We start from the raw sequence: 72,089 nt of genomic DNA, 5'->3' as shown, positions 1-72,089 counted from the left end.
ATTTGAGTTTTTATCAAAACAGTGTCACCAACATTTAAAATATACCTAACATCTACACATTTGCACTTTCAAAATAGTTATCATAACCATGTATCACACGTTATAGCATCTCATCTCAATTCACATATTCACAAACGCATAAGCACATAGTTCACAAGATAACATAGATATGAGAAATCTTACAGTAAAAATTTAGAGTAGGGGTTTAGGCTACTATTATATTCCCAAATAATGCATTGAATCATGTCCACGAGCAATTATTCCAAACACTCACCAATTACGCTTTTGTTGAAACATCGAAATCTTAAACTAACTTTTCCTTACCTTTATCTCTACACTAAGAACATCCTAACGAATCTGAAGCTTCAGCACAATAATTCACGCAATAATAAATTCAAAACTTAGTGAATCACTCACCACAACCAATCAAAAACATAAGGCTATGCTATGTTCTCATGTAGCCGAAACCTTTAACATAACCAACTTAAAATCCAAATATGTTGATCTAAAGTTAATATTTTCACCTAAAATGAGTTTCATTCATCTAATTATTTTTCAACGACTAAATCCCAACCTTTAAACTACACAAAACTACTCAATTCATGGTATCGACTTTTTCAACATATTTTTGGCTATTTTTGAAAAATTCATTAAAACTTCAAAAATATTTAATGAAAATTAAATGTAAGTTTAGAAACCTCTTAATCATTTCAAAACTAATTGAAAAATACTTTGAAACCATGTTTTTACTCAAAAAATCCACCATTAACAACTAAATTTTTGACTTTTATTCAATACATACGATTTAATAGTTAAAAAATCAGTTTTAAAGACTAGATAACATTAGAAACTCATAAGGAATCGAATCATTACCTTAGTTGACAAAAATCTAAGAGTTTGAGCGAAAACCCGAAAAACCCAAAAGCTTGACAATAGAGAAAGCGATGGTGTTTTTGGGTGTTTTTCTAAACTTATATGGAGATTTATAACTTTAGAGATTATAGAAATCAAAAGGAATTAGTATTTGGAATTCAAAATTGATTGGAAGAGTTGGAAGAACTAGGGGCGGCACAAGTATTAGAGGAAAAGAAGACTAACATGAAAGTAAAACTATAAATGGGGGTCTTTAGGTTGGATTTTAAAATCTGGTCTAATTGCCTCTTAAAAACTCTAAGTTTTGACTCTTTAACGAGTCAATCCTTTTTTATTGAATTAAAGGTATCTAAAAATCATTTTTATAAATTGATTTAATTTTCTAAATACCATAGAAAAACATTATCGATAAATCATGTCACAAAATTACGAACACTCTAAGGCTAAAATTTCTAAACTACCCCTAAAACTCCTAGGGCCTATTTTGGGGGTGTTACACCCACACTTAAGTATTTTCTTATCATTAAGAAAACTAAACAAAAAACAAAAAAAATGAAAACAAACTAAACATAAAACAAGAAATAAACATGCAAAGAAAAGAAAATGTACTCGAGCTGACTTGATGTAACAGCCCATTTTTAGTTGCGAAAATAGTGGTTTCGAGACCATGATTTTGACCAGTGAGACAATATTTTATTATTTATTTATTCTTTACAAGGTTATTACAGTGTCATATCAAAATTTGGATTAAAGAAAAAAGACTAGATCATAAAAACTAAATAAAAAAGGTTAATTGCTATTAATTAACATGGATTAATTGAGCATAGAAACTTAATTGGATGGTTTAAAATTGTAATTAGACCTTGTATATTCGAGTGGACATGCATGCACTTGTAATTTATATAGTTTATATGTTAATTGTAAGGTTAAAAAATGTAATTAAATAACAAGTTAACAAAAAAAGGATAAAAATTAGCCATCATCTTCTTCTTTCTTTTGGGGCAAAACCGATTCACCATGGATGTTTAAGTTAAACATTCATCCAAGCTTTAGTTTATGCATGGTAAGCCATTTTTCATCCATTTATTGTAAATTTTATGTTTTTGAGTAAACTGGGAATTCTTCAAAACTAAGTCCCGAAAGAAATATGTTAGTAAAAGATATCTCGATAAGAAGAAAAAGAATTCCTTGAGCTAAAATAGGGTAACAGCTCAGTTACGGAACACGAGTGTGAGTTTGTTCAACTCGGTAAATATGCTCGTGAAATTTATCTTTAGAGGAAGAAATGTGTATATGGTTTAAGGATGGTTTAAATGACGAAATCAATTTGTTAGTTGGAGCGGTGGAAATTAGAGAGTTTGTGGTTTTGTCTGATACAACTCTGAAGATGGAAAAAGTGTATAATCATAAGAGACAGAATAAGACAAAAGCTCATGATTTCCATAAATTTAATTCAACCAGAATTTTCTGCTCATCCACAGAAGAATATGGAAAAATGAAATTGTTATTTCTTAGTGCCATCTGGGTTTTCAAGAGAGAACGATTAAGAAAAAACAATAGGAGATCACCGACACTTCGGTTGCCATTGCAAGTAGTGTCCGGAATCACTTTGGTGAATGTAGATTGAAAGATGGATCTTGCTTTATCTGTGCATCTCTTGATCATTACAAAAAAAGATTGACCAAAATGAACTAAGTCAAATAGAGATCAGAATGCAAAACCTACCGTTACTTTTTCCAATGGTAGGTGGCCAGGAAATAGTGGTGCTGTGGGAGTCAGCAGAAGTGGGGCCAAGGATTCAGCGAATCGATCTGAAGCTTGAGCTCCTGCTAAAGCTTATGCAATCCATGCACACGAGGAGGCCTCAACTCTTGATGTTATTGCTGGTACCTTTTCTATATTTGATGTTATTGTGTTTGCATTAGTTGACCCTGGATCGATATATTCATATATATGCACTATTTTAGTAAACAAAAAGAATTTACCAGTTGAGTCAACCAAATATGTTGTTAAAGTAATGAATTCATTAGGTTAGAGTGTTGTAGTTGATTTGATATGCTAGCAGTGTCCAAAGAAAATTCAAGGCTACGACTTTCCTACTGATTTGATATGTTTTCCATTTAATGAATTTGCCGTTATTTTGGGAATGGATTGGTTGATTGTTCAAGATTTTGTTGTGAATTGTTGTAAAAAATGGTTTGATTTGAGATGCCAGAACGGGAAATTGATTTCTGTTGAATTTGCAAAGTCTGGTTGTCTTTCAAATATAGTTTTAGTGATTCGAAAATGTTGCGATGCATTTTTAGCTTATATTTTGGATTCTAGACTATCAAAAAAGAAATTTGATCAAGTGCCAATACTATGCGAGTTTACAAATGTCTTTCCAGAAGAATTACCAGATTTACCACCAGATCGAGAAGTTAAATTTTTTATCGAGTTAATGCCAAGGACTCCTTCGATTTCGATCACTCCATATCGAATGGCTCCAAATGAACTAAAAGAACTAAAAGCTCAATTGCAATAATTAATTGACAGAGGTTTTATTCGACTGAGCACATCACCGTGGGATGCACCTGTTTTATTTGTAAAGAAGAAAGATGGCTCAATGAGGTTGTATATAGATTATTGGCAGTTGAACAAAGTCACGATAAAGAGCAAATATTTGTTTCCCCATATTGATGATTTAATTTATCAGTTTAAAGGTGTCATAGTGTTTTCAAAGATTGATCTTAGATATGGTTATCATTAATTGCGAGTGACCGATGTCAACGTACTGAAAATAGCGTTGAGAACTTGTTACGGACATTACGAGTTTCTAGTTATGCCTTTCAGACTGACGAATGCCTTGGCAACGTTTATGGATTTGATGAATTGGGTTTTTTAGCCACACCTTAACAGATTTGTTGTTGTTTTTATTGATGAGATTCTAAATTATTCCAGAAATGAATTTGAGCATGCTCAACATTTGAACATCATGCTACAGACCTTACGTGAAAACAGTTGTACGCAAAGTTTAGTAAATGTGAATTTTGGCTCAAAAAAGTTAGATTTCTCGGTCGTGTGATTTTGGCTGAAGGGATATGAGTTGATTCAAGCAATATTTCTGCTATTTTGAACTGGAAACCTTTGTGAAACGATTCTGAGTTATGTAGTTTTCTGAGATTAACCGAATATTATTGACGGTTTGTTAAAAAAAATTATAATAGAATTACCTATTACTAAACTGTTACAGGAAGATGCAACCTTTGTTTGGTTTGAGAAATGTCAGCAAAGTTTTGATCAGTTGAAAAATATGTTGACAGAGGCACTGGTGTTGAAACAGCTTGAATCAGGGAAGGAATTTGTTGTTTATAGTGATTCTTCTTTGAACGATTTGGGATGTGGTTTGATGTAGGAAGGCAAAGTTATTGCATATGATTCTCGACAGCTTAAAACTCATGAAACGAATTACCTAATACATGATTTAGGCTTAGCTGCAGTTGTTTTTGTGTTGAAAATTTGGCGCCATTACTTATACAGCGAGAAATGTCACGTTTATATTGATCACAAAAGTCTAAAGTGCTTAATGACACAAAAAGAGTTGAATCTACGACAACGAAGGTGGCTAGAATGATTAAAAGATTACGATTTGGCAATAGACTATCATTCGAGTAAGGCAAATGTTGTTGTCAATGCTTTGAGTCATAAATCTATTTTTTTCTCTTCGATAGATGAATGTTCAGCTTCAGTTAGGGTGTGACGGTTCTATTTCAGCTGAGTTGAGGGCTAAATATTTATTTTTACAGAACATTGGGGAGTTGCAATTTGATTATCCTAATTCGTTAGCTAAACGGAAGATGGTTAAGTGTGTTCAGGTAGCTGGTTATAGTATTGGTACAGATAACAGGTTGTGTGTACTTGATGATTCACATTTGAAATAGAACATTTTAAAAAAAAGCTCACAATAGTGTTTATTCGTTACACCCAGTAAGCACAAAAATGTATTATGATATGAAACAAATGTACTGGTGGCTGGGAATGAAACATGAAATTTCTGTGTTTGTATCTAATTTCCTTGTGTGTTAACAGGTAAAAGCTGAGCATCAGGTTCCATTCAGTTTGTTACAATCTATTATGATTCTCGAGTGGAAATGAGAGCTGTTACTATGGACTTTGTATCGGGGTTACCATTAACGCTGAGAAAGAAAGACACAATCTAGGTTATAGTTGATCGGTTGTTACAGATTACTCACTTGATAAATTGGAAAAATTATCTATTTCAGAAATATTTAGATTCATAGTGTTCCATTATCAATAATTTCTTATCGTGATCCAAGGTTTACCTCTAGGTTTTGGAGTAAATTACATGAGGCTCAGGGTACTAAATTGAAATTTAGTATTGTTTTTTCACCCAAAAAAGGATGGTCAATTAGAACAAGTAATTCAAGTACTTGAAGATATGCTTTGGTGTTGTATACTCAAGTTTGAAGGTAGCTGAGAAAAGTTTCTTCCATTGGTTGAATTTTTTTATAATAACAATTACCAATCGAGCATTAAAATGGCTCCATATGACGCTTTGTATGGAAGGAAATGTATAACTTCATTGTACTTGACTAAGTTAAGTGATAGAAAGATTTCTGGTACAAATTTGATTCGTGAATGATGTAGTCGTAAACCAACTAAAAATCTAACTAAGGCAAGTGCACCTATCAATTAATAGTATAGCTATGGTGAGCATAGATATCATTCCCATGAAGACTAAAAGTACTAGTACTTACCGTCTTTGTATTATTTAACCAACAAATTTGAGTGATTGATTAAAACTAAAATTAACTAAATTAATTAACTAAAGAACAGTTAAAAGAACAAATTAGGCAAATAAATTATTAACAAACAAGAAGTAAGACAATGCCTAGGAAAGAATCCACCTAGACTTCATCTGTCATTATCAAACTAAATTACACAACTTCTTCACTTAGAATCTTGATCCATAGAAATCCCTAAATTATGCTAATATATCTCTTCAAGACTAAGAGCAATTAACTCTAGGTTGATTAATTGAAATTTCTTTCTAATTAAAACCCCTATTGTGGCATTAACTCGATTTATAGATCCCCTTATTAGATTTGACTCTAATCTGGTAGAATTATGTCATCCTATTTCTAGGATTGCGTGTAACTCCACCCAATTATGCTAGATATACTGTTAAACAATGTCTATTTCTTCTTTAATTTAAGCACATCAAACATGGATTAATAATCTAGAAATATCAAACCAAGAATTAAGCACACATAATCGAGAACAAGATCCAAGTATTTATTGCATAAAAATAGAAATCAAATAATAGAATCCATCCTAGGGTTCATCTCCCTAGGTATTTAGAAAATTTGGTCATGATATGAAATAAAAACATATCAAAAATAGTATAACCACAAGAAACAAAGAAACTCATAATAAACTTTAAAGAAATCAAAATGAGATCTTCAATCTTGATAGAAATCTATTTCAGAGTCGTCTTCAATGGTGCTTTTTCGAGTTGCTTTCTTGAGTATTTTATGACGGCTCACTTCCATCTTCTTATCTTTGTCATATATAGGTCGTAGAACGCCCGAAAAACCTAAAAATTACATTTTTCCACGTGTTTAGAGTGCAATTTGCGATTTCCACATGGTCTGGCACATTGTCATGTGGCCACCTGTGTGGTTCACACGACTGTGTGTCCAACCAGTGTGGAATGGCCCAACCCGTGTGGCTCTTGAAACTTGCTCTGATTTTCTAATTTTCACTTGTTTTTCACTCCTTTCACTCCCAAATGCTCTCCTAAGTATAGAAACATGAATTTAATGGATTAGGAGCATAAAATTCACCATTTTAAATTGAATAATCATTTAAAAATACTTTAAGAATGATGCTAAAACATGTTACTTTTAGCACCTATCAACGAAACTGAAGATAAAGTCAAGATTATTCGGAATTGTTTAAAAGTTGCCTCAGATTGATAGAAATCATATGCCAATTTAAAAAGAAAAGACATCGAGTTTTAGGTTAGGAGAAAGTATTCCTCAAAGTTTCACCTTGGAAGCAGGTACTTCGTTTCGGCCAAAAGAGAAAACTTAGCTCGAGAATTATTGGCTCGTATGAAATTATTGAAAGAATAGGTCCAGTAGCTTACCGATTGGCATTACCAATAAAACTTGAAAGATTTATAAAGTCTTTCACGTATCAATGCTGAGACGGTATAGATCAAATCCTTCGCACGTGATTTCTCCAATTGAGAGAGATAGAGTTATAGCCTGATATGACTTACAGTGAGGAACCGATTAAGATTCTGGCTTAGGAAGTTAAAGAACTTAGGAACAAACAGATATCGTTGGTGAAAGTTCTTTGGTAGTGTCATGGTGTTGAGGAACCCGCCTGGGAACTCGATGGGACTATGGAAATGCAATACCCAAACCTCGTTTATAGTAAGATTTTCAAGGACAAAAAAATTCTTTATGGGGAGAGAGTTGTAAAAGCCCGTTTTCAATGGTGACGAAAATAGCGGTTTCAGGACCACGATTTCAACCAGCGAGTCAATATTTTATTATTTATTATTTACAGAGTTATTACAGTGTCATATTAAATTTTGGTTAGAAAATTTTAATGTTTAGTTAATTAATTAATGAAAAATGATTAGATCATAAAAACTAAAAAAGAGGTTAATTGCTATTAATTAATATGGATTGATTAAGCATAGAAACTTAATTGGATGGTTTAAAATGATATTAGACATTGTATATTTGAGTGGATGTGTATGCAATTTTAATTTATATAGGTTATATGTTAATTGTAAAGTTAAAAATGTAATTAAATAATAAGTTAACAAAAATAAAAATATAAAAATTAGCCATCATCTTCTTCTTTCTTTTGGGGCAAAACTGATTCACCATGGATGTTTAAGTTAAGCATTCGGCCAAGCTTTAGTTTATGCATGGTATGCCATTTTTCATCCATTTATTGTAAATTTTATTTTTTTGAGATAGTCGTAGCTTAATCTAGCTAACCCGAGGACCAATTTGTAAAATTGTTAAATGTTTAGAATTTCACCATGGATGAAATTGTGATGTTTTTGAATTTTTATGATAGAGTATTAAGCTTGATAGTTAAATAGGATTATTTTGTAAAGTAGTTTTAGTTTATTTTAAAGTTTAGGGACTAAGTTGTTAAAATTGTAAAATGATAAAAGGATTTTTGGGACCATATAGAATTCAACATAAGGGTTTTTGGGCTAATTTGTAATAATTTTGAGAATTTTGGTTTTAAGGACTAAATTGAATAAGAGGGTTAATTTTTGGCACAATGATAAAATGTCATTATAGGGTTAATTTTATAAATTTAAGCATTTTAAGATGTTTAATTTGGTTAATTGAATTACACTATTATATTTAGATCTAGAAACAGACTAGTCTGTTTATAAATACGGGAAATGAAAAGTCGTCGAGTAATCTTCGTCACTTGTCACTAGCTATCGTGTGTTAGTAAGTTCATATTACATTTGTTGTATTGTTTATAGTGAATTGATTACATGTTTAATAATATGAAATTTATTAGATGTTTAATGATACAGAAAGATAAAGTTCGAGTACGAAATGTCTCGAAAAAATAGAATAATCCCATGTGAACTTAATGAATAGCTAGGATACAAATTATATGTCATTTAGGCATACTAGGCTTCGTGCCAGTGTATTTAGTAGGCTTCGAGTCGGTGTAATTTGTAACATCCTAATTTCAGGCCTAGTCGGAACAGTGGTTTTGGGACCACAAATCCGATGAGAAAAAAATATTTTATTATATTTTTATGGTCTACAATTTCACGGAATGATTTTGTGAAAATTTCGTTCGAAAATTTTGACGTTTGGACACTCAATTTAGTCAAAAGGACTAAATTGTAAATAGTGCAAAAGTTGAGTTCTACATGTTAGAGGTGTCCAATTGTTATGAAATTTTAAATTGGAGGTCCTTAAATGTCAATTAGATCATTGGTTAAATTGTGGACAAAAATGGACATGAGATAAGTGAAATAGGATATTTTTAAGTGAAGGGTATTTTAGTCATTTAGTAATAAAAAATAATTAAAAAGGGGAAAAGATGGCAAAAGATGCTCATCTTTTTCATTTGGTCGAATTTAGCAAGGGGGAAGCTATAGTTAGGGTTTTCAAGCTTCCAAGCTCCATAGTAAGTGATCTCAAGCCTCGTTTTTAATGTTATTTACCTTTTTGGAGTCCCGGTAACTTGATTTAGCTTATTCTAGCAATAATTTAACCTAGGGTTCATATTTGGAAAAATATCCATAGGTTAAATGTGTTTATTTTGAAGTTTTATGGTGGAATATGAAGCTTGGAATTATGTTAAACAACTTTTGCTAAGCGATTTTAAGTGAAAACGAGTGACTAAAGATTGAATATGAATTATTTAATTGAATTTTATTGAAATTGTGTAAAATGTCTAAAGATTGTTGTTGTAATGCCTAATAACACAAGTCGAGTGACTGGACCAGGTATAAGGTGTTACACTTGATACAAGAGATTGAATAGAAATATAATAACAAGGTAAAGTAAATAAACATATAATTGTAGCATGATATACAATTCACTGACAATTTCTAAAATTAGATGGATTAATTTAGTAAATTACAAAGCAAACAAATAAAAGAATGTTAAATATAGATTTCCATCAAAACAAATATACAAATAGACAATTATGTTTAAATGAATATAAGTGGTAAAACTGTCAAAACTTGGAACAAATAGACAGGTTCGATTTGGGCACTAAATCATTTGGGGGCTCTTGGTGACATTTTGAAAATTATTCTTTCTTTTAACAAACAATTGGAATGGTGATAATTGAAACTAACCAACTAACCCACAATCAAAACACAACTATAATCAATAAGTAAAATGAAAACGAAAATCATGAAAAATTCAAAAGTAATAAGAGAAAAGAAAATTCAAAAGGGATTGAGGTAGTGTTTCTCCACTAAACCAAAGCAAGGAGGACCTTACACCTGCAAGATAAAAAAAAACTAGTGAAAGAAAACTTTAAAGGACTTGAAGAGAGATTGGAGAGAGTTTGGAAGAAAAGGTGAAGAGAGTGGAAGTATTTTGGAATTTAGGTTGCATTATTTGGGAAAAATGAAGTATAATGGGATTTTTTGGGGGTTAGGAGGCTTAAAAAGCCTCCCAAAATGAACAGATTGTGATACATGACTCGGGTATCAACCAACCTGCTTAGATATTGCGATACCTAGGGTTGGATATCACGATATCCCTTATTTTTGGACTCTTCACATTCCATTATGTCTGAGATATCTCAATAAAGAGGATTGGTATTGCAATACCACTGTGTAAAACCAAAATTTTGAATTTTGAAACTCCAGGGGTATCGCAATATCAGGGGTTCGAAATTGCAATATCAAAAAGATTTTTTGCCCTCTATTGAAAGTGTTTTAGAATTCGTGATATCTCCCCTTGGGTATCGTGATTTCACTAAATAATCCCCAAAAAATTTTACAAAATCATCAAGCTTTCTTCTCAGTCATCAAAATTATATCCTAAAAAGTCTAAAAATCAAACAAATACTAATTAAAATCCTACACTACATGCAAAAACACTCGGTATGCATGCTCAAAACATTTAATTATTTACAAAATTTTGGGTTCCCTTACCACATGTGGCAAATTAAAAATTTAAGTTGGGGTGGTCAGCCACACCCCGAAATGTTGTTTCATCGGTGTTATCGACACTTGGATATACCTTTTATTTAATGTGTGATTGAGGCCTCCTGATAATCATAATGTCTTCCTTATCCTCGTTCCCTTCCGAATTCTCTTACGTGACGTATGAACACCTAAAAAACTAAACCATTCTATAAAAGTTGCAAATTTTTTAGCAGGATAAGGTCTTGTCTCAACTACCTGACACTCATACCCTTGTGATGGCAACACCTCTTTAAACTTAGGTTCGATCCCAACACATTCGAAAACTTTTGTCTCTCCCTCGGTGTCTATAGTCAACTCACCCCTTTTCTACATCTATAGTAGCTCTAGGCGTGGCCAAGAAAGGTCTCCTTAAGAGAATAGGGATTTTGAGATCCTCCTCAAAGTCCAACATGAGAAATTCAACGAGAAATATAAATTGCCAAACCCGTACCAACACATCCTTAAGGACTCCTATGGGACGTACCAAAGATCGTTCGACTAATTTCAAGGTGACTGTCGTTTCCATAAGCTCCCCCAAACCTAACCTCCTATAGATGGAAAATGGAATGAGGTTGATTCTTGCCACCATATAACATAGGGCTTCCCTGAAACTAACTCCGCCTATATCTATTTCAATGGTGAAGCTACTAAAATCCTTGAGCTTGGGAGGAACTCTTCTAGATACTACTGCATTGCACTCCTTATTAAGAGTGATTTACTCTCCTCTCCCTATTTTCTTCCTAAAGGCATAACATCCATAAGGAATTTGTTGTATTTGGGCATTTTCTCAAGGATCTCTAATAAAAGGATGTGAACATTCAAGGCCTTAAAGATATTGAGGAATTGCAAGAACTCTTCACTCTCTTTCTTCTTCTTTTTCTCTTCTAAATAAGAAGGAAATGGAATGGGACGTGGGCTTAGTGGTGGTGGTAGAATGGTTCTATCCTCTGGTTCAACTTGTGGTGGTTCACTCTCAAGTCTTTCCTTCTCTCTCACCCCATCTCCAACACTAGCAGTGCAGGTGTTGTCATCCTTCTTACTAACTTCTTTCTCCCTACAATTTGATCGGATAGGTTTTTTAACCACAAGCCCTGATCTAAGGGTGATCGTCTTGGCATGTTCCTTCTCTTCCCTCTTCGAATTAGGTTCATTATTACTGGGTATGCTAGAGGCTAAATTGTTTTGAAACAATTGCAAGACTTGGTCTAATTGACCACGGATTTAACACACATCAACTTGCATTACATGCAAGCCTTCCTCTACCTTACTTACCCTAATCAAAAATTAAGGGTGACTACTATAATTTGGTTTTATCTCTTGATCTTGAGATGCTTTAAAAGGTATAGAGGTTGATACAGTGTATTAGGTTTTAGAGGATTAAATTTTTGGTTCCCTCCCTACCTAATGTTAGGATGGTCACGCCATCTCAGATTATAGTTGTTGGAGTAATGGCTATATCCTCTATTCCCTACATAGTTAACCTCTATACGGTTGCCCTCATCATCGTACCCTGCATTACAATGGGTTAGATTTGGCTAGTTTTAGACTTGCATCTTGGCCGAACTCATCTCCAATTGATTAAGCCTTACGAGAACTTGTTGATACTTTTCCTCACTATCAATAACATTCACTACCAATTTTTGGCCCGATATGTGAACCACTATAACACCTTATACCCAGTCCAGACACCAAACCCAAGATATAAGATGTTACAACAGTAAATCAAAACATTCACAAGTAATTTATTCAATAATATTCAATAATCAATAAATACAAACTAATTCCATGTGAAACATGCATTACAATCAAAACCAAGTCTTAATCGGGCTTACAAAAGCCTTCGAGCAAATTCGGGACCAATCTGAAACATTTACAAATTAGCAGGCATAAATACAAAATAGGGGTCACACGGCTGTGTGGCCAGGCCATGTGGTGCAAGGCCACACATCTATGTCCTTAAACCATGTAATAACATGATTTTGGGTAATATAGGGTCACATAGTCGTGTCACCAAGCCGTGTAACAACCTGTGGCCAAGTGAACTAAAAATCACCCTAAACGTGTAGCACACATGGGCGTGTCAACCACCCATGAGTGACACACGGCCCTGTGGTAGTTCGTGTGCTGCTTAAATGACCTAGTTTAAGCAATTTGCATACCATTCAAACCAAATGACCTATAATACCATTTCATATATTCAAACCAACACCAAAACATGCATATTCCAAGTTAAAAACACCAATTGACCTAATCATTTTATCAAACAACCAATGTGCCCTCATTGGCACCAACAAATGAATAATTCAAATTAAATACAATTCAAACCAAGTCTTACACCATTTCATAACATAATTCAATTCACATGCATATTACCAATTAAGCTTTGCCATTTCTTTCACATTCAAGCATACTAAACTTAGCAAATACCAAATATCCAATATCAAGCCACAACCATATATTTACATATACAATGTTATTATACTAAAATAGACTTTAACCAGCTTAAGTTTATTCAACCTATGTGCATGCAACAAGTATCCAACTTTTAACATAGAAAAAATATACCAAATCGAAAGTTGATGGCTGTAAGCTTCTTGTTAATCTGATCGACATGTCCTAGATGTCCAAATTTTACATAAAATAGTAACACGAGTTAGTATATATTAAGTCATACAATATAAATAAATAGCTTACCTCAACCATTTAACAAATACATGAATTAATATGAAAAAATTTCACTTATCATGGCATCCAAAAACAACATCAATTAAGTGAGGTTTAAACCAAATCCACATATATAAACTCAAATGGTGAAACACCACATTCAACTTGAAATATAACATGATTTTGTATTCTAATTTATCACCTTGCTCACAGTCACCCTTCAATTCGCATCATGTACGCTTATCAAGATTCAAACAACATCATTAAACATATAAGGTTTGAACTCAATCACATATACAACCATAATTTTTCACATTTTCATTTCAAATCAAATGATACATTATATTCCACTAATAAGTATATCTTAGCCAACAGTCAATGGCATAAAATCACCTTTTTATTCACAATATTACCTGATGAAATTTCATAAAAGTACTCTGTATACAGGTGAAAGTAATAGTGTCTGGTCACCTGTTAGGGTTGAAGCTACACGAATCATTTTCCTGTCCAAGGTTTAATATTACTGTATTCTCCAATCCGCAACATATACAAGAGCTGGGAAACTAAACATGTATTCTTCAGTCCACAACATATGGAAGAGCTGGGAATTTGAATTTGTATTCTCTAGTTTGCTACATATATAGGAATTGGGAACCTAAATCTGTATTCTCCAGTCCGCAACATATGCAGGAATTGGGAACCTGGGCAAGAACTCATAACCTTGTATATGATACTTTTACTAGTTTCATCAGGATTTAGTCTCAAATCAGACCATTTCGAAACAATTCATTTCAATTAGATTCAATTTTCAATTGGTGTACTAGCTCATATCCAATTCAAACTTTCAATAAAACATAAATACATATTTAAACATATTTCAATAGCAATTTAAACTTAGTTATATTGTATGATCTTACCTTGATCAATTAACAAATATACAAATCATTATGCAAAATAGTTCCCTATCATGGCATAATATACAAATCATTATGAAAAATAGTTCCCTATCATGGCATAACACAACAAGATCAAATAGGTGAGATTTTGGTTTATAACCATACTTGTAATCTCAAATAACAACATATCAAACTCAAGTTAATATACATCACATACACATCATTCAATCATATCTAAACTTCGATCTATCAATACTACTTATTTATTCACTATTGTCATTTAAATTTATTATTTTACAATTTAGCCCGATAGATGTCGTATTAATAAAAATTACACTTGTATATATATAATTAATAGGTATAGACACAAAATTCAAATATAATAATAGAATACAGTAAGTTCTGTACAAACTTACCTGAAAAAAGGGTAACGCTTTAGATACCAAGGACTATTGTAACGAGGAATATGCACAAGTGTACATAGTCGTTCAAGTAATAAGTAAGTAAGAATGAGTTATTGTCCCCATCCCATAGGGATTGTATAAGCTTAACTAATTAATTGCAAAATTAAAAATAACGATTTGATGTAAAAACTCAATAATTTTGAATAGTGATGATTAAATTAACTAGATGCAAAGAGTGATCCCTAATGCAATTTTAATCTAGATGCAATTTACCTAAATGTATGAGTGAATGGCTTTAGCAACAAAAAAATTCAACATTAAATGGGATAGGATAATTATATTAATCACTTTAACTCACTTCATCATGCTTAATAATGTTTAGAAATACTTACATGGCAACTCTATCTTTCATGAGTTTGGAAACCAAATTAAGTCCTCTCTATAAAAGCTCATTTTTCTGTGGTATCAGAAACAATACTTTCGGGACCACAAATCCGATGAGTAATTTTGTATAACTAGTATTTAAATTATGTAAGCCTATAATAATTTTATATTGAATTTTGATTTGCTAAATTTTAATTATTGAATTAAAAGTTAGTACAAGTGATTTGGCTCAAAAGTCGAGTGGGTTATGAAAATGAGGTATTGGGACCTCGTTTCTGTTATTTAAGGCTGAAAATATTTTTATTAAATATTTATAGAGTCATAATATATGTGAATTGAAGTTTGGTCCAGTAATTTTGATGATTTATTGCTTAATTTCGGTAAAAGAACTAAATTGTAAAAGAGACAAAAGTGAATTGTTATAGATTTAATTATTAAAGGGACCAATATGATGATTAAACCATGGCCAAAAATTCCAAGCAGTGGTGGATGTCAATCATTCCACTAAATTTTTGTTTATATATTCATTAAGTCCCAATTAGTTTAAGATTAAATTGAAATAAAGTTTGTTTAATTGAAATTTAATATTGAAGGACCAATGGTGTAATTGGACCATCCTTAAATGGCCTAATGATAGGACTGATGTGGAATTCTCTAGATTTTGATAAATTACAATTATATCCTAATTAATTAATAATTAAAGAAAATGGACTAAATTGTAAAAACTATAAAAGTCAATCGCTATTAGTTTAAAAGGTTTAATAAGGGGGTTCTAAAGGGCAATTAGACCCTTGTGCTTGTAGTGGACGGTAATGGCTAAGAAAATATGAAATTTAAATGTTATAATGAAGGGTATAATAGTGAATTGAATGAAATTATTATTTTAGATCAAGAATGGATGAAAAATCGGGGAAGAGAAAATTGTTGAATAGTTCTTGTACTTTTTCGTTGTTGCAACTTAGTCTAGTAAGTTTGTTTAGTTTAATTTTAGTACATTTTTAAATGTATTATATGAACCTCATTGCATAATTTTCTTTTATATTGATGTCTGTACTTGAAAATGGAAATAATGAATTGATACAACGTCGATCACTGATTAAGATACTTTGAACCGTTACTGCAAATTAGTCCTGTAAGTTCGTAACTTGGTAATTCAATTAATTATTGTTTCAATGAATTATTATCTATTTGTGTATATATGTGAATCAAATTTATTGGTTTGAATGAAACAAATAAGACCATAGTTGAAAGACATTATGGCACTATACCAGAACTAAATAAGACCGTAGTTGAAAGAACCTATGGCACCATACCGAAAACGAGTAAGACCATAGTTGAAAGACGTTATGGCATCACAATTTTAGCAAGTAAGACCATAGCTGAAAGACGTTATGGCATCATGATTCTAACGAGTAAGACCAGAGTTGAAAGACGCCATGGTATCATGAATCAGACAAATAAGATTATGATTGAAAGACACTATGACATCCTTTAACCATTTTCTATTCAAGTAATATGTTTTAGGTGAGATATGTATCATAAGATTGAATGTGAGATGAATGTTTTGACTAGTATAATTTGTAATGAATATTTATGCATTAGTGTGATTATATGCTATATATATAAATATGTTAACTAATGATGTTTGTGATGTTTAAGGAATTAAATGGATATACAAGAATTTCTCGAGTAGTCAATGTTATTCTATTTGGTTCACTGGGCTATGTTTTATTGATTTCTAAAAATTTATTGAAAAGTGGAAACTGATTTGTATTATTGTATTGAGCATTTCTCACCTGTTGTGAGTTGTGATTGACAGAAATTCTAATAATAACCTCGTTGACAGGAACTTTATTCATTAATCTTGTATTTAAATTATTATTATGTTTGATTCGATAAGCTTTACCGTTCAACCGACGAACTTACTAAGCTTTATGAAAGATTACTCGTGTTATTTGTCTTATTTCTTGTAGATACGTTTTATGGATCGAGAGATCAGATCAGCTTGAAGAATCACACTATCTGCGGATCATTTGGTAGCTTTTGAATACATCTTGGCTTATATGGCATGTAATAGGAGAATTTGATTATGTTTGTAAGGGTTCATAAGTACTTATTGTTGTTGTTGTTAATGTGCATATGATGATGTGGTATAAGTAGCTAAGTGAGGTGCATACTTGATTTTATGGTATTACATTTTGAGATAGAAAATAGGTTATTTGAATGTGCTTGTAGCTTGTAAACTTAGTTAAGGAAATGAATTGTGAAACTACTTGAAATGTGGTGTCATGGATGGCACATCAGTTAGACCTTTGGATGTTTGTTTTGGCATGTTTTGCGTGTAATTGGGATGCATTTTGAAGTCTTATAATATTTTATTGAGAAATGGTTTAGGTATCTATGCAATTGGATGAAAAATAAACATGATTTAAGTAACTTTTGGACACACGCGGCCTAGGACACGAGCTATCACAAGGTCGTGTGTGCCCTGAACTGTTAGGTGCAAAGTTCACATGGGCTAGCACATGGCCTACGACACGACCATGTGACCCAAGTTAGTGAGTTACACGGGTGAGCACACGGGCATGTATAGTAGCACAAGGGCATATGGGATAGCCACACGGCTGTGTGACCCTTGTAGTGAAAATTTTTAGTTTTTCCCTGAACGTTCAGAATTGTTCCAAAAATTAGTCCCTAATTGTTTCAAAAAAAAATTTAAGGCCTTGTACGCTTGATTTAAGGTTCCTAAATTTATTTATTACTCCGATATGATTTATTATGAAATTTTGTTAATTAATTCGGTAACTTGATGCTATATGTTATTGATTGTTCGGGATTGTGCAGTAATACACCATAATCCTAATCCAGTAACGGGTACGGATTATGCGTGTTACACTCTCGGATCTTTTACTTAATGAAATATGAAATTTACCGATCATATTAGACCAAGGGTTTCTTAGCATTTATGTAAGGTCACAAGGACATTTACGTTTGCAACAGTTTAACTACATAAACCTAAAAACTATGCAAGATAATAGAGCTAACTAAAGATATTGTGAACCTCAACTTAGTTAGGTTTAAGGATCTAAATTGAGCATTGCACTTTTCAATTATGTGTCTACTAGCCTTCATTTGGTTAGGATCGTTCAGCCAATCTGAGTGCACCCAATCACATATAAATGAAATGCATCATGATATTAATTGAAAACATGATCGACTGAGGTCTAAACATATTAAACATGAATAAAATCAATCTTATTGAATTAACATAATCATCCTAGAAAATTGGATTTAAAATATCTTCATTGATGTAAAAAGTAATAAACTCAAAGAAAACATAATTAAAATAAATAACAAGAGGAAATAGTAAACTCTATTCAGTTCAACAGCCTTTCGGATCTATTCTGACCAATGCACTCCTCCGTTCTGCTCGATGCTTATTTTGTTAAGGAGTTCCTAAGGTGGCCGACCAAAGAATGCTTTTGACAAAGCTTATGTTGGCTAAAGGATGGGAAGGGAAATGGGTAGCTATGCAAAGGGAAGGAAAAGGGAAATAGAATGTAAAGAAAATGCTAATGAGAGAAGAGAAATAAGATATGAGGGATAATGGATTAAGGGATTGATGCATGGTATTTATAGGTGAAGGTAAGGGGTAGAGTTTGCTAAAAATAGAATTCAAATTCTTTCCTTTTCTCTCACATATGGCCGACTACAATTCATGGAAAAGGGGATGACTTAGTCTCCTCATTTTGAATTCAAACCAAGGTTATTAATAGCCATAGAGTGGACGGTTTCAATAGTAAAGTTGTTAGGCTGATTTCTGATTATTTTCCAACTATAAGGACCTTCAATTAAATACCCCAAAGCTCCCTTTTGGGCAGCCATCTACTTGTGTCAAAATTGAGCTTTAATTCCCCATTGTTGGACGATTTCTCAGTCCTATAATTTAGCAAACATGTCAATCTTTTAGCACATCTTTTACTGGTTCAAATTATCAACCCCATGACCCAGTTTGCATGGTCTTGCCATCCACATGAATTGATTTCTGCATGTCCATATTTCATTCATATTAATCACATCTTCAATGGTCTTCCTACATAGTAAAAAAACACATTAATAAATTAACATGAAATAATATAAAATATGTACAAAAATCATGTAATTAAGCACAATTTCACGTACTTTATAAATTCATGCCCAATATTACTAATTAAGTAAAATTCACTTATTTTAATAACAATTACTCAAGATTAACATATTTATTAAGTAAAAATATGGTAAAAATATATAGAAAACCCCTATATAATTTCAAGTTTACGCACCCCCAAACTTAAACCATTGCTCGTCCCGAGTAATGTTCATGCACAGCACAACTTTTGCTAAGGCAATTTTGCAAAATGATAAAGTAGCATCAATCTTCACAAATAATCATGCATCAACAAAATCATGCTCAAAAATATTTTTTATTGACAAGTAGCCCGAATGCAAATATTATTTCCAACTTTATACTAAGTACATCATAATGTCAACATAAGGCATAGTATGCTTGCATTTTCAAAGTCATACATAACATTCACCAATCAATTTTTGTTTCTTATATACTAAACATAGAAATCCCAAGGTTTAATTAGTGGTCTTCATAAGTTGAGCTTAGTAATTCCTCTCCACTAATTTAGTTGGTATAATCATCCAATTATTAGGTCCTTTATTAGGTTGTAATATGGCTAGGCTAAACGTAGGGATAAAGAGAAGTGAATTTTTATGTTCAATCATCTTAACCCTAACTTGTCTTGGATCTTTCTGTGTCACAAACTTCATAACATTGGGTCTTTAAACACCCCCAAACTTATTTCAAACTCATGCTCAACTTTTATTTTTTCAGACTTTGAGCAAACTTTGCTCTTTATTTTTGAGAATTTGAGCAATCTTTTCTTTGCTCTTATTTTTTTTCCAATATTTGAGCAAACTTCTCTTTGATATTTATTCATTTTCTTTTTTCTCTCCTTTTTTTTTAAATATGAGAAGAGCATGTACATCTTTTCATATTTTTCCTCAAACTTTGATCACCAAGATAAAGTTAGTAAAGATAGGTGCAAAAGAATAAGATAAAATAAAAAGATGATAATATGGCTTATAATGTAGGTACTTTGCAATAAACAGACCATTAAGCTCAAAAATTAAGTTTCAAGGGTTAAATTAATAAGGTCGGCTTGAAAGGCTCAAACGATCCAAAGAAATGTGCCTATATCATATTAAACTCTTATACCTCTTAAGATTTCTCCTCAAGAAAGTTACTAAGTCAATTCTAAAGACTTAAACCTTCATACATGTCTTTCTAAAGAAATCAAATTTTCATGGCAAATACTACATAAGACTAAAGACATACAATCATTCCATCACTCAAGATAACATACGAATAACTTAGATAAAATCAGAAATCATGCTTGCATTTGAACAAACTTATGAACAAAAATTCTTTCTAAACATTCATTTATTTCAGCGTACTTAAGTAATGAAGCAATTTCCTCATTGCGAAATGCCTTACCCCCTTTAAAAACAAGAAATTTCCTAATTGCGAAAACAAAGTAATGAATGAAAACTGAACACCAGGTAGCGTTCCAAGAAAAGAGAGGTGAGTCATAAAGACTGCTTAAGTACTAAGTCTTTCTCAAAAATCTAATCCTAGACATGTTCATTTCCATTAGCACATCACTTTATTTTTTTTCAAATGAAGAGGCATTGAGCTTATTTGTTCATGCTTGTTATTTTATTACGCGGAAGAAAAATTCTAACAAAGAAATAAAAATAAACACCTAAAAAAAATAAAAACTGAAGACAAGAAATTCCTCCCCCTTTTATTTATTTAACTTATCCTCCTCGTCTCTTCTTCCTTTGCTATCTCATCCTCGCTTTCATTCTCATTTTCCTTCCATGACTCAAAGATATAACCCGAAAACTCAGGAACAAAATTGTTAGAGATATTTTTAAAAGTATTTCTTACAGAATCATCTCTAACTTTTGCATATTTCCAATAAGCTTGTTGTTAGTTATGCATAAATTTCATCATATCCATCATAATTGACAATTCCAATTTCTTCATAGTATTTGAAGAAGTAGACAGAGGAATAGTCAACTGAGGATCAAAACTTGGCTCCACTGGCTAATCAGCATTCGACTTCTCTTGGTTAAGAGACTTTCGGTTCCTTTATCAGATCAGGATCATTCGGTTCTTCTTCAGATTCTACTTCTTCTGTCTCAATAACTGAGTTAGCCTCAATTTTGGATTTGATTCATGACTCATCAATTTATGGTTCTGTTGGTTCACTCAGTTCAGTTGGGTTTAGCTCATGGACATTCTCCACTAACCTCTCAAGATCATGGGATGTGAAGCAACCTTGAACATACGGGTTCTTCAGGTTTGCTTTTGTTTTAACTTGGGCCCTTAAGCCAAGTGAAGTATCAGCTTATTCAAATTGGACTCTCGAACTAACTCTTCTTCAGGCAATGATCATGCATCACAAAAATAATTCCAATTAAGGGCAACAATTGTCTTTCGAATTGGCAAAGGCACAACCATCTTATCATTGTTTTCCAAGTTGAAGCCTTTTTTCAGCATTATAGGTTAATTCTTGAAGATGGAATCAAACCTTTCTTTCACCTTCTCATCTTGAATCACATTGGGATTGTCAGCAGAGGTCTTGGAAGATCTAGTTCTTTTGCTAGACATGGTGATTTTTCCCAAACAATTGGCAAAATTTCGACAATGGATGAAGTAAGGGATTTGCGGTGGTGATTGACTTGCAACAATGACGGGCCTACAGTGGCGTGAAGCTTGTAATGGTGGCAGTAATAAGAGTACGGCAGCGATAGGGTTGCTTCAGAAAAAAGCTTGTGACGGCAAGACTAGGTTTTTACAACAAGGAAAAGATTTTGGGGAAAATTTTCGGGATTTCAGCCAACAGCTAAGAGGAAAAAATATGGTGGTAGAGAGGGGTTTATATAGAGGTGAATTAGGGAAAATTTGCAGCAAAATTTTAGCTACTTTAAGTGACTTTGGCGGCAAGTAAAAATGGAGGGAAAAAATGGTGGATAAATTAAGGTTTTAGGGAACCCTTATGGATGGCAACAATGGGTAAATTTCTCCTCTTTGTTGTTCAAGCTTTAAACCCAAACTATATTTACAAACTAAACTGCTTAAAAGTAAATAAATTGATTAGTACTTGGGCCAATTTGACCCCCTTTATTAAACATAAACAAATTAAATTAAAATTAAAATTAAAGACAAAGATAAAGATAAAAATGAAAAATAAAAATTTTTAAATTAATTAGAAATTTTATTCTCAAAAAATTCCAATTGATATTGTTCATCATAGGGTAGTACTCATATTCCTAAACATCGGGTAAATTAAACAAATCATTGATGGACTTAGAAGTAAGAGATACATTTTTCTTTCGAACGATGACTTCTGTAACATCTTGTGTAGTCAAACTAGCATAGAATTCTCGAACTAGTTCATCATTGGGAAGTGAACGAGCATTAGTAAATCGTTCCCACTTGAGAGCATTGATTATCTTTCTAATCGGCACAGGGACAACCATCACATCATTAGTCTTCAGGTTAAAACCCTTTTTCGGCATCATAGGTTGATGCTTGAAAATTGAATCAAATCGCACTTTCACTTCTTCATCGATCAAAATCGGGTTTTCAAATGTAGTTTTTGACGATCTAGTTTTTTTTGCGAGACATGGTATTTTCCCGAAAATTCGGCAAAGTTTCTCCTTGCAGAGGCAAAAGAGAAATCGGCAAAAGAGGGTGCATCTTACTTCGACAAACCTTGTGACGACGAAAGAGTTGCGGCAACGATGACAACGTACGGCAATAATGGTGGTATGTGGCGGCAATAACGGGTGCGTGTGGCGGCGACGTCGATGCTTTGGCAATTCTCTTGCGGCGGCACTAGGTAGTTTCGGCTAAAGAAAAGAAAAGGGCTAGAGATTCCTTCCAGGATTTGAGGCTAGCAGCACAAAAAGAGAGATTTTAATGAATTTTAGGGTGTAAGCAAATTACTTTGATGGATATGAAAATTTAGTAGAATGGAAAAGGGTTTATATAAGGAAAAATTAGGGCAGAATGTAGCAAAATTTTAGCTAAATTAAAGTTACTTGGGCGGCAAGAAATGGGTGTGATGACAAGGGTTAAATTTTTCCCTCCTTTTTGCTATCTTGGGCCTCAAAATCTGACTGGTATCTCACTAAAAAAAAACTTATTAGTACTTGGGTCAAATTTGACCCTCTTTATTAATATAAAAATTTAAAATTTAACAAAATATTTTAAACTAGAAATACATTTTAAAACCTAATTAGAAGATTTCTTCTTAACAAATTACATTAAATCAATTCCCAGGAAAGGTTGGACTGGTCACAGCGGTCCCGCTTAAGTTTCAATCTCCTTAGACAGAATTAACTAAATGTACTTAATTAAGAAAAATAAATTCTAATTATTTATTTATTTACATGACGAGTTTATGAAAATTCAAGGGTCTGTTAATTTGAACGAAGATTCAACTTGCTCAACTTCACCATCCTAGTAATGTTTGAGACGTTGACCATTAACTTTAAACGTACCTCCGTAATTATCGTACAATTCAATAGCTCCACAAGGATAAACTCGGTGGATGTTATAAGGTCATTTCCATCGGGATTTCAGCTTCCTAGGAAATAACTTTAGCCTTGAATTAAACAACAACACTTTCTGACCTTCTTTAAACTCGTGAGGTTGTATATGACTATCATGCCATCTCTTTGATCTTTCTTTACACATTTTGGAATTCTTATAGGAGAACAACCTCAGCTCTTCCAACTCATCAAGTTGTAACATTCTTCTCTCACCGGCTTGCTTAAGTTCAAAATTTAACTGCTTCAATGCCTAGTGAACTTTATTCTCCAATTCTAATGGCAAATGACATGCCTTTTGAAAGACTAACCGATAAGAAGTCATTCCTAACCGAGTCTTGAATGCTATTCGATAGGCCCATAATGCATCATCAAGCCTTCGAGACCAATCTTTTCTGTTAGGGCATACTACCTTTTCAAAGATACCTTTGATTTCACGGTTCACTCTTTCAACTTGTCCATTAGACTGGGGGTGATAGGCAGTAGCAATCTTGTGCTTTACATCATATTTGTCAAGCAACGACTTAAGCCATTTGTTCACAAAGTGAGAACCTTCATCACTAATAATAGCTCTTGGTGTCCCAAATCGTGTAAACACATGCTTATGTAGGAATCGCATGACTACCTTAGCATCATTTGTAGGGTATGCTTCAACTTCAACCCACTTGGATACATAGTCCACAGCAACTAAGATGTATTTGTTCCCATATGAAGAAGGAAATGGGCCTAAGAAGTTAATGCCCTAAACGTCGAACAGTTCAATCTCCAAAATTTTTATCAAGGGCATCTCATTCCTCCTTGATATATTTCCGGTTCTTTGGCACTTATCACAGTTCTTCACATAAGCGTAAGCATATTTAAATAGTGTAGGCCAAAAGAAACCTGCTTGAAAAATCTTTGCCGCAGTATGTGAACCACCAAAGTGTCCCCCACTTGGAGATGAATGGCAATGATATAATATCTCAGCAATCTCACTTTCAACTACACACTTTCAAATTATATTATCTGCACACTGTTTAAACAAAAACGGATGCTCCCAAAAATAATACCAACACCATGAAGGAATTTCTTCCTTTGTTGGTATGTCATTTCTCGAGGAATTATTCCACATGCAAGATAATTGGCAAAATCAAAAAACCAGGGTATTTCATGAATTCGACTTACCTCAAATAAGTGCTCATCCGAGAAATTCTCGTTGATAGGCACACCAGACTGGGTTACCTTATCTTGCTCCAACCTCGACAGATGACCAGCTACTTGATTTTCGACACCTTTTCTGTCTTGGATCTCAAGGTCAAATTCTTGGAGTAAAAGTATCCAACGAATTAGCCTTGGTTTTTCATCTTTCTTCGTGAGCAAGTATTTAATGGCCGCATGGTCAGTAAATACTGTAACTTTGGTACCTATAAGATATGAATGAAATTTGTCAAAAGTAAAAACTATAGCAAATAGTTCCTTTTCAGTTACCATATAATTGAGTTCGGCTCCCGTCAAGGTTCTACTTGCATAGTAAATGGGGTGGAATACTTTATTTCTTCTTTGACCCATCACACCTCCAACAGCATAATCACTTACATCGCACATCAACTCAAAAGGTGAGTTCTAATCAGGTAAAGCTTCAAAACATGTTTTGTTGAAATTGAACACTGTATCTTTCTCTAACAACAAGCACAGCGGCTTAAAAGTTTTCGAAATCCTTGATAAACTTTCGGTAGAAACCAGCATTGCCTAAGAAACTTCTGACTCCTTTCACATTAATTGGGGCCAGTAATCTTTCAATTGCATCCACATTTTCTTTGTCAACTTCAATTCCTTTCTTTAAGATCTTATGACCTAAGACAATTCCTTCATTGACCATAAAATGGCATTTTTCCCAATTAAGGACAAGATTCGTCTCTTCGCATCTCTTCAATACCTTAGCCAAATTACTCAAACAGATATCATAAGTGTTACCAAAAATAGAAAAATCATCCATGAAAACCTTGACGAAATTTTTGACCATATCAATAAATATTGCCATCATGCATCATTGAAAAGTTGCAGGTGCATTGCATAAACCAAAAGGTATTCGCCTAAAAGCAAACGTGTCATACGAACAAGTAAAGGTTGTTTTATATTGGTCCTCCGGGGCTACAACTAATTGGTTATATCCCGAATAGCTATCTAAAAAATAATAGATTTCATTACCTGCTAGTCGATCTAACACCTGATCCATAAAAGGCAATGGAAAATGGTCTTTTCGAGTGGCTTTGTTCAGCTTTCTGTAATCAATACAGATTCTCCAACAGGTAACAATTCTCATTGGAATTAACTCATTATGCTCATTTTCAACAATCGTGATTCCACCTTTCTTTGGCACACACTACATCGAACTTACCCATGAACTATTTGAAATAGGATAGATGATTCCTGCATCTAACCATTTAATCACTTCCTTTATCACAACTTCTTTCATAATAGGATTGAGCCTTGCCCATCAATCCGAGCTCTTTCACCTTCTTCTAAAATGATTTTATGCATGCAAAAAGAAGGGCTTATACCTCGAATGTCAGCTATGGTCCAACCAATTGCTTTCTTAAATTTCTTTAGAATAGTAATTAATTGCTCCTCTTGATCTTTTGTCAGTTCCGCTGAATTAATCACAGGCAAAGCAGAACAATCACCTAAATACACATATTTCAAATGGGAAGGAAGTACCTTTCTGCTTTAAGAATGTTAAAGGTTACCTGATCGTCTTGAACTCGCATGGTGAGTTCACCTTTCTGCACATCAATTAACGTTCTTCCCGTGGCTAGGAAAGGTCTCACAAGGATGATCGCCACTTCCTTGTCTGCTTCAAAATCTAAAATAACAAAATCAACAGGAAAGATAAATTTATCAACTCTTACCAAAACATCCTCAATCTTTCCTTTGGGATATGCTAAAGATCGACCCGCTAGCTGAAGCATCACAGTTGTAGGTCTTACTTCTCCTATTCCTAACATCTTGAAAATAGACTTAGGCATCAAGTTGATGCTCGCTCCTAAGTTACATAAAGCTTTACCACAGTACGATTCACCAATGTTACAAGGTATAGTAAAGCTTCCTGGGTCTTTCAATTTTGGTGGCAGTTTGTTTTACAGGAACGCACTGCACTCCTTTGTCAAAGCAACAGTCTCATACTCACTCAGTCATTTTTTCTTGGATAGTATATCCTTCATAAACTTCACATAATTTGGCATTTGTTCTAACGCCTCCACCAATGGAATATTGATGTGTAACTACTTCAAAACATCGAAAAACTTCTTGAATTGCACCTCCTATTTCTAATTGTGTTGCTGCAATCTTTGTGGATATGGAGGTGATGGAACTTTCGGTTGAACCGAACAACTTTTCTAAGTAGGTAAATCTACATCCAAAGAAGATGTTAGAATATCTGAATTCACTAGGTCAGGGTTTACCTTGTCAAAATTTGCAGATTATGATTCCTTTGGTGTAGGAACTTCAACAGCTGGTTGACTTTCCTCCTTTTCAACATGCTCATCATCGACATCAATCAATTGGGGTTCCAGAGTCTTTCCACCTCGCAATGCCACTGCCTTGATATGTTCTTTACCCAAATTTCTTGGATTCTCAGTATCGCTCAGCAAGGTTCCTTGTGGTTTATTACAAAGCTCCGTAGCCAACTGACCCATTTGGTTTTCCAAATTTTTCAGTGTTGCTGGTTGGCTTTGGATCAAAGCATCATTCTTTGCCATGTACGCTTTCAACAAGTTCTCCAAACTATTTGATGCCTCAGCTTGTGGTGGTTTTGGAGCTTGCTGATTAAACCCTTGAGATTAGTTGGGTCTTTTCTGTAATAAGTTATTTTTTGGTCCATTTTCTTGGTTGCTCCAAGAAAATTTAGGATGATTACGCCATGAAGGATTGTAGAAGTTGGACTGGGGTCCTTGTCCACTCTTATTTTGATATCAGTTCCCCACATAGTACACTGACTCGGGATTTGATGGACAATTCTCAAAAGAATGACCTTCCCCAAAATACACATAGGAAACTACTTCAAACAGACTTGGTGGCTGAGCTGCAAAATTATTAGTATTATTAGTTGTTAACTATTTTAACATAAAGGAAATAGACAATACTGAGCCGATAACAAAGTGAGGGAGTCAACTTGAACTCCGGCTACACGTCTTCCTGAAGCTATTTGATTTGTTAGCCATTGATAGATATTACTCGTGATCCTCTCGATGATCTTATAAGCCTCATTATAAGACTTAGACAAAATTGCACCATTCGCGGAAGCATCTACCATCAATCTTGTATGTGCATTGAGACCATTATAAAATGTCTCCAACTGGATACAATGAGGAATCCTATGATGAGGACACTTACGAAGTAACTCCTTGAATCTCTCCCAAGCCTCATACAAAGACTCGTCATCTAGTTGCTGGAAAGTTGTGATCTCGTTCCTCAACTTAACATTTTTGTTAGGTGGGAAATAGTTAACCAAAATATCTCTGCTAATTCTTGCCATGTAGATATGGAACTTGGTGGCAATGAATTGAGCCATGCTCGTGCTCGATCTCACAACGAGTACGAAAACAACTTCAACCTCAATGCATCTTCAGTCACACCGGCTATCTTAAATGAATCGCTCATCTCCATAAACAATCGAAGGTGGAGATGTGGATCTTCTGTGGGCATACCACTAAATTGGTCCACCGTTTGTAGCATCTGAAACATCACTGGTTTCAATTCAAACTAGGTTGCCTCAATATCTGGCCTTCTAATTCCTGTGTTTAACTCGCTAAAAAGTGGCACAGTATATTATCTGATTCATCGATCCCTATCATCGGCAATAAGGATGGGATTTCGTACATAATCGGCTTCATTACCTTGGTCTTGATTCTGATTTCCAAGGTCCATCTCGACTTCTCTTTGAGCTGTCCATTCACGCCTTCTTTGTCTGAAAGTTCACTCTATTTCAGGGTCTACAGGGAGTAAATCGATAATTCGATCTATGCTCATAAACACCTAAGAAGAAATTCACAAAAATTAAAAAGAATAAGTTAGTAATGTTAGAAATAAATCAAACTGAAAATAAATGATTTCACGAAAAAAATGGTTATGCCAACAGTTGACAATCCCCGGCAACGGTGCAAAAAACTTGTAACGCTCGGGTTTGTGCAAGTGTACATAGTCGTTATCAAGTAATAAGTAAGTATCGAGTTATCGTCTCCACAAGGATTGTATTTGTGCTAAGTCACTTAATTTGTAAAATTATATTAACAATTTGAAAAATAAAAACAAAATATAGTTTAGAAGTGGTATAAACTAGATCCAATGATCCCTAATGTAAATTATCCTAATATGTAGACTATATGAATGAAATAGATTTTAGAAAAATTTAACGCAATTTGCAACAACTATAACATAAATAAAGTAGGACAATTACTTTAATTAAACTTAATTTATTATCATCATGCTTAATAATATTCAGAAAAATATTCCATGCTTAAACATTTTTCAAAGTTTTCAAAATTTCATATTCCATTTTAATGCCATTCATTATTCACATTTTAATTCTTACTCCCATTTCCTCTCATTATCTTCCTTCATAATGTACTTGAACTCGTACCTCTATGCGATTCTGACTAACATACCAAATTTGGCACCCAATGCCTGATGGATAAATCTGTAGTAATGAATTGTGCCCCACATGTAACAACCCGGTTTGACTCTAATCGGAATAGTGGTTTCGGGACCACAAATCTGAGTCCTAAAAATATTTCAATATTATTTTGTGTGTTTACTTTGTGTGCATTTGATTGTGTGAAATTTTCGTATTTTAATTTTGTTGTTTGAGTGTCCGATTAAATAAAAGGATTAAATCCCGAAAAATAAAAATTTAGGGGTTAATTATAAAAGCACCTAATTGTTGTTGTCTTTTTAAATGGAAGGATTCATGATGCAATAAGACCATAAAGTAGTGAGTGGGTGATAATGGTAAAAAATGACCTTATATTATAAGGTTTATATATTTTGTATTAAAGGTTAATATAGTAAACTAATAATTAAATAAACATATGATATAATAAATCAATTGAAGCTATTATTTTCATTCTTCCTTTGCCGAAACTTAGAAAAACAAATAGGGTTTAAAAGCTTTGAGGTATTCGGTCATTAACAAGCTTAATTCAAGGTATGTTTTACTTCGGTTTTTGATAATTTTTACGTTTTTGAGATCGTTGCTTCGTGTTCTTCAAAACCCATATCTTAATTTTGTGAATTGTGGATGATTTTGAAATGTGCCATTGATGAATGCTTGAGTTTTATGATGTTAGTAGGTGAAATATGAAATATATTTGTTAGATTAATATATTTTGTATTGGAATTTTTAGTGAAATTGAGTAAATAGGGCTAAATTGTGAAATTAAATTTTTGGGGGACTAAAGTGTGAAATAAATGCAATGTGTGGACTTTTATGAGAACCATGAATATTCGGCCCTTGTGTGGTATGGGCAAATTTTGTATAAATTGTGTTTTATGCAATAGGGACTAAATTGCAAAAGTGTAAATATTAGGGGCAAAATAGTAATTTGCCAAATTATGTGTTTTTGGATAAAATTGAATGTGTTAATAAATAAATTATCTTATTTTGAATATATTTAGATCGAGAACCAAAGAAATCAGAGTTAGATCGGGGAAAAGCCAAATTAGTCGAATAATCGTCCGACTTCGATTTTCCATCGTCCGAGGTAAGTCTATTAGCTATTTAATGTTATTAAATCAATATATATATATGTATGAATATCTATTATGTTGTTGTTGAGCTATAATTAAAAGTAATTTAATTGAATAAATTCAAATTATAAATGGTATAAATATGTATATACAATGTTCAAATATATAGGTATATGCTTATATAAATTTTTGAACTAAGTTAAAGTATGAATGGTATAAAGTTATATATATATAAATTCAAATAATTATATATGTATCTATATGTATACATATACTTGAATTTGGTTGGTTGTATGAGAGTTATATATATGTGCACTTAAGATTCAAATATATGTAAGTAAATACATGTATAAATTCTTGCTTAAATTAAAGATATGTATAATACATATGTATACATAAGTTTCGAACATATAGATGTATGTAAAAACATTTGGGTTTGATTAGAAGTATGTATGTTGTAATTGTACAGATAATTTCGAATAAGTAAGTATATGGAGTTGGAACATCTATATATATATATATGAATAAGTCTTGATCATATTTTAAGGTATAAATGTTAAAAACATACTTGGGAGTTCGAATATATCTAAATGTATATTTGTGTACAGATTCTTGAATTGAATCGAATGTATGATTCGCAAACTCTTTTGTGATTGAATATGGACTACAATGAATGTGTGTTTGCTATTAATAAGTATTTGAGGAAATTATTCTGTATATGGGAAAATTGAGATTTTCAAGCATAGCGCTTAGCAGGCTTATTGCCGGTGAAACACTTCAGACTATATGTCTAGCAGGCTTAATGCCGGTGAAATATTTCAGACTATATGTCTAGCAGGCTAAGTGCCAGTGTACTGAATCAGGCTTAAAGCCTAGCAGGCTAAATGCCGGTGAATCTGTTTTAAGTATGTGATTAGGTGTACAATTATATGATTTTGGATATATTTAATTGATAAGTATATTTATATATATACATTTGGCTAAGTGCGTTTGATGATTATATATATATATCCGGCTTATACAATTGAGAAATATATATATGCTCTGGGATTATGCATTTGATAAATATATACTTTTAAATATTCGGTACACATATTTGATTAGTAACTATATATATGCATTCGAGATATATATATACCTTGGTTTATAAGTATTTGATGAAAATGAATGCATTCGTTCATATGTATTAGATTTGTATTGGTTTAAAGTTTAAAATGAGTATTCATACACATTCGGTTATGATATGTGTATAATATATATATGCTCAGTTGTATACATTCGTTGTAATGTTGTTTGGTATAAAAATATATATTCAATTGATCGCTTTCGACAGGTATGCATATCTGTCTATAAATGAAATGGTCTGAGTACAATAATATATAAATATTAGTTATTCGTGTTAATTGAAATCTCAGTGAAATAGATTAAAAAGTAACTTTATTTATATATTTATATACGTTTAGTTATGCTGTAGACTTACTAAGCTATAAAAGCTTACTTTGTTTGTTTTCGTCCATTTGCTTTTATAGATTTTGGAGATGCGTTACGAGCTCGGGGATCATCAGCATAGTCCATCACACTATCGACTTCTTTTGGTATTTTGTTAAATATTTGAACTCAATCTTATGGCATGTATAGGTTTGAGTACGATGTTAATTACATTTTGATTGTAAATTATAATAGCTATGCGAAAGTAATTAAATTTTTACGTTGTGATCAGTTTGGTTTTAAAAATGTTGAATTTGTTCGGTAATGCCTCGTAACCCTAATTTGGCGACGGATACGGGTTAGGGGTGTTACACTACACTAGCTAGTAAAATCGAAAAATGAGTGTGCCCGGCATTGGTCGATATAACAGACAAATAAATGTACCCTGTGCTAGTCAGTAAAATCGACTGAGTGTTCATTCATTCAAAACCAATGTCTTAATTTCATTTTAACATTTCACCAAATTGTCCCAAAGACTAACTCTCTTTATATACTTGCCAAACAAAGTAATATATATATAGGAACAATAATTGAGATAATCGGGCTATAGAAGCACCAATGTCTCAATTCCATTTCAAAACTAATTTTACATACAGTTCATATTATTTTTAAAACTATTTAATTTGATTATCTATCTCAATAATCAATTAAATTTACACCAATATGATTGATCTGCCATAATCAACTATTAATTCATTTTATAACTCTTCTATTGTTTTTCCTCCTCCTCCTCTCCATTCCACTTCCTTCATTTACAAGTATCTATACAAGAATCTTTAGTCTTAGTATGACATGCTTTTATGTAACATCAATTATCCTTTCACTATTTATATATATACTTTTAACAAAGTTGTCTTCTTGAGTAGTAGCCACTAAATTGTTTATAACCAAAACTACAGAATTCAAAATTAAGATCTAATTATTTTTATTAAAAAAAACTACACCTAATGACATTTTTACTATAAAAATTTCAAAATTTATTTCAAATTAGATTAATACCAGCTTTTTTTAAAACCTATCCTATTTTGCTGCTAGGTAGCTTCGACTCTTCTTCACTAAAAATTAAATATCTTTCAGTACAAGTCTCATATTATGTTTTTGTTTGTTCCACTTGAAAATAGGCACATTAATATTTTAGGCATATAAATTTCATCTTCTACAAATTTTTGTACAATTTTTAATTATTTTTCAAAGCTAGAACAAGGGAACCCAAAATCATTCTGATATTGCCTTATAAAAATTATTATATCTCCTAATATACAATTTCATTGCTTTCACCGTTGATTTTATAGATAACTAGACTCACTAAGATTTAATTTCATGCTTGATTCAACCTCTAACTCTATTCCTACAATTTTTGGTGAATTTTCAAAGTTGTACTTCCACTGCTGTCCATAAAGTGTTTAATGAAACATTTTGCTCTTCCATGATTTGATTAAGTTTTTCTCATTTCATTATATGACATACTACATTCCAACCAAATCCAATACCAAAACATATAATCACTAAGTTAGACAAATTTTCATTTCTGTTTAAATTAGTCATCTAGTTCGATAATCAATCTCAAACATAGAATTTCGAATTCAAATAATCGTTTTCAGTTTACCTCGGTACCATACTTTGCAAAACAAAATAAATAGGTAACAAATATAATGATTCAATTTATAGAAATACAAACATAACATGAATTAACTTAGTAAGTTCCATATGAACTTACTTGACAAAAATAGCGAAACACAAAACACCGGTGACTAATCTGCAAATTAGCTCAAATCTCGATCTATATAAAAATTTATTTCAATTATTAGTCCCAAGTCTTTTATAACATTCAATATAATGCATATTTCTTCCTATTAATATTTTCACAATTTCTCTAAAGTTTTTCATTTTATTCAATTTAGTCCTTAAAACCGAAACAAGCTTAACTTTCATATTTGAGCTCTGATTTTTAAACTCATTTCTATTTCATCCTTCAACAGCCCTCTATTATCAATAACTACAAAAATTTCATATCAATTTTGATATACTCATGATTTAGTCCCTATGTTCAAAATTAATAATTTTCACTTTACAAATTATCATTTTTTTTCATATATAAGCTTAAAGGTTAATCATTTAACACCAGAATTTCAAACATCCAAATAAAGTAGAACCCTCAAATTTTAACAATAACAAACACTACTACATGGGTCAATTAACTTAAAATACCGAAATTTCAAAAATATAAAAATTATGAGAAAATGACTAAATTGAACTAATCAAATTGAGCTCAAACCTATTGAGCCCTAGGCCGTGCGCTTCTCCCTTTCCTCCCCTGCTACGAAAGGTAGAAGGTGAAAGAAAAAAATGTTTCTTTCCATTACCAACGACCACTAATTTAACATACTTACTTATATATATTTCTTTACTTTTTCTTCTTTTCTTTTTACTTATATATATTTCTTTACTTTTTCTTCTTTTCTTTTTATTAACTATGTTTATATTTCTTTTCTTTTTATTTACACAAAATGAATTTTAGTGGTTAATTGCCACTTTGGCCCCTTTATTTAATTTCAAACTAAAATCTTTTTATAAAATAAATTTTACATCTTATATAATTTAGTCCTTGTACTTAATTTAAGCACTATGTATATGAAATTACCTATTCAAGATTCAATTAGCCTAAAAATTAACTCCATAAATATTTATAAATATTATTTACGAGACTGATTTGCGAAAATAGGGTCCCGAAACCTCAATTTTCAAAATTGCTAACTCAAGAATCGATGCACTTGTACTTTTACTACTTGTCAAATTAGTAAATTTATTCTATCACAATTTAATATAAATTTATAATTAACTTGTAAATATTAATAATATTTACTGACTCAGTTTATGGAAACGAGATCTTGGATCGTAATTTTCAACTCCACTGACTTTAGTATCATAACCCTTGTACCTTCATTTACTACCAATTAAACAAAATTACTAGACCAATTTAATATGTTTCTATACAAGTCTCATAAATATTAAATATTAAAATCTACGAACTCATTTTACGAAAATGACATTTCAAAATCGTAGTTTTTGACCCACTAGAAACCAGGTCATTACATAGTTGCTGACGAAATTCGTTCTTCAATCAATGTGGATGTAATCTGAAATAAAAGAAGAATACTAGAATACTATGAAAAGAATAGAAGTGGAGAACTTACTTGTAGAAATCAAAGGTAGGGAATGCGAAAAATCAAACCTAGATCTTAAGGGAGAGTGTGGCGGCTAGTAGAGAGTAGACCTGTCCATGGGACGGGCCGGGCCGGGTTCGAGCCAGGCCCACAAAAAATTTCAGCCCACTTCCCAGGCCCGGGCCCGGCCCGGCCCGAAATATGGGCCTGAGATTTTGCCCAGGCCTGGCCCGAGAAAAAATATGAAGCCCAAGCCCGGCCCGGCCCTGCCCGTTTTTAATTAAAATTAAAATTATATTTTTAATAAAATTAAAACTAATTATTATTAAAATTAATTGTTAGTAAAATCATCAAATTATTAAATATTAATTGTATTAATTGTTGTAACAAAATCTAACATTTGATTAGTAAAATTATCAAATTATTAATTGAGAAGACGGGGAGATTGGCATTGGAAATGCAAAAACAAAATTTTCCCTGATCTTCAGAAGAATAAATCAAGCATTCCAAATTTTATTTTTGGAAATCCTACCTAAGTTGACCAAAATAATAAAATGCAGTTGGGCTGGTTTTTGGATGTTAATGATTAACAAGCATTTACTAAAATTAGATGCTTTATCACCTGTGTTTTGTTCCATATTGTATTTAAAATATATATATAACTTTTTGCCTTTGTAAAAAAATATTATATATATGAATACTAAATATGGTTTATAAATTAATTTGATTAGTAAAATTATCAAATTATTAATTGTTAATTGTATTAATTGTTGTAACAAAATCTAACATTTAATTAGTAAAATTATCAAATTATTAATTGTATAAAACTAAAACTATTATATTTTAAAAATAAAAATATATGTATTTAATATATTTTCGGGCCGGGCCGGGCCCGGGCCAAAAAAGTTTTGCCCGAGGCCCGGCCCATTTTCTAAACGGACCTCATTTTTTGCCCAAGCCCATATTTCGGGCCTATATTTTTACCCAAACCCTCTCATATTTCGGGCAGGCCGTCGGGCCGGGCCGAGCCGCCCGGCCCATGGACAGGTCTAGTAGAGAGTGTTTGCTCTTCTTTGGGTGTTTGAGATGTATGTTTTCATGCCTAGAACCAATGGGTATAAATAGACTTTTAATGGGCTTTATTCTTGAGAGGGCTCATTTTCGATTGAAAAACACAAGCATGTTGCGACATAGCTTATGCATGGCAAGACACAACGCCCTAAAAACATCCATTTTAGCTTCAAAGTGCTCGTCTCATGCCATAGCTTGTGCATGGTACGACACGAAATCTTAACATCTGGTAATTTGGATTTGAAGTGCATGTGTCGTGCCATGGCCTATGCATGGTGTGACACGACATTGCTCCTAGCCCTTCGAGATGTGTCAAAGTCCTCCAGTCGTCCATTTTTGTCCTCGATTAGCTTCTCCTTGTTCCATTGTGTCTAAAAACTTGTTTGCTCCTAATTTTAACATGCAAATATGCACTTCTTATCTAAAATTTTGCTACAAATGAAAAAATAAAAATAAATTATAATATGTACAAATCAATTAAAGTTCAATGGTTTAACAACTATGCCGTGCTACTAGACTTGTCTGGCAATTCTCTAAATTTCATCATTGAAATCAATTTTTGTTCATGACCATTGTAGGCCTTCCAATCATTCCCATTCCTATCAAGATCTCACCATTTTTCTTATTCTCTTGCATTACGAGTACCTACACTTGCAGAACTCAAAAAGTACCTTTAATCAAGGCCATTAGAGATTAAATTGAATAAAACGTAACACTATTCCCTAATTGATCCCTCACTTTGGGAATCATGGCTACATTTTAACACTTCTATCTCAACATTGATTTTTATAATTAGTTTATTTTGCTCGAGATCAATTATCGATTTAGAATGGGCTAGAAATGGCCTACCCAACAGAATGGGGATTCCCTGCTCTTTTCCAAAATTGAGGACTACAATATCGATGAGGATTATAAATCCCCATACCTTGATCAATACATCCTCGAGTACACCTTTTGGGCATACCAAGGATCTATCGGCTAATTGTAGTGTTATTGAGGTATTTTTAAGATTCTTGAGTCTAAGTTTTTGATAGATCGATAGGGGTATTAAGTTTGTGCTAGCCTTAAATCGTAAAAGGGCCTTGCTAAACTGTCGATCCCCTATCTATATTGGAATTATAAAACTAACCAAATTTTTTAACTTTGTGGGTATTCTTTTACCAATTAGCGTGTTACACGAGGCATCAATGTCAATTTACTCGCCCTTTTTCATTTTTTTATGTCGTGCCATAATTTCCTTTAGTTACTTGCCATATTTTGAGATTTTATCAATTAGTTTTAAGAGCAACAAATTGACATTGAAGGATTTAAATAAATTAAGAAAATTTATTAAGCCTACCTTGTCCTTCTTTTTCTTGTCCTCTAGTCGTGTCGAGAATGGTACCTTCGTTGTGCTCAGATTTAATATTACTAGATTAGGCACCGTTTCGGCCACCTCCTCGATTAGCTCGTGTTGCTTGGTTTCCTCCTCCTCTGTGGGTTAGTCGATGGCTTCGGGAACCTCCTCCTTTTTATGGATGGGCTCCCTAGGTGTTTTAATTCTTTGCCCTATTGCAAAGCAATCGCCTTTTAGTGTTCATTCCTATCTCTCTAAGGGTTGTTCTCCGTATTAATAGGGAGATGTTGACCATTTTTCTTTTGGAACATCGTCATTAATTGGCTCATTTGGTTATAGAGACTACCCATTCGGGATTCGAGTCATCTAAATGTATCTTGGACTTGTCAAATGTGTGTCTTCATTGTTTGCATCTCCCCCTCTAGTCGATCGAAGCATTGACCACATGAAGTATAGTCACTCCCCTCAGTTTTTTGTTACATGGGTAGGGGTTGGTAATGAGGGTTTTGCCGAGTTTGCACTTGATTTGTACCTCCTTGATTGCCGCCCCATTTGAGGTTCGAATGATCCATTCAACTGGGGTTATAAGTATTTGCATAGGGATGTCGACCCCTATTGACTATGTAGCTTGCCTTATCTATCTAGTTTCCAAAGTTTGACTCTACTCTCATCGTCTTGACGGTCGTCTCCAAATGGTTAAGCTTCTCTAAAATTTGTCGATATCAGTCATCTTCACTGTCTTCGTTTATAGCTTTTACCGTTGGTGTACCACCCCTAACCCGTCTTTATCACTGAATTAAGGTTACGGAGTATTACCGTACAATCGAAAATATTTAAACAGCATAACATTCAATAATTTAAATATATCATAAACCATTCAATCACATGCATCCTATCACTAAAATGAGCCTTCGAGGCCCTAAAGATAGCTTTGAGTTAATTCGGGACTAATTTGAAACAAAACAAAAAGTTTAAGAAAAAGTTGTTGAAATTGAAAAATAGGGGTCACGCGGCCATGTGGCCAGGCCGTATGACATAGGCCCAAGTCGTGTAACTTTCGAACAAGGGACACACGGCTGTGTCCCAGCCCGTGTCCTCACTCATGTAACTCACTGAGTAGGGTTACACGGTTGTGTCACATGCCCGTGTGCCAGGTCATGTAACTTTCTGAGTTGCCCCACATGCCCGTGTGACAGGCCATGTGCTAGGCCGTGTAATCCACTAACTTGGAATCTTAAAAAACTTCAAATGACACATGACCATGTGACAGCCCGTGTCCTAGGCCATGTGAACCTAAAATTTTACCTAAAATCAAGCCATTTCATACCCAATTCATGCATAACTAACCAACCCACTTATGCACACTTTCAAGGGACTAAAGCATCATTCAAAAACACATAATAATGCCACTCCAAACAACTTAATTCGCCTAACCAATATGTCATTCAAAGGCACCACAATTGTATTCAAACATCATTGACCTAAACATGCCAACATTACCTTATATCATGCAAAAAATCGTATTCAAATACTTACCAAAGCACATCACAGTTGACCATTATCAAACCATTACAAACATACCAAAAGAACCTTAGATACAACCATTTGAAAGTGACCAAAATGACATAACTTGGTAAGACATTAAAGTGCACCAAACCAAACATAACATTCAAAGCATAAACACACCAAAACACCATTACAAAACATCCTATACATGCTATCATAAACCTTGGCCAAAATACTCAAAATCTACCAAATTGATTGCTGGATAGTGTGATAGGTCTCCTACAAGCTTCCAACCAAATCAAGCTTCCGATAATCTATAGAATAAAAGAAAGAAACTACGTAAGCAACGAGTGCTTAGTAAGCTCATATAACCCAAAACATAACTTACCATTTCATTTATACAATTCATAGAATAAGCATAAGTCAATACCAATGCCATAAGCTTAGTATAAGCCTATACAACATCACCAACTCACAAGTTAGTATAAATTCCATGATACAAATGAATTCAACCTTAAGATAAGTAGTTTCCATATGTAAACATATCATTTAACTCATAAATATTGTAACGGCCTAAATTCAAGGTTATCGGAACAGTGGTTTCGTAGCCACAAATCTGATTTAAAGATAAATTTATTTTAATATTTTTGCATGAATATTGATATGATAGGAAGATCGTATGAAAATATCGATAGAAAAATTTTACAGATTTAGTGGTTAGTTAGAAAAAAATTATTGAAGAAATTGGGTAAAAATAAGGTATCGAGACCTCGATCTCATAAAATCGAGTCAAAAATATTTTTATAAATATTTATGAAATGTTAGTAATATGGTATTAAAATTTCGTTAGAAAATTTTAATGTTTGGATAGTCAATTAAGTGAAAAGGACTAAATTGAAAAAATGTGTAAAAGTTACTAGAAGAATTAAATAGCTCCATTGTTAAATGAGGAGGGACATAAATTGAAAATAAGCCCAAAAGGAGATATTTTGTGTAACACCCCGAACCCGAGGCCGTCGCCGGAGTCGAACACGAGGTGTTAACAGACTTCAAACCACTTAAAAAAAATTTCCAAGACAAGCTGCCAGTCTGCGTACTAGTCCCTTTAAAAATCATATCTTGAGTTCTGAAACTCGAAATCCAGTTCCGTAAATTTTCCCTGAAACTAGACTCATATTACCATCTACATATTTTTTTCTAGAATTTTTGGTCGGGCCAATTAGTACAGTTTATTAGTCAAAGTCTCCCATGTTACAGGGATCGACTACACTGACCTTTGCGCATTACGACTTGGATATCTCCCTGCACAGAGCTTCAATACTGATTCCGTTTGTTTCTATAGAAACTAGACTCAGAGAGGAATCTATACATATATGGCATGACTCCTAATTATCTCTGGTTAATTTATAATGAATTTCCAAAGTCGGAACAGGGAATCCAGAAACCGTTCTGGCCCTGTCTCACGAGAACCTGAATATCTCTTAACATACTGTCCATATGATCGTTTCGTTACTTTCCTATGAAAATAGATTCATCAAGGTTCGTTTACATAATTTATTCATTATTTAATTCCAATCCTACTATTTCTAGTGATTTTCCCAAATCTACATCACTGCTGCTGCCAGCATCTGCCTTTAAGGTAGACTTTACCTATTTCATAGTTTCCATGATTCAACTAGCCCTTTTAGCATAAATAGCACAAATTATGATAGTGATTAACCATTCCATACCAAATGATTATAACATTATGCTCAAACATATATAAGCCATTTTCGCATGGCTATATACATTAACCAAAATATTCTTCCGCCACTAGTCTATTTTATACATGCCATAAGATAATCCAAAACATAGCAGTACCAAACAGTGGATAGTGATAGTGTGACTAGTTGCTGACGATCCCCGAGCCTGTAGCTTCGCAATGAGATCTATAAAACAGAGGAAACAGAGTAAACGGAGTAAGCATTACAATGCTTAGTAAGTTTTAAGCAGTGTCAACAGATAACAATCAAATTATAACATAGTTGTTCGTATTTTTATTTCACTCTTCCTTCGGGCATACCATCCCTTTACCGAATATGCACATCTCATCATATACAATAGGCAGATAAACTTTCACATAAAAGTGAGCTCATGTGACATAGATATATCGTATGATTTCACATCACCTCTCACACTGATCCGATGTCACATAATCATAGGAATAGTCTCATAGATTGCTCTCGTATGCATCACATAACTACCTTATGATTTAGTGCAAATCAAGCTCACATATAAACTGGGATTACATACCTGTTTAACCTTTCGCATTGAATATATTTATAAGCAATTCTTATTACGAAGTCTTACCCGGACATAATCTCCACATGAAGTTATCGGGTCTTACCCGGACAAAATTCCCACACGTAGTCATCGGGTCTTTAGAGCTCGGATATAGTACGAGCACGAAGCTTACGGACATTAATCAGTGATAATATTCTCGCATAAAGCCTGCGGGGTTTTAACCCGGATATAGTACTGACACAAATGCCCTTCGGGACTTATCACATTTATGCACTTTCACATCCATCACGTTGGCCACTCGGCCCCGTCACATATATACACTTTCACATTCATCACATCGGCCATTAGTCCTTATCACATATATACACTTTCACATTCATCACATCGGCGATTAGGCCTTATCACACATATACACTTTCACATTCATCACATCGGCCATTAGGCCTTATCTTCATCACATCGGCTATTAGGCCTTATCACATATATACACTTTCACATTCATCACATCGGCTATTAGGCCTTATCACACATATACACTTTCACATTCATCACATCGGCTATTAGGCCTTATCACACATATACACTTTCACATTCATCACATCGGCCATTAGGCCTTATCACATATATATACACTTTCACATTCATCACATCGGCCATTAGGCCTTATCACATATATACACTTTCACATTCATCACATCGGCTATTAGGCCTTACTATCATTTCATATTCGAATACTCATAAACTTACAATATCACGATTTAGAATTCAAGTATGGGTTTAATCAATAGCTTATGAGCAACTAAAACAAGTTTATCAAGGTTCACAACATAATCTCAAATTCAGCACAAGCTGTTTTTCCTGAGCAATAGTCACTAAATCATTTATAACTGGAGCTACAAAACTCCAAATCACTTTCCGTTAATTTTTCCTGAATATAGACTCGTATATCTTCCATCCATAAAATTTCCAGAATTTTAGGTTTGGCCAATCAATACCAGATTTTTCTTAAAGTTTCCCCTGTTTCACTGTTTGACTAATCTGACCACTCTTCACTACGAATCAAATTTCTCATTTTACTGAATTCAAAATGTGTTTTATTTGATTTAATTTGAAACTAGACTCATTAAGGAGTCTAAGCATATAAATTTTATCTTATAACCATTTTTGTACAATTTATAATGATTTTCTAAAAACAGAACAGAGGATTACAGTGTCATTCTGCGCTGTCTCACACAACTTTAAGTATCTCATTATCGGAAATTCCTTTGCTTACACGGTTTCTTTTATAAGAAACTAGACTCATTAAGATTTAATTTCATGTCTCATTCAGCCTCTAATTCAAATCCATAAATTTATGGTGATTTTCTAAAGTCACGTTACTGCTGCTGTCCTAAGCAGACTATTTCAAATTACCCTTGAATTCCCAAGCTCAAACACTTAAGAACTTACCATTTGAGCTTAGAACATATCATGGCCACATCATATCTTATTAAATCAACTCATCATGTCCTATTATAATTGAATTTACTCAACGTTTAATCACTTAAAACTTACCTCGGATGTGGTCGAACAATTTCGGCGGCTATTCGATCACTTTTTCCTTTCCCTTATCCAACTGTGGTCCTCTAAGCTCTTGAGCTAATTCAAACAAATTTAACCTATTAAAGTCTCATTATGCTAGCTTATGGCCGAATATGACAAGGAGTTTGATTGGTCATATGGCCACCTTCTAGCTCAACTACACAATGGTCATATGCATTTTCAATCACATCAAGCAATTTAATACAATTCATTCGAACATCAAAAGAAAACCTCAAGGTACTTAGCCCATATATACTTTAGGCATTAGAGTCACATATATATATGGAATCATGAATCAAACTCAACATTTTAGCTAATATTCCCCCTTGGCCGAATTTTCTAAGCCAAGACAAAAGCATCAATATGCTTGCCTCTAACCGAATACATGCAACACCAATCTTCTTCCTATGGCCGAATATGCATGTCTATGTTTAGGCCGATTATATACTTAATACCACACATAAATGGCATACATTTTACTAACTAATGCATTACATATTATTTAACCATGTATATCACCAATCAATTTCATCACAATTTCACTTAAGCCTATTCTCAATACAATACATCGTGCTCAAATCATTATTCAAGTTCAAATTCGGCCAGCACACATATACATACTAGCAACTATGTATTAACATTGCATTTCATACTATAACCGAATGTATAGCTCATCGAAATATATTTATTCATGTTCCCTTAACACATATTGGTCAACTAGATCATGCATTATTCTTTGGCACATTTGGTCATTAAAGCAATCACCTATTTAACTTTCAAGCATTTTTATACTAACATTTCTCCCAAGGCCGAATTTATATACAACCTTTAGTACTCATTTAAAGTTTATATTTTAAGTAATTAATATACACAATATTAACCAAATATCCATTTACTAAGCATTTTAACAAATTTTCCTTCAACTATCCACACATTCGGCAATCACATAATCAAACACTAAACCTTAACTTCCAAGCCAAAACAACTAGCAAATTCAACACATCCAACATAAATTTCCATGCTAATGACATCAAAACAACTACTAAGAATTTCAAGCTCCTTGGCCGAATTTCAATCTTCCAAAATAACAAAATTTGAGCCATGAAATAGGTAGAATTCAAACTAACCATTCAATTTATGCATGAATTTCCAAGAGTAGCATTGTACATACCTTGATCTAGCAATCTCCTTAGCTGAAAATTTTAACAACAAAAGGAAATTTCTTCTCCACCCTTTCCTAGCTACGGCAATGGAGGAATAAACCAACTTTGGTTTCTCCTCCCACTAACACATTATTTTTATTACCCATACTCTTTTATTCATCTTTAATTCATCTAATACATTTTTTTATTACATATTTCTCACCACTAATAAATATAATAATATTAACCCATGCATATAATGCCCATACTTATAAGCTTGGCCGGCCACTAGCATTAAAAGTGGCAAATTGGCATGCAAACCCACTTATTTGCATCATTCAATAATTAATCACTTAAAATAAGCCACACATATATTCAAAGCTTCTCACATAAGTCCTTTTTATTTAGAAACACATTCAAATTGACAAAAATCAAAGCATTCAAATTTCACACATGCATGATCACATATTTTAGACATAAAATATTATATTCAATTATTTCTGCAACTCGGTTTAGCGGTCCCGAAACCACTTCCCGACTAGGGTCAAATTAGGGGTGTCACATTTTGGGTGGCATAAGTTGAGAAAAATAGGAGAATTGGTGAAATAAGGGCAAAATGGGAAAATAACAAATTTTACTAACATAAAAATAGGATCAAATTGGAATATCTAGAATTCTCTTCATATTTTCTTCATTATCATCAGCCAAAAAAATGTCCTATGGGTTTATTCAAGTTGGTACTTCATAATTTTTGCACCAAGTGAGTTAATCCTTGCCTTTTTCTTGTAATTTTTGTGTTTCTAAGACTTTTACAACTTGGTCATATTACTAAATTCATTAGTTTTTTATTTTATGAATGAAATTGAAAGTTTCTATGAATATGTACTGGAATTTTATGATGAAATATCATGAAATTGAAGCTTTAATTTGTTTATGAGATGATTTTATTGGGTAATTTCAATAGAAATTGATTTGTAGGACCTAATTGTGAAAAAGTTTGGAATTAAAGTCTAATGCTAAAATTCTGATTTCCAAAGGTTATAAAGTAGTTTAAAGTGATAGAATAAAGTGTTAATTGAGAAAACTCAGCTCAATTTAGAGGTTAATTGAGTAGGGATGAAATTATCATTTATTGAAAGCTTAGGGGAAAAATGGTAATTAACATCATGCACTAAAACAGTTTTGGACAGCAGCAGTAGTCTAAATTTGAAAAATCACCAAAAATTGTAGAGATCAAATTATAGAATTAATAAAATTTTAAATTAAATCTTATTGAGTCTAGTTTCTTATAAAAAACGGTGTAAGCAATGAAATTGTAAATCATGAGATATAATAGATTTTATGGGATAAGGTCAGAATGAATTCGGGTTCCCCTGTTCTGACTTCAGAAAATCATAAAAAATTGGATAAAAATAATTAGGGGCTTAAATTTATATGTTTAAAATCCTTGATGAGTCTATTTTCAAAATAAACAAATGAGAACACCATCCAAATTCTGTACAATGAGATAATTAATTTTTAGAAAAGAGGGGTTGGAACTATCGAACAGCGAAACAGATGAAACTTTAAAGAATAAACTGTTCTTATTGGATAAACCAAAAATTCTAAAAATTTTATGGTAAGAAGATATGTGAGTTTAGTTTTGGGAAAAATTAGCAGATCTTAATTTAGAGTTCCGTATCTCAATATATAAATAATTTAGTGACTATGACTCAATGAGACAGCTTTGAATGCACTATAAATAATAATGGAATTATAGAGAATGTTACATATGAACATGAAATGTATTAGATTAATGATTAAATTTATTTATTTAGATCTAGAAAATTCAAATACGAAGCTAGATTGAGGAAAAGAAAAAGTTCGGGATTAGTAGATTTTTGTTTACGAACAAGTATCGAGGTAAGTTCGTGTAACTTGAATTATATTCTTAAAGCTTGAAATATATTTTTCTTGATGTGAATATGATTTGGATGTTTATTGTGTGATAATTGATGAAGTATTGATATTCTTGATGAAAAGAGAAAATAAATCTCGGTTGAATGAAAGGAAAATTTGATGGATCTCTGAAAAGGAATTGACGGTAAAAAGGATCTAGCCCGGACGGGTGATCTTATCCTGATATAGCCCTCCCGAAGAATATGTGAAAAATAGATTTAGCCCAGACGGGTAATCCAAATTAGGGACTGAATTTAGCCTAGACTTGTAATTCAGATCCAAGCTCATTAGAGTAATTGCTATTGCAGGGGATTTATCTTGGACTAGTAATCCCGACAATACTCTATGAGTTTATATTACAGAGGATTTAGCCTGGACTGGTAATCCCGCTGTAAGGATGAGGTTCGCGGGAGTGTGCTTTCTGAAATGGAAATGTGCGCACGTGAATATGAATTGACGAACCCGGATTTGTAAACTAAAGTGTACCCCTGAAAATCCATCGAAATTCCAAGAAATTCTACGGGATAAATATGGAAAAATAACAAGGAAATGGAAATCATGGTATTGATGAGCTCATCAATCATGGTATATATTATTGATACATGGAAATTATTGGACTAATTTGAATGTTGAGTTTGTGCATGATAGGGGAATAATGTATTGAATGGGTGTATGAATGTTTATTGCATTGTATTGAAAATATTAGGTAAGTATAATTCTTGTTACATGAACTTACTAAGCACAAAGTGCTTATCTTGTTACTTTTTCCCTATTTTGTGGTGTTAAGAGCTCGGAGGTCGGATTCGATAAGAGACGTATCACACTATCAACCTCAAGATCTCGGTATATAAAGAAACTTTATTTTGGAAATCACTGGCATGTATAAGCTAGTAAATTAAATGTTAATGTGAAATGAATGTATGGTTAACCATTGGTATGGCTAACAAATTTTGGTTTTGGTATGTGATTGGGTTATCTTATGAATACGTTAAATCTATCTTGAAAATATGTTGAAATGGATTGGTTGTGTTGGATTGGTCTCGGTTTAAAATTGCAAGAAAGATTAGATATTTATAAAGGGGTTATATTGAGTTCAAAAAAAAAACTTCGGGATTTTGCGAAAAATTTCTTATGGTTTCGATTTAATCCCGGTTTGGTCCCGATGTATGTTTTGGGCTTCGGAGTCCCATCCAAGGGACTTCATGACATGTTTCGATAAATGAATAGTATTTAACTCGTAATAACAAAAAAATTATTTAGTAAAATTCGGTAATGCCTCGTACCCTATTCCAGCGACGAATGCGGGTAGGGGGTATTACAAATATCTTCATGAGATCATGATTCATTCCATTTGCATAGTTACCTTTTTATTTCCTTTTCTTACCTATTGAACCATCTAGAATTACATCGAACACTCGAGAAAACTCACATATACTGTGCCTTTACATATAATTGTAACCTTTCCTTTACATCATTGCTCACACAAGTTGTGAAATGGGCATGCTCACACGAGTTGTAAGTCGAAATGTAAGCTACATGGTGCTGCTCACACGAGCTGTGGAGAATCTGCAACAAATGTAAGACCTCAACCATCGGTAGGACATCCAAGACCAGCACCCGAAACTTGAATTCCCTAATGACATGTCATTTGTATCCTAATAATTCTTAAGGTTCAACCGAGATTCGATATCCATCAATTCATTATAGCACTGATACATTCATATGGCAATTCATTTATATTAAAACAACATAGTAAACATTCAATTTAGCTAACCTTAAAATGATTAGAGTTCATACGAACTTACCTCAATAGCTAGGGCTTAGAAATATCGTTAAACTAATCTGAAGCTTTAGCTTTTCCTTGATTTAAGTCCGATTGTGATTTCATTCAGTTAAGTACTTATATGATTCAATTTAACCCATAATACATATTTATGACAAATTACCAATTTGTCCCTAACATTTTAACTTTTCACAGTTTAGTCTTTAAGCTCATAACTTAAAATCTAACCATTTTAACCTAAATTCAACTTAACCCATGTTGCAAAGGACCTTAAAGAAACTCATAATCATTAAAAATTCATAAAAAAAACCTAGGATTTATACCTTTAACAATTTAATCCCTATTTCTAAAATTAATCAAAAATCACTTAATAAAACTTGTTTATTTTTCAACAAGGATTCATAATCTCTCAATTAACATCAAAATTCATTCTAAAGCATCCATGGAAAATCCCTCAACCTTTAATAGTTTTACAAATTAACCCTCGGGCTAGCTATATTAAGTTAAAACGAACTCAAAAATATAAAAATCATTAAAAACGGGGCTTGAACACATACCATGCAAGTGAGAACAATGCTTAGCCAAAACCTAGCTAATCTTTTATTGATGAATCGATTTTGAAGAAACAAATGTGAGGAAGATGATGATTTTAGCCTATTTGATTTTAACTTTATTTATCATTTTACCCTTTAAAAACTATCAAAATTTTATTAAAACCTTGTCCATGCACATCCACGAACACTTTAAATGGTATATTTACCATCCAAGTTCTTTAGTTTAAGATTTCATAGCCATTGAACCCCTTTAACTAAAAGAACTCAACTAGTCATTTTTACCTAATTAACCATTTAAACATCAAAATTTCTTAACGAAATTTTAATACGACCTTAATATACTCCCACAGACATTAAAATAATAATAAAATAATAACTCACTCATTGGAATTGTGGTCCCGAAGCCATAATTTTTGACACCACTGAAAACGGGTTGTTACAGTTGGAGGCTTGTATTTGTACATCAATCTCTTATTGGGCCACATGTACAAATTCATGGCCATGTCATCTATGATTTTGTAGGCTCATTCATACGTGTGAAACATGATAGATCCTTTGGTTGCTCCATCTAGGCTGGATATAATATTACAGTCTACATCGTTATAGAAAATCTGAGTCTGGAGCCACGCTTGCAGTCTGTGATGTGGGTATTTCCTCAGCATCAACTTGTAGCACTCCCATGATTCATATAGGGATTCACCTTCATATTGTTTAAAATTGGTGATTCCTCACCTAAGCTGAATGGTTCTACTAATCGAGAAAATTTTATAAAGAAAATTTTTCACTAAATCATTCCAGGATGTAATAGAACATGGCTCTAATAAGTAACCAATTGGCTGAGTTATTGCACAAAGAGAATGGGAATAACCTAAGACGCACAACATCATCGGATACCTCGTTGTACTTAAAGGTTCCATAAAGTTGTAGGAACCGTTCCAAGTGTTGATTCTGATCTTCCACCACATTTCCCTTGAATTGCAGTGTATTCTAGATCATTTGAATAGTAGTCATCTTTATCTCAAAATTATTGGCGTTCATCATTGGTCGTTTGATGCTATCTCACACCACATCGAGGGTTGGTAACGTGTACTCACGCAACGTCTGCTGATCCATTAGGACTTCTTCTCGTAGATTAACTTGTTGCTCTCATGGATCTTCAAATAACGGATTTTCTCGGGGTAAATTTATTACCGCGGGTGTATCAGTGTTCATTGACTAACGAGTGCGCCTGAGTATTTTCTCCAAATTTGGTTATGGTTCATTGGGGTGCGGGAGTTTCGGGTCATAAACAAACTAAAAAGTTAAGAATTAAAAAGAAATTAAACAAATAAAATAAATAAATAAACAAAAATTAAAAATATTGTATCTATAGGCTTTAACGATCTTATTTATCTTATTAATTGTAAAGGTATTTTAAAGATTTAATGCCGAAACCTCCCTGACAACGACGCCAACTACTTAATCGCCTATAAACGTGTAAAAATATCACACCAAAAATATATAAAAGTAAATCGACTGTGTCCGCAAGTATACAGGTCAAATTGTAACATAGTATATATGTACAACGAAACACAGAAAGTATTCTGAAGATTATACCCAAGGGAGGATGGAATAAATCCATAGAAAACCTCTTTATAATAATAAGTCTAAATAGTAATAATTAAATCATATATTACGAAAAATCATAAAAGGGAATAATAATAGAAATTAAGTAATTAAAATAAATAAAATAAATTAGACAAACAACTAAATTGATAAAACTAATTAGGAAGATTAACTCGTTTTAGGATTTGTAATTAATTTTGGATTAGGATTTTAGGGTGGATTAGCTATCAATTAATCAATTATTACCTCCCAACCTCTAATTAATTAATCAATTGCTTGATACTCTCTTATCTCCCGACCTCACTTTCTCAACCAGGATAAACTATGATTTACTCAGTTAAACTTATCTCCCGATCTCATTTAACCTATGATTACTTTCTACGGTTGTCAAGCCTAGGGTTTAGGAACACGTAATCTATACCAACTAATCCTCTCGAGAAACTTTAAACCCTTCGTTAATTATGTCCCCATCCACTCATTAATCTTCCTGAGGGATTTAGCCACTCATGTTATTCATAATCTTAATCTCAATTAAATAAAACATGAAAAGATCCTGATTGAATCGAAAGAGAAAATAGATTAGAATAATCTTGAATTTAATGTCAAATGAAGAATGGAGTGGTAAATCTCACAATTGGAATAATGGATATCATCGCTTGCAAAAGCAAATAACTAAAATACTTCAATAATATAAAAAGAACTCTTGGATCGAAATCGATTCCAAGAGGAAAGAACAAAGTTGTTTATAAAAAATCGAAAGAAAACTAAGTTTAATCCTACTCCTAAACTACGAGGGTTTTTGAAGGCATCTAAGATGACTTAGTTACATCAAACCCTTAAGATCTTATTTATAGGAGTGTTGGAAGCCCGAATTAGGTCTTTGAAGTGTCCTAGGTTTTCATATAAAGTTGATTATGCAAATAAAAATAACCCTGGAAGACTTGGGCAGCACGTCAACTCTGTTGCACTATACAAGATCTATGGCATGGCATGACATGTGATTCACACCTTATTTGGTTGGTTACATGCTTTGACGGCTCGGGAAGCTTGTGCATCAATCATCCCTTGCTCCCACATCAATTGAGCCTATAATTCGTCATCCTACATAATCAATTCAACACATTAGAATTACCTAAGGCCAATGTCAGCCTAATAGGTAACAACATTCACAAATTGTGTTAAAAACACTTATTTTTATTAAATTTTAATGCTAAGTACTAAGTATCGAGAATGCAATACTAAATACTAAATTGGCTAGAAAATAAGGTCTTTAAGTGCGGAAATAGACTGAAATTACTACTACATTTGACGGCAGGTCATTAAAACAAAGGGAAATTCCCCCCAATTAAGTCTTCAGCACTACTATATATAATAACAGTATTACATGGCTAAATTAGGTTAATTACTAATGTCTAATCACATTTAATTAAGGTTGTGTAGACTAAAACACCCTTAGCTGTAAATTGGGCCTCGTCGAACTGGTGTCATGACATTCATAAGCTGCTATCGTGACATTAAACATCAAACTTGACTCCCTTGGCTTCAAAGGTGGATGTCGCGACATTGATGTCTTCATGCTCCTTGGTTACTTCGAAGTTGGTTGTTACGACATCCTAGTTGGATGTTGTGACATTGAAGATAGTCCATTGACTCCTTGGCCTAAATTGATGTCCTACACAGTTAATCAACTTGTTAATCTTCCCTTAGGCCTGGATTGGCCTAAAAGGTCATAAAACACATCAAAGTGCTCATTTTATTAATTTTAACTAGGAAAGTACTAAAACATAAAACTAACTAAAGCAATGTTAAATCACTTGAAAACAAGCTCATTAAATGTTAAAAGAAATCTAATTTGCCACAACGAATTGTGGCAGATCATCAAGCTTTAAGATGTGATGAGTTTAGTAAGTACATCAAGAATTAAACTTACCATTTAAAACAACCTATGTTATCATTTAAAGTATCTGAATATTAGTTATGTACAGTGAAATTAAGTGAAAAGTAACCATAGTGAATTATTAAACTAACATTCTATAGATCACTTACCAATTCATTTATATAACCACTTACCTTTTATATTATTTTCCCAATTGTAGACTCAATAGAACACGTAAGATATGTGTATTGAAAATTAATTCATTTGCACAACGGTGCCAGTACTACCTTACACCAAAGTGTAAAATAAACAAACGACACTGAAATGCCACTGTCACTAGCACCGAAGTGCCACTATCACTAGCGCACTTGAAAATCTCCTAATGGCATGTCATCTATATCCTACTAGCTCACACCTTGTCTACATGAGCATTTATATGTTAAATTCAGTACATTTACTCAACAATTAAAAATAATTTAAATTTTACACCTTTTTCCGTATAGTCTTTGTTCAGATGAAAATTCACTATACTTTCTAATTTCACTATAACTTTACTTTTCGTCTATTCACTAATACATTATACTTCATTCAAACCCTATTTATCAATATTTTGGTTCACATGTCTAATGTTTTACACTTGACAATGTCCTTACTACAATTTAGTCTCTTCATTCAAATCTACTCATTTTGTAATTAGAATCCAATTCATATTTTCACTTCCCATTCATCAAATTTTATACATATATACTTGACATATTCACATACAATTCAATCATCATGTAGAGCCCCAAACCTGGCCAGGATGGTCTGACCCAATCTAGAATGACACTTACGTGACTCTCCTTACTGACCACCAAACACACCAAAAAATCATCGTTCACACCTCAAAATATGCATGCAACATATTTATATGTATAAGCATCAATCATATAGTCTTAAACTCTAAATCATGCTTCTGTTACGCTACTCTAATCAATACAACAATAGGGGTAAATTCATATTTCCTTATACAATATACAAATCATACATACCTCAACAAGTTAAGCATATATACAGTTTAAAGCATTTGAACTTAGACTATATTTGAAAGAAACAATTTAGAAAAATAAGAAAGACTCATTTAATTACAAAACAAAGATTTAAGGACTCTAATTGCAAAGTATAAAAATCAAAATTGTATTGCAAAATTATGAAAACATGGTTCAATCACACAATATATCATGTCGTGACCACACAACATTCCTTGTCGTGACGTCGATCCTTCGTTGCAACGTCGTCTATAATTTCTGTAGAAAATAGCCCAAAACTGCATATGACACTTTTTCACATTACCAAGCATATCAATTCGCGCATTTAGCTTAATTTATCTAATCCAAAATATCATATAACATAGATAGATCGTATTAAGCATTATCACACACTTCAAAATTTATCAACACACAATTTGACATCCAACATAAATAGTTATGCTAGCATGCAATCCTAACTTCATAAATCAATTACTTAGCATACCAATTTTACATTAATAGAATTTTTATGTGCATAAAAGGTCTATTTCATACCAACAAGTCATTTGAAACTTGCTACAACTTTCAGCATACACTAAAAACATCTATATCATTATTCGCCCATAGGCATACAAATCATTTATCATGCAACTCAAACCATCATAACATTCATATTCAAAATCAAAATTCTCAAATAATCAAAGAAAATATCAAAGTCTAACTCCCAAAGTAAAGTCCCATATTGCCATCCTTATTGAAGTAGGAAACACATCACATACTCAAGAAAGTTTGGTCTTGTTTTGGATCACTTGGATGGCTCACTTCTCCTCCAACAAAACAACTATTTATCTGTAAAATATACATAAGAGTGTGAGCTTTTAAATATTGGTGAGTGCTAAAAATGACCACAAATAAACCACAATCTCAAGGTTATAAAAAAGCATATTGTATCATTCACTCATGGCATAGCATTAAGCATAACTCCTATCAATCATATTGATATATTGGCATATTGTGACTAAGAAACATGTATAAACACATATGTATTGGATAAGCAGATCTCCCAACACACCAAATGACTCATAGAGTCTATACTAGTCCCATAAAAGTGTAGCATGAAGCTAACACTCTCCAAACACACCAACTAGTCCCATTGAATAGAGCTAAGTTCAACATTCCCTTGTCTCTCCAAATCAGTCTCGAGGCCTCGATGCCCACATAAATAAGCAAATAATGGTGAGTACTCACAATCTTATGGCTTGCCAATGATATCCAATGGTTCCAAAAGATCACAATGCCTACATATTCAGTTAAACACACATGAACTTATTATTTTATGCACACTTTCACATATCATATAATACATGTCCATATCACTTAATCAAATCTAATATAAGGCACTTTCAAGTGCTCACATAACAGTCAAAGAGCCATATAACATTGATCTCATATCTTGTGCATAAATATCAGCAAGCTCATATCATATTTATACATAATCACATAACATTGTCATTGACATTTCAGGATAATTCACATAGCATATCACATCTCATAAACATGATTTGAATAATGATAATAGATCGAATAGGGATACTTACACTCAAAACTTATAATAGGTGTCTAGGCTAACCTAAGCTCCCTAATAATGGATTGAATTGTGCCTAGAAGAAACAATTCCGATCACTCACCGGATTACTTTCGGTCGAATGTCAAAGGCTAGGTAAGCTTCTCTTTGCCTTTTGCCTTGCTGGTAGAAGCTCCCAATTGATCCAGCATTTTGAATACATAATAAAAACATTACACACATTAATTACATACTTATTTGCATCCAAACCATAGCAAAACTGCAAATCTACACTCTTTTATTACTACCGAAAATTAACTAGTTTTACCGAAATAAGAGATTCCTTGCCAAATTTTCATTTTTAAACCTCGAATTTGATTTCAAACATCCTAAATACCATTTAATTACAAATCTAAGTCTTCAATTTCATCTAATTAGTCAGATTTAACTTTTCCAAAAAATCAAGCTCTCATGAGCATTTAAAATAGAGAAAATGTTCTATTCTTAAAAATTCATTAACGATCGATTAAACTGAGTTGAAATACCTTCTAATTAGTTCAAAATGGGTCAAAAATAACTTTAAAATAGTATGTTTACTTATGATTTCAGGATTCATCATTTTTTAATCAAAACTTGGTTTAAAAACGTTAGATCTATCAAAATATCCATACAATCAAGTAAAACTCGAATTGAATTAACAACATGATTTGTTTGATCATAAAAATTCAGAATGTTACCTCAATTTTTTAAAAATGGAAAAATATGGATCTAATTCAAGGATGAACATGAGAAGAACAATGGCAAAATTGATGGAGAAATCATAGTTTTTTCTTTGAAATTGGAGGTTATTTTGGTGTTTGGAAGGTTAGAGAGTCTGAGTTGTTTGGCTAATTTAAGAGGAAAACTTAAATTGGGATTTTTATAGAGATTTCAAATGGAAGAGATGGAGGTAAAGTGACAGTAAGGTGTTTAAATAGCCAACCATTTTTCAAAAATTGGGCAATTGCCCTTTTACCCACTTTGGATTTCCACCCTTTTTTAAACCAGTCCAAATTTAATTAAAACCCCATTTCATCATTTTTTTTCAAAACCGGCTTTATATTTAGAATCCGTTTTAAATTAATTAATAATCAAACGCTTATTTTAATTTCCCTACCTAAATTTTAATCTCATTTATTATTTTAATATTTTTACCTAATTATTTCTACGATCCTAATTCTGGTATTTGGTTCACTAACACAATTCTACTAACCTGATTTTTGGGATGTGACATATCAATCCATTTTAATATGACTTACACTTAGGTTGAATTAGGTAAAGTAAAATTCTTGAAGTACTTACAATCAAATGCTTGGATGAGCTCTTTCTTCTTCCTTTATTCTTTTGCTACTTCTTTCCCCTTATAAAGACCTTGTTAATCACCTCTCTTCTTTTTCTCTTCACTAACATATCACACACATACAATATTTAATTTCAAACCCACAATCACGCATCATTTCCATGCACCTTTAATGAAATAAACATAAAATCCTTAAAGAAACTTCATCATCCTTACCTTGAACTTTTACTTAAATCCCTAACTTCACTTTTTTCTCTCCATAAATGTGAACACTAACTAACTTTACAAGAAACTTAGCTTGCTATGAGGTTGCTCTATTGATTTCACTAGGAATCAATGGAAAATTTGATGTTTTTGAGCTTGAGGAGATTGGAAATGGTGAAAAAGGACTAAAATAAAAGAAAATAAATTTTGGCTATAAAGAAGGTGGAAGGTGACGTGAAAGAGAAGGGATGAAGATAATGGAGAAGATTTTTCTACATCTTTCTATATTAAAAATCTATTTAATTTAATATTTTAAATTATTAATAATATCTAATTAAAAAAAATCTAAACATCATCATACACTGGTCCACATTCAATTTCAATCTCATCCAAAATTTATTGTAGTTCTTGGTTAAATTAGACTTCTAATCCTTCCTCTTTTTCCATCAATCTAATGCAATTATTCTATTTTTTTTTAAAAAATTATACTTTTACCCCAACACTTTTCATATTATTGCGATTTAGTCAATACCTCAATTTAATTTTTTTCTCAATTCAAAAGTCTTTTTAATTTCCTACATGATCCAACTACCTTTGCTACTCATACTCATAATTCCCATTTTACTTACTTAGAAAATTCTAACACATGCAAGTTCCAAAATGGCACTACTCTCATCTTAAGGGGTGTTACGGATATTACATCCACGATCTTAGCTCAAATCCATGTAAATGTGTAATTTTTTAAAAAATTTTAAAATTTTTTCTTATATTTATATTATGAAATAATAGGTACCAAATCTTTTCATATTTTTATTTTTGAAAACAAATTTTCATTTTCATTTAAAAAACATGTTTTTTAAGAAAGAAAATTTAAAGAATTAAAATTATTTTCTAAAAATGAAAAAGAAAATAAGAAACTATTTTCCTAAACCAAATGGAGGTGTGTTTGGTCTTAGAAAATATGGGTTATTTTTGTGTTATTTTTTTGGAAAATAGATTTTTCTTTAAATGTTAGGGTTGAAAATTTTGAAAAATATTATGAAAAAAGTGTTTCATTATTTCCGCTAAAACTATTTTGAAAAATTAGAAAAATACATACTTTTTTAATTTGGATTTAATCGATGAATTGATCCTAATTTTAATCTATAAAGCCAATAACTTTTCTTAACGAATTAGTGACCATGGTTTGAGTTCGCAATAACCTTTTTTTTTATTTTTTAGACATAATAAATATTTGTTTTTATTAAAATAAAAATATTTCATTTTCTATGATCACTTATGTTTATTTAAATTAGTTTTATTTTATTATATTAATAACATTTTTATTTATTAACAACCTTTTAATATCAAATCATTTATCATGACTTGAGTCTATATACATTTAGGGACTTCTTTTATTAAAATAAAAATATTTTTACTTCAAATTTTTATTAAAAAAATTCTCATTACAATATATTTTTTAAATTTGTATCACTTATGTTTGTTTAAATTAACTTTATTTTATTATATAATTAACATTGTTTGTTTGTCTTTTAATTTAATTACTATTTAGTAATTGTATTTCATATTTTTATTTAAAAGAATATGTATCAAATATAATTTTATTTTCATTTAAAAATATATGTTTTCGATTTATAGAAATTAAATAATGAAATTTATTAAGAATAAAAATAAAAAGTATTTTTCATTATTTTCAGTTATTAAATAAAATAGTTAATAAGAATAAATAATACTAGATTTTCCCCACGGGGTGAAAAGAAAATTATATTTATAAAATATTTAACAGTCTTTGAATTAACATTTTTTTAATAATTGAAGATATAAAGTATTTCATGAATAATTCTTCCTAAAGCTCAAATTCAATCCTTAATTTATCATTTGTTTTATTAATATTTATTAAAATTAGTTTATAAATAGTTTTAATAAGTATTTCAAAAAATAATAATTTTAATGAGTGATTAAAAATTGAAATTTAGTTATTTAATTGATGATAAGTTGATTCATAATACCAGTTGATACATTATCTAATGAGTAAAATAAAATAGTATCGTTTCTATTTTGGTTAGTTTAAATTTTTTTATTAATTTAGTCACTGTTATTAAAAAAAATTTGTTCAAAATAATCACTCAATCGTTTTTTTCATATGATTGAAGATGCCACATCATCAGTTTTTCCACCTATTTCCACGTAATTAAAGGGTTAGAAATTTAAATAAATTTAAAACATGTTTTTGATTTAATTAGTTTATTTAGGAAACATAAAAGGAATTGCATTATTTCCCTGAAATCTCTACTAAAGATTAGATGATGACGACGACGACGATGGCCTTCCTTCTCCCTCTCCTCGATTATTTTCGTTCTCACCTGACATCTTTTCTAAAGATTTCCCTTTCGATTCAGGAACCAAGAAAGTGAAGAAGCCTAGTGCATTGATTACACCTAATACAATAAGTGAATTCTTGACTCCAATACCTGCAGGGTACCCTGCATCTGCCATGGCCTTATCCTTATTCTGCGCCAAATACAAGAACCCAAATGCACCAAGCTTTCCTGCGGCTGCTGTTATACCATGGCAAGTGGACCTCAACCTTGCAGGGAAAATCTCATCCGGTACCACAAATGTTGTGGCGTTGGGTCCGAAATTCGAGAAGAAGAAGGTTAATGAGTACATCACAACGAAACCGATTCGGCTGTCCTTATGAGTCTAGTGGTTGTAAGGGAAGGCCAGTGCAAGCATGAACATAGTCATGAACAAGAAGCCCATCAATTGGATGGCAAAACTTCCCATAATATGTAATATCAGTGAACCAGTAGCCTAGAATGGTGCTGCAAAGAGCAATCAGTGTTTGTGCCCTTGCAATTTTGTGAATTTCTTAGAACCAGCAGAAATAACTTCAAACCACGAAGTCGTTAATGCTGTTGGGCACCCACAATGACATGCTGGGATGGGATTTCATTCATGCACCTTCTCCTCTGGTCTAGGTTCTACGAGATTAAGAAACTCAAATTTGCAGAAAGAGTTGAACAAATTTATTTGGAAACAAACCTTTTATGTTTCTTAAATAACCTAAATAAATGAATAAAAAGTTTTAAATTTATTTAAATTCCTAACCTTTAATTACGTGGAAAAATTGATGATGTGGCATGCCCGGTCATCTTTTCGTTAGGACTAGACTGTTGAGAGACTATTTTGGGTAATTTTCCTCGGGACTAAATTGACAAAAACAAAATTGAAGTGATCAAATTCAGAACTACACTATTTCAGGGTTACTAATGAGCTAGTTTACCCATTATTTCAGTATAGAAATAGGGTGTGAGACGGCGAATGGGAGTTTAAGATCTATTTTGTTGAGGCATAACGCTAACAATTGCTGTTGAGAACAAACAAACGCAGAGTTGGGCTTCAATGGCGGTGAAATTCTTGATAGCGTTAATCTTAGTAATTGCAGCATCTCTTTGCTGGGTATCGTCGGCTGATTCGTCTGAAGCTGCTTTCGTCAAAAAGACCATCTCTGCCCACAAGATCGTCATCTTCTCAAAGTCCTATTGCCCGTACGATTTCTTCACATCAATTATGCTTTTTTAAATCAACCAAAGTGACAACAAATCAATTAATATGCTTTGTTTTTCTTCCCGATCTATACTGTTCTGATTTTTCTCTTAACTTTTTTTCTCATTGGTTTTTATTAATACTCATATTCGATACAATTTTCCTCTTTTCAAGTAATAATACACTGTTCATTGTTGTACTGAACAATTCCTATATATTTTGGTGACCGAGTTTGAAGTTTGGGCTAACAATTATTCTCCTTTGGTACTGTGCAGGTACTGTAGGAAGGCAAAATCTGTGTTCAAGGAGTTGAAAGAAGTTCCATTCGTTGTGGAGCTTGATGAGCGAGGTCTGTTGACAAATAAATTCCTATTTTTATATGCAGGCCAAATTACTGTTTAGCTACAAAGTTTGTTTTGGTTGTAAGATAAAAATAAAGTTGAAAATTGGTATAATAGCAAAGCCTTGTTTAAAATATATTAGCAGCTCCATATTGACTTATGGAATATCACTCCTTGGTTTTGAACTTATGGAACATCAGTCCTTAGTTTTGAACTTGAAATACTTTGTTAGCTTCATCTGAGATTTACAGTATCAGCTCCGTATTTACATATGGAGCATTATTTCTCGGTTTTGAACTTGAAATACTTGAAGTTAAAATTGTTTACGAGCTTCAACTGAAATTTACAGTAGCTGCTCCATATTGACATATGGAACATCATTCCTCGGTTTTGAACTTGAAATACTTGAAGTTAAAAATAGTTTACTAGCTTCTACTGAAATTTACAGTAGCAGCTCCACATTGACATATAGAACATCATTCCTCGGTTTTGAATTTTGAAATACTTGAAGTTAAAATAGTTTACTAGCTTCACAGAAATTTACAGTAGCAGCTCCATATTGACATATGGAGTATCAGTCCTCGGTTTTGAACTTGAAATACTTGAAGTTAAAATAGTTTGCTAGCTTCAACTGAAATTTATAGTAGCACCTCCATATTGGTATATGGAACATCATTCCTCGGTTTGGAACTTGAAATACTTGGAAGTTAAAATAGTTTCTTTTCTTTTTTATTTGACAGATGATGGATGGAATATTCAGGATGCCTTGAGTGAGATTGTTGGTAGGCGTACTGTACCACAGGTTTTCATTAATGGAAAACACATCGGAGGCTCAGACGGTAATTTCTTCTTTTCTTTACCTGCAAAATTAATCTTTCTATCTTCATGCAATTGAAATATGTTTGGAAGATAGTATCTGTAGAGGAATTACAAATTCCATTCCTAATTTCCAGATACTGTTGAAGCATATCAGAGTGGAAAATTGGCTAAGCTGTTGGGTATTGAGGTAGAGAACAAGGATGATCTCTGAGTCCATAAACAAAATTGAATGTTTGTTGCCAGAGTAAATTTTGATTTTATTGCTTTTAAGGTACTTCTTTATTGTACTTCAACTTTGAACTGTGAACCTTATGTTCCATAAAGCAACTTTCCGATGTCCTAAAAGCTTTCATACTTGAAATTCTGATGTTCCTGGTGATGCTTAAGAATTAGGTAAGAAAACTTTAAGACAGAACTTTTACTATTGTAATTGGGATTCTTACTTTTTCTTTCTTCACTGAGTACATGTGTTCATTAAAAAATATGATAGGAACTGTTTAAAAATTTTAGAAGTTGGATATATGACCATTTTGCAGGGTATCACTGGGTATCAATCCAATTAGATTGATCTTTAAGACATATAACAACACTAACCAGAGCTGGTCTTGGGGTTTTGAGATGATCTGCTGGGTTTTCTGTAGTGGGGAAACATGACAGGTTTCTTGTATTGGATTAATAGTGTTCTAAATACTTTTTCTATGAGCTTGAGTTGGATACAAAGATCAATGGCCCGGTTCATCAGAAATCGCTAGGTTCAACTTTATATATTTTATTGAATATTAAGAAATCGTAAAGAATCAGGAAAAACCGGAAATTGGAACTGGAAAAAATAAGGTAGAAAACCAATAAGACCAGGTTCATTTCAAACTTGCAGCTTATTTTTTACACTTAAACTTCGCAATTAGGTCTACTTTGTTACTTTTATTTTTTTTTTTTTGTCTACTTTAGTTTTTGAACTTGGCAACTAGATCTATTTTAGTCCTTGAACTTGGATTCTGTCAATATTTGATCATGTGGCCGTTGTTACTAGAATACGATCGGATCAAGACAAGTCGAGAACTGATCGATATAACAATCCTAACAAAGGGGATTGAACTAATTGACTTAGAAACTACTAAAAATTGGTAAAACTAAAAAGTTGAGACAAAAATTGAAAGTTGAACATGTTGAACTAAATAATTTTTTTTGTTTTAAATTATTTTAGATTTTTATGATTTTTAATTATTTATTCAATTATTGTTGATCCACAGTTGAACTAGTTGAATTGGAAGCTATGGTCTGACCTATTCAACCACCGATCTGATTATTAAAATACTAAATGTGACACTCTAATATTGTATCACATCATTTCTTGAAAATTTATATCATAAAAATTTATATAATTTTTAATTTTTAAGTAATGATGTGGCACAATATTAAAATGTCGCATTTATATTTTTCAAGGAAGTTCTGTTTTACTTATTCTAAGTTGAACAAGAAGTCAATGTTTTACTGATATTGTATCGATTTGGAAGTCTTGTTTTACTTTTAGCTTTAGTAGTAAACTGGAAAAAATAAATTTTAGCTTTCATTTTGGTTGATACCAATCGTATGGGTGTGTTTTAATTTGTTTCAGTCTGTTCTAGTCCGTATCAATTCGTGCTGATTAGTGCAATATTTAATACTTTTAATATTTTATCTTAATTGTTTTTATTTTTTATAGTTATGTCTAAAAATAAAATATAATCATAAGCAATAATTTTAAAATTAATATATTTATATGTATGTAATTGGCATGTATTTGTATATGAAAAATATTTGAATAATAATAATAGATCTAAAATGATACCAAAACAAAAAAACATTACGTTAACTAGTACAATATTGATTATCTTGTTTTTACGAAATAAGAGCAATATGAGAGGATAGAAGAAGAAAGACAAATTACGAAAGAAAAAAGAGAGGAGTTTCAGAAGAAAACAAATCAGAGAACTATTTTTACTTTTTAAAAAAATTTGATCATTTTTATATTTAAATGGACAGGTTAATAATTTATTTAAGATTCATTTGAATTGTAAAATGTAATTAAATATGAAAAGAAAATTGAAGTTACATGAAAGACGAAAATGGAAGTAAAAGATTTTGCACTTTTCTGTTGCGGTTGGGGGATGTTGCATGTGTATCGGAGAGTGTTGAGAATAAAATATAGGCATAAATCCCCTTATTCTATAAAAATTTATTTTAGTCATTTATTTAATGTTTTTGGATCTTTTTTAGCTCTTAAATTTGTATTATTTGTTAAATCACTTTAAAATGGATGGAAAAGTTAATGTTTTTTAACTTTGTTGATATAGTATATACGTGAATTGCCATGTGTATGTCACGTCAATAATTATTTTTTAAAAAATATTAAAAATATTAAAAAATATATTTTTATGTTGTTTATATTTATTTAATAATTTTTTATTTAAAAAATATTTTTTATAAATTATTTAAATTAAAAAAAATTAATTGTTAATGTAGCATTCATGTGGCAATCCATATATATGTCACGCTAGTAAAGTTAACAAACATTAATTTTTTTTCATTTATTTTGGGCCGATTTGACATATAACACAAGTTTAAGTACTAAAAAGGTAAAAAAATTATATGGAGGATTAAATTGACTTTTTTATAAAATTAGAAGACCAAATAAGTTATTATGCCTAAATATTAAAAAGTGAAGAAAGATCAATAGAGTTTTTGTTTTAATGGGAACAGGTTGCAAAAAATAATTTCTAAAAAATTGCTTATTTTTTGGAAAAATTGATTTTTTTTTGGTGTTTGGATAATTTTGTTTAAAATATTTTTTGTTGTTTAGTAATTTCTTTAAAATCATTTTCTAAAAATTTATTTTGTAATGTGATAATATTTTATAAAAATTAATATCATATATAAAATTAATAATCAATAATGTCTAATTAAAACTTAATTTAAATTACATATGTTACATAAATAAGAGTGGATAGGGATAAATAAAGCTAAGCATAATTTTAACAAATACTCATATTTATATAATTAAAATATTCATATTTTACACTGTAAAATATTTATTATTACATATTTAATATTAAAATATTAATATAAATATTCCTCAATAATACATTAAGAATATTATTTAGAATTTAAAATTATTTTGTTAAAATTTATTATTAAAATAAAATTGTAATATTAAATAATTTATTAAAATAATATAGTATATTAATTATATTAATAATTTATGATATGAAGAGATATGAATAATGAAATATGTATATTGTAGATAATATTGAACATTAAAATATTTTTAAAAATTAAATGAAAAAGTTATTATTAATATAAGAATATTAGCCTTGATTCAAGTTAATTTTTATATAAAAAAAATTTCATAAAAAGAGTTCTTTTTTCAAAATTGACTTATCATTTTCAAAATGGTAAGTCAATTTATAGGAAAATTAGCTTGTTTTCTATTGACCAAGCTATTTCCTATGAAACAAATATAGGAAAATGTATAAAACATTTTTTGTAAGTCATTTGCCGTGAACAAATGGACCCTAAATTCATACACAATTAAGCCCTTATCATTAATTAAAAAAAATCAATGAAGCCCTTTCATTAACGATTTTCGTCTTCACCCACACTAATCATTAAAATCAATTGATGAATTAATCAAATGGTTACATGTGACAACTTTTGATTTAATATTATATTTTCTCATAAAAATCATTAAATTTATTAAAATATTAAATTTGATATAAACTTTTGAAAATTATAAAAAAATCATAAAAAGTTATAAATAATATAAAATTCATAATAAATTATATTTTTTATAAAATTAATAAAACATATTCAAAATATTTAAAATTTTATAAAAACTTATAAATAATATAAAATTATAATCAATTAAGCCTTTTTGTTAACAGTTGTTATCTTCGACCATGTTGACCATTTGATGCAGTCGTAAACCAATTAAAAATCTAACTAAGACAATTGCATCTATCAATTAATAGTATAGCTATGGTGAGTAAAGATATCGTTCCCACAAAGATTAAAAGTACTAGTAATTACCATCTTTCTATTATTTAACTGACAAATTGGAGTGATTGATTAAAACTAAAATTAAGGGCACGTTTGGTTCGCTGTAATGGAATAGAGCTGTAATTGAATAGAGCTGTAATAGAATAGAGCTGTAATGGAATAGAACTGTAATAGTAATTCAATTGTTTGGTTGAATGGAATGGAATAGAACTGTAATAATATTCTTATGTTTGGTTGAATGGAATGATGTTGTAATAGCATAAAGAAAAAAACTAAAATGACTAGAATACCCTTAGCAAAAATTTTTTTAGGAAGATGATTATTGTTATTGTTATTAAATTTTAATAAGGTTATTAATATAAATAATTTAATATAAATAATAAATAATTTAACCATATATTAACAATTATTATTAAATATAATTTAATAAAATAATATATAATTTAATAAAATTCTTAATATAATTATTATTATATGAATTAAAAAAATCATAATATATAATACTATAAAAATAATAAATAATTTAATAAAAAAATTCTTAAATATATGTTTATGTTTTTATGAAAATGATATTGAGCTTAGCATATGGTCTTTGCATGCTAATGTAACTAAGCTCATTTGAAACCGTGTAAGAATCCTCGTTTTGTTATAATCCGTATGGTATTTTGAGATGCATGTCTTATTGTCTTTTCAAAGCTATTTATTAAGACCATATTCTTCTTTCTAAACTCTTATCGAAATTTGCCCGTCAATTGTTTGTCCATCTAATTTCCAAAACATTGAAAACCAACTATTATCATAAACAACCAAGCAAATTAAATGCACCTTTTGTTTAATTTTTGAATATAGGAGAGATTTCACGTACAGTATCTTTCTCGTTGAATGAATGCAAATGATTCACTACGACTGTTTCATTCATAAGATCTCCCCTGCTGTAACTTCTTCCTAGATAAAGATTGAAAAACAATAGCAAACAAATAATTGGGGAGCATGCCTCTAAAAGGATTTTTTTCATTAATTTTATAAATGTAAATTGAGAAAAACAACTCCAGAAATTATTATATGTTGTAAATGATTCTGCACTTATAAGCTAAACAAAGGAGCTTGATGATATCCCAATACACAGGTTGATACAAACTTGATAGCAATCTTCCATCAAAAGTGTACGGATGAAGATAAGAAATGGTGACATTTGGTAAGATAAAGGTTCCAGGACAGCTTATCGCCCCAAAAGCGCAACACGATCCTTCTGTCCTGCCTATGTCAGGTTGATGTCAAAGAGTTCGCATCGTATAGGCATCTTCGTCTCATAGAAGGGGTTCTTCAAAACATAATCTGTGTAGAGCTCATAAACAACTTTCAAAAGAGCCTACATGTGCTGTGTCCCAGGTTCGCAAACTACAAAGAACTTTGTCCCTGCAAATCATAACATGCATATTTGCAAAATCAACAGTGTAGAGAACATAATGCCTAGTTGTCTACAAAATCATGGATTCAAAAAACATGCACATGAGACTACCTCCCAAACAACCCATGTCTGGAAAATGCCATTCCATGTCAAATGCAAGAACAAGAGATTTATTCAGCACAAATTGTCAGGACTAACAAGGAGAAATAAGTAAACCACCCTTCAAGTTTGCCAATTTTCTGATAATATGGTCTCAAGTGTTATACTTATCATTAATGGCACAATTGGACTAACAAATATTTTGATACTATCATCCTATCTTCAAGTTGAAGCATAAAAAACTGCTCGACAAGCATTAAATACAAAGTATTTCACTGCCAACAGTTCTCGTCTCGTAGTTTCAGGCTTCGAGAAAATGTAAAAACAAACATTGCCAACTGTGTCCATAACAAATTATTCAAGCTTCCTATATTTATATAAAAATAAATTTCCAGAAAGTTTCATTTTCTATTCATCATCTTACATGATATGAACTCCCAATATTCGTATTTTAAGCAGGAAAAGGGCAAGATTAATTTCCTTAATCGAATCAACGGACATCCAAATGATGGCTGACCAATCCTAGTCTACAACTTTCAGTCAACCGAGTGGGAAAATCAGATCTGCAAATCAGTTTTCTCCTATTCTACTTTCGCACTTCAAATTTCCCCAGTATTCAAAATAGTACAATTGATATTTTTAAACAAAAAATTATCGGTAAGAGATTGAAAACAATAGAGATCAAATGTATCAGCTTCAAGTAACTCAATTTCAGAACAACCAATGGTAGGCGATAGCTGTTGTGAGATAGCATGCATCGAATGCCATAGACTAGCCACTCTCAAGCTATCATTCGCATCTATGAGCCCTTTAGTTCCATAATCCTTCAGAAAAAGAAAAACTTTACCAAATATTCTCGAGAAACAAACAGAAAAGGGTTTCAAAGAAATGGATAAAGTAACCAAAATTGTAAATAAGAATACACCATAAAACAACCAAATTGATAAGAATTCAGAAAATAATAAATTAAAAGAACATATATATTAGGGTATAAAAGAAAGGAAGAGAATATTTGAAGGGAGAAAACTTACATATAGGTGAAAAAAGAAAAAAAGAAAGAAAGGATTCTCACCTTTCTGTTGAGAAGGAAAAAGAAAAAGATGAAATCAAAATCAAAGGGGTTATTGGAGGTGGATTTGGAGATAACTGGAACAGAGTGATGGCATACACACTATACTTAGCCCAAGCTTTTTCCCGTATATCTTCCTTTTACTGTAAATAAGGAGGTTCAACTAGAAGGAAGATGAAATGGCTTATGGATGCTTGATTTGTCGTCAGTTGAGAAAAAATCTGGTGATGGTAATGTCGAGGAAGAAATCTGGTGAAAGTGAAAACGATGAAGAAGAAATCTGGTGAAAGATAATATATGAGTTGGGGATTTCAGATTGTGAGAAAGAGAGGAGAATGGTGAGGGTAAAATTGAAACATTTCTCTAATTTGTTATTCCACCCATTCCTTGAATCACCATTCAGTAGGGGGAGGACAAAATGATGGATTTTCACGCTGAATAATCCCGTAACGAATATGGTTGTAATAATTATTCCATCCAACCAAACGTTGGTTTGGTGGTGGGCCCACCGAATTGGGGGGAATGCATTCCTATTCCCCCCAACCAAACATGCTGTAACTAAATTAATTAACTAAAGAACATAGAAAATAACAAATTAGGAAAATAATCGATTAACAACCAAGAAGTGAGATAATTCTCAGAAAAGAATCCACCTAGACTTCATCTGTCATTATCAATCTAAATTATGCAATTTCTTCACTTCGTATCTTGATCCGTAAAAATCCCTAAATTATGCTAATATCTCTTTTGATAGTAAGAGCAACTGACTCTAGATTGATTAATTGAAGTTTTTTTTCTAATTAAAACCCCTATTATCACATTAACTCGATCTATGGATCCCCTATTAGATTTGACTTTAATTCGGTAGATTTATGTCGTCTTATTTTTAGAATTGCATGCAACTCCACTCAATTATTCTAGATCTACTCTTAAATAGGGACTTTTCCTCTTCTGATTTAAGCACATCAAACGTGGATTAATAGTTTAGAAATATTAAACTAAGAATTAAAGCATATATAATTGAGAACAAGATCCAAGTATTTATTGCGTAAAAATAGAAATCAAATAACAGAATCCATCCTAGAGTTCATCTCCCTAAGTATTTGGAAAATTAGTTCATAATCGCAAATAAAAACATCTAAAAGGCAGTATAACCCCAAGAAACAAAGAAACTTATAATAAACTTCAAAGGAATCAAGAGGAGATCTTCAATCTTGATGGAAATTTGCTTCAGATTCAGCTTTAATGGTGCTTTTCAAGTCATTTTATTCAGTATTCTCTGACGGCTCTCTCCTATCTTCTTATTTTTGTCATATATAGGTCTTAGAATGCTCGAAAAACCTAAAAATTGTCTTTTTTCGCATGTTCAGAGTGCGATTTGCGGAATCCACACAGTCTGACACATGGCCGTGTGGTAGCCCGTGTGGCTCCCACGGTTGTGTGTCTAGCCCATGTGGAATGGCCTAGCCCTTGTGGCTCTTGAAACTTGCTCCGATTTTCTAATTTTCACTCGTTTTTCGCTCTTTTTGCTCCCGAATGCTCTTCTAAGTATAGAAACATGAATTTAAAGGATTAGGAGCATAAAATTCACCATTTTAAATCGAATAATCATCCAAAAACGCATTAAGAATGAGGCTAAAACATGTTACTTTTGACATTTATCACCATTAAATTCAATTGACAAACTAATTAGATGATGATACGTGATAGATCCTGATTTAATATTATATTTTCTCATAAAATTATTAAAATTGATATATACTTATAAAAATTATAAAAAAAATTTATATAAACTTACAAAAATTATAAAAAAATTTATAATTTCTTTATGAATTACTAAAACATATTCAAAATATTTAAAATTTTATCAAAAATATAAAAATTCATAAAAACTTATAAGCAATATAAAAAATTCTAATAAATTATAAAAATATAAAAAATATATAAAAAGTCATTTAAACCGTTAAAATTATAATGAACACATGGTATCAAACCAAATGTTGAGTAATGGGAATCCTCATATCATTAGGATAATTTTTATTTTGAATAAAATGTTCTCGATCTTCTATAAATAAAATGATAATTGTGAGACCTCCATTTTATTGATAAATTATTATATTGTTTTTTAAATTTTTATCTCCAATTTTTGAGGCATAGTGCAATAGTTTGGACGTTGAAAAGTTGAAAATTGTTTGTTAAGTATTGTATAACATAAAGTAATTTTAGTTTAGTTAGATACTATTAAATCAAAACTTCATTATCATGTCATAATGAAATATTCTAGCTAAGGTTTTTAAAATCGGACCGTGGTCGAATCGATCAGGCTACTTGTTCGTCGATTCGATTAAAGAAATCATTAAAAATTTAAAAATATTAAAAAAATAAAAATTTGGTTCAATTTTCTGTTCAATCCATCTGTATCAATTTTTGAGTCAACTGATTTAGTGACTTTCTCTGGACCAGTACCCTTTTCAATTCTTAGTCCAACTAATCTGACCGACCGATATAGTCTAGTGTATCATTGGTTTAGACAACTATTTCCATTATCTAATGGTTAGTATAACGTCACATGTTCATTTTGATTTTAAGGGTTTAATTTCCAAAATGAGAAACCAATAAATAAATTATGATTTTTATTTATTTTATAATTTTATTAAAAATTATATATTTAATTTATTAGGACTTATTATGATTTTTATAAGTTTTTAAATATTGATAATTTGTTAGAAATTTTATTAGTTTTTATAATATGTTTTTTATAAATTTTTTTATAAGTTGGATAAATTTATAAAAGGTTATAAATATTTTAATATGTTTTTATTATTTGTAGGATTTATTATAATATTTATAAATCTTTATGAATTTTTATGAATTTTATCAGTTTATATAAATTTTTAATATATGATAAAATTAAATGAAAAGTTGTTATGTGCAGGGACAAAGTTAGAAATTCTTTTAGGGAGTCAAAATTAAATTATAATTTTTACGGTAATAAAAATATAATTTCATTATTTAATAGCTTATATTTTATAAATTTTTGAAGATTAAATCAAATTTTTATTATTTTTAGAGAGTCAAAATATAATATTATCTTTATTAATTTTAAATTTTAAATTTTTTTCATTTTAAAAGTGTGGCGGGCCTACTAACCCCTAGCTACTCCCCTAATTATGTGTCATGTGAATTGATTTTAACAGTGGCTTAGAGTAGCCAAGAGTGCTATCCCTGGTATCCTAGTGAAAATAGTGGCTGCTGCTGCTTGGGATGACGGAAATTGGTGGCAACGATGGGTTTGGGGAGACGAGGTCTCCCTATTGGCAGAGGAACTTATTCAGCTATCGGTCAAAAGCTCGATGGTGGAATCAAACGACAAACCAACTCTAATCTGCACTATTTGGACAAAGAAATCCTACAATCCGGATAGCCTCAAGGCGCAGATGAAAAGTATCTGGAAAATAAAGAAAAAGTTTGAGATCCAATCGGTAGGGCAAAACCTTTTTTTGATTGTGTTTGAATTGGACGAAGATTTAGAAACTGTTATGGAAGGTCAACCATGGTTGTTCAGGAAAAACTTAGTTATCTTTGATCAATTGACTAAACCGATAGAAAGAGATCAAATCAGGCTTGTTTTATCCCCGTTTTGGATCAAGATTAGGCTATGCTTACCAGAATTTGATAAAAAAGACCTCTTGCATGCTATAGGGGTCACTTTTGGAGGCATTCTCAGATCTGAAGTTAATGGTGAGTTCTATCGCCTTAGAATTAAATTAAATGTACAGAAACCCCTTCGTAGGGGTATATTTGTCTCAATAGGCAATGAGAATAGAGTTTGGATCCCTTTCAAGTATAAAAAATTACCGACATTCTGTTTTGGTTGTGGAAGATTGGGGCATGGTCTCCAAGAATGCACAGTAATAAAACCTGCAGAAAAAAATAGAATTAGAGAAGATCTACCTTTCTCTTTGGCATTAAAAGTAAAATTAAATTTGGTTAGAAGGGAGAGTTTAAAGTTTAATGCTCTATCAAAAAAACTACAACCACAATGTTTGTATACACGAAGTATCAAGGAGAACCAGGAAACGTACTTATATAGTGAAAAAAGCAGCGATATGATTCAAGGAGTACAAGAGGATTCTTGGTTGACAGCAATAGGAACAGGGATAAAGATGCAAAAAGAAGGAGAAATCGATGAAAAAAAGACAGAGAGAAGCAAAACAGACGAAGATATACTGAAACTAGTCAGGATGGAAAATAATTGAACCAGCAGGAGTGATGAAATATTATGGAGCAGAAAGTAAATTGCAGAAAAGGAAATTGGCAGAGATTGAATATGATGATTACGGTACAGAAGAGACTCGGGAAGATGCAACAAAAAGAATGAGATATGGTGGAGAGGATTTAATAAATGAGGCTGAAACAAATTTGTCAGCAGACAACCCCAACCAAAATAGATCGGGGGCTACCAAAAGGCAAGCCGACCGGACGCAATGAAAATTATATGCTGGAATGTCCGTGGATTGGGGAGTTCACGGGCAGTGCGAAGGCTTCAGTTTTTACTGAAGCAAAATAACCCCTAAATGGTCTTCTTCATGGAGACTAAAGTTAATGAAAGACGTATGGAGAAAATTAGGAGGAGGTGTGGTTTTATGAATGGGTTTGATGTAGGAGCAGTAGGTACGCGATGAGGGATCTGCCTAGCATGGAAAGAGGAGATTCAGGTTAGTCTAAAAACTTTCTCAACGAGTCATATTGATGTGTTGATCAAAGAAGAAGGTGTTAGTAAATAACAGAGATTCACAGGGTTTTACTTTTATGGGTCACCTTATATACACAATAAAAATGCCTCATGGAATTTACTAAGAATTTTAGGCCAGGAACAAGATCACCCTTGTCTAGTGAGTGGAGATTTTAATGAAATAATGTACTCTTTCGAAAAAAGGAGAGGCCAGCCAAGGGAGGAGAAAAGGATGGCAGCATTCCTTGAAGTCTTAAAAGA

At 31.9% G+C, this 72,089-nt stretch overlaps 2 protein-coding genes, 1 long non-coding RNA gene and 2 other non-coding genes across 5 annotated transcripts; 3 read left to right on the top strand and 2 right to left on the bottom strand.

Annotated features, from left to right (window-relative positions):
- The first annotated feature begins 27,958 nt into the window (after nt 1-27,958).
- Nucleotides 27,959-28,065, top strand: LOC121220400 (small nucleolar RNA R71). Its single transcript, XR_005917602.1, has one exon. It is a non-coding gene; the product is annotated as a small nucleolar RNA R71 (small nucleolar RNA).
- A 20,746-nt stretch (nt 28,066-48,811) lies between these two features.
- LOC121220474 (small nucleolar RNA R71) lies at nt 48,812-48,917 on the top strand. The gene has a single exon (XR_005917675.1). It is a non-coding gene; the product is annotated as a small nucleolar RNA R71 (small nucleolar RNA).
- A 2,154-nt stretch (nt 48,918-51,071) lies between these two features.
- LOC107896198 (uncharacterized) lies at nt 51,072-55,145 on the bottom strand. Its single transcript, XR_005917544.1, has 4 exons — nt 54,968-55,145; nt 54,355-54,413; nt 53,446-53,515; nt 51,072-51,455 (listed from the first exon to the last, which is right to left on the bottom strand). It is a non-coding gene; the product is annotated as an uncharacterized lncRNA (long non-coding RNA).
- Nucleotides 55,146-58,065: 2,920 nt separating this feature from the next.
- On the bottom strand, nt 58,066-58,599 carry LOC107895881 (inorganic phosphate transporter 1-4-like). Its single transcript, XM_016821095.2, has one exon. The coding sequence runs from the start codon at nt 58,441-58,443 to the stop codon at nt 58,066-58,068; it is 378 nt and encodes a 125-aa protein (XP_016676584.2). The 5' UTR covers nt 58,444-58,599.
- A 365-nt stretch (nt 58,600-58,964) lies between these two features.
- Nucleotides 58,965-60,939, top strand: LOC107897861 (glutaredoxin-C4). The gene is made up of 4 exons (XM_016823444.2): nt 58,965-59,324; nt 59,598-59,671; nt 60,404-60,502; nt 60,617-60,939. Exons 1-4 carry the CDS (start codon nt 59,179-59,181, stop codon nt 60,691-60,693), a joined length of 396 nt encoding a protein of 131 aa, XP_016678933.2. The 5' UTR covers nt 58,965-59,178; the 3' UTR covers nt 60,694-60,939.
- The last annotated feature ends 11,150 nt before the right edge of the window (nt 60,940-72,089 follow it).

This window comes from Gossypium hirsutum, chromosome D08 (assembly GCF_007990345.1).
Source record: "Gossypium hirsutum isolate 1008001.06 chromosome D08, Gossypium_hirsutum_v2.1, whole genome shotgun sequence".
Lineage (NCBI taxonomy): Eukaryota > Viridiplantae > Streptophyta > Magnoliopsida > Malvales > Malvaceae > Gossypium > Gossypium hirsutum.
The sequence above is the reverse complement of the archived record's forward strand: the minus strand, read 5'-3'. Positions and strand labels throughout refer to the sequence as shown.

What these genes read in the sequence shown, in the direction of transcription:
- LOC107895881 (XM_016821095.2), bottom strand. Translation starts at nt 58,443, where the DNA reads ATGTACTCATTAACCTTCTTCTTCTCGAATTTCGGACCCAACGCCACA.
- LOC107897861 (XM_016823444.2), top strand. Translation starts at nt 59,179, where the DNA reads ATGGCGGTGAAATTCTTGATAGCGTTAATCTTAGTAATTGCAGCATCT. An exon ending in TGTGGAGCTTGATGAGCGAG is followed by an intron (nt 59,672 to 60,403) that starts GTCTGTTGACAA and finishes TTTATTTGACAG; the next exon opens with ATGATGGATGGAATATTCAG. An exon ending in ACACATCGGAGGCTCAGACG is followed by an intron (nt 60,503 to 60,616) that starts GTAATTTCTTCT and finishes CCTAATTTCCAG; the next exon opens with ATACTGTTGAAGCATATCAG.